Source organism: Erinaceus europaeus, chromosome 12 (assembly GCF_950295315.1).
Source record: "Erinaceus europaeus chromosome 12, mEriEur2.1, whole genome shotgun sequence".
Taxonomy (NCBI): domain Eukaryota; kingdom Metazoa; phylum Chordata; class Mammalia; order Eulipotyphla; family Erinaceidae; genus Erinaceus; species Erinaceus europaeus.
The window spans coordinates 13,098,463-13,170,213 of NC_080173.1; the positions used below are offsets into that span (position 1 = coordinate 13,098,463).

General features: G+C 45.3%; 1 protein-coding gene across 1 annotated transcript; it reads right to left on the bottom strand.

Moving 5' to 3' along the window:
* Positions 1–913: 913 nt before the first annotated feature.
* On the bottom strand, positions 914–45,414 carry PRPSAP1 (phosphoribosyl pyrophosphate synthetase associated protein 1). The gene is made up of 10 exons (XM_060202816.1): positions 44,986–45,414; positions 36,657–36,709; positions 29,883–29,949; positions 19,264–19,436; positions 15,371–15,486; positions 14,765–14,820; positions 10,145–10,290; positions 4,074–4,144; positions 2,133–2,279; positions 914–1,546 (listed from the first exon to the last, which is right to left on the bottom strand). The coding sequence occupies exons 1-10, from the start codon at positions 45,153–45,155 to the stop codon at positions 1,388–1,390; spliced, it is 1,158 nt and encodes a 385-aa protein (XP_060058799.1). The 5' UTR covers positions 45,156–45,414; the 3' UTR covers positions 914–1,387.
* Positions 45,415–71,751: the final 26,337 nt, after the last annotated feature.

The following is a 71,751-nucleotide window of genomic DNA, read 5'->3' on the forward strand; positions in this document are numbered from 1 at the left end:
GGAGCTAGTTGGTGATATGTCCAGTTGAGTGCACGTTACAATGTCCAAGGACCTGGGTTCAAGCCCCCAGTCCCCATTTGCAGGGGAAAACTAAGTGGTGAAGTAGTGCAGCTGGTGTCCCCCCCTTCCCACTTAAATTAACTTCCTGAGGCATACAAGCTTGCAGGTTCAATCCCCAGCACTGCCATAAACCAGTGCCGGGCAGTGTGAAACAAACAAGGAAGAGACATTAGGGCGCTGAAGCTCCCTTGAATGTGGTGGTGGCTGGGCCCAAACCTGGGTGGTGCGCATGGCAGAGCAGTGCGCTACCCAAGTGAGCTATTCTGCTGGCCCTTAAGAATCTAGATTCTAGGGAGTCGGGCAGTAACGCAGCGGGTTAAGTGCACATGGCGCAAAGCGCAAGGACCGGCGTAAGGATCCCGGTTCAAGCCCCCGGCTCCCCACCTGCAGGGGAGTCGCTTCACAGGCGGTGAAGCAGGTCTGCAGGTGTCTGTCTTTCTCTCCCCCTCTCTGTCTTCCCCTCCTCTCTCCATTTCTCTCTGTCCTATCCAACAACGGCATCAATAACAACAATAATAACTACAACAATAAAAGAAGAACAATAAAAGGGAATAAATAAATAAATATTTTTAAAAAAAGAATCTAGATTCTCAAGTGACTCAACAGAGACTGAAAGTCAGCGCTTGAATGGGAAACGTGATCTCCGAGAGAAAATTCACGCCTAGGGTCTGGGGCCGGCCACGGGCCTTTATTGTGTATTCACTGTCTTCTGATCTGGACAGGGAAGTGACAGCGCCACAGTGAAGTGAACAGGCAAGTGAGACAAGTTTATTTGCAATGGAAGAACGACACAAAAGTCCAGCAAACAATCATTCTCTAACGTGAGCCCCCACCCCCACCCCCAATGACTGAGTATAGTAGCAGAGATACTTTATTATTCGATGGCTATACAGATAGACAGATAGTGGTTTTTAAAAGAAAAAAAAAAGGGGGGATTCTTTATAAAAGGCTGACACGAAGTTGATGGGGGGAGAGGGCAAGTGGGAAGCAAACAGTCTTTGGGCTTTCAGTTTCCCTCCAGTTCAGCATCTGTACCGCGACGTGTAGCTGAAACGACTAAGTGAGCAGGAGAGCCCGTCTGCCCTGAGCTCCTTTACAGTATCAACAAGATTTTTCAGGATAGTGTGATTTTTTTAAGCGGCGATATGACGACAGCGGACAGTTAAGGCCATTTATCCATTAGCTCTGTTATCTTCTTGACTATCACTAAGGCCTCCTACCTACCAGAGCTGGCAGTCCTCCCGTGAAAGAAAACTGTGTATATAGTTAACAGCACTGCTTTTCACGTGTTTCCCTCAGGAGTTCTGAGCTGAGAAGACTATGAAACCTAGTCATCCACTGTGATGTTCCGGAAAAGGTACGCCATGGATTCCCCATTGTGGATTCTTCTAATTGCTTCAGAAAGAATCAGACTGATGTCCACAGTCTTTATCTTGGGACACTGCAGCTTCTGTACCTCGTGAGGGACAGTATTTGTCACCACCACCTGTCATTGCAGCAACAGGAAAGAGACTGTTATGGATAGCCACTCAGAAAAGACCGCTATGCGGCCACTCAGAAAAACCCACTCAACAGTTAATGTCCAAACAAATTCCCAACTACAGAATCAGATTCATCCTGAACTAAGCTTAGTGAAATTTACACAGGGGGAGGCTTCATGATTCAAATAAAAGGGCAGGAATATTGTGATTTCTCTGCAGTGGTGCAAACAGCTGAGTGAACATGAACAGAGACAAGCTCTCCTCTGCCTTGGACTCCCTTCCAACATCAACGAGATTTCCAGACACCGGGACAAACTTTCACGTTAATGGGAAAGTCTTGAGAGAAATGCTGTACAGAATGAAATGAGATTAAGATATATAAATATACTCAAACACATTAAGCATATCTTTATAAGAAGAAAAGTGTATCACTAAATATATATCTGACCCAACAAACTGCTAGCCGCCAGAAGCACTACTTCAGAGGCCCTCGAGGAAGAGGGCAAACGGTACTGACAGCGTCATGTGACTGATCACAGGAAACAGAACAAACTTGACTAACACCTCGTGTTCTAGGCCCTTCAGACAGACCTCATCAATGGAGGACTCCTCAATCAGACGGGGGGCCTCTGCAGACAAGATTCCGTGAGTGGCCATGACATAAATCTTGTAAGCACCTCTCTCCTTCAGGATCTCTGCAGCAGCAACGAAACTTTCCACGTCATCGATAATGTCATCCTGAGGAGAGAGCAGAGTCGTTAGTGTAGGGAGCTCCCCTCTGTTCCTCTCTGCTCTCCTCTGCACTTTGTTTCAAGTATAAAGGGAAAAGGGGGGGGGGGGGTGATCTGCCTGGATCAAAGTCTAACCTTCCCAAAATAGCAAGTTTTTTTTTTTTTTTTTTTAAACCAGAGCACTGTTCAGTTCTGCAGTTCTGGCTTATGGTGGTGCTAGAGATTAAACTTGGGACCATGGAGGCTCGAGCATGAAAGTCTTTTGCAGAACCACCATGCTATCTTTCCAGCCCTTTTCGTTAAATTAAATTAGCGGGAGCTGGGCGGTATTGCAGTGGGTTAAGCACACACGGCGCAAAGCACAAGGACCAGTGTAAGGATCCTGGTTCGAGCCCCCAGCTCCCCACCTGCAGGTGGGGGGGTCACTTCACAGGTGGTGAAGCAGGTCTGCAGGTGTCTCTTTCTCTCCTCCACTCTGTCTTCCCTTCCTCTCTGTGTCCTACAGAGAACTACAACAACAGCTATAACAACAGTAACAATAACAACCACAACAAGGGCAACAGAATGGGAAAAATAGCCTCCAGGAGCAGTGGATTCGTAGTGCTGACATCGAGCCCCAGTGATAACCCTGGAGGCAAAATAAATAAATTAATTAACTTTCTGCCACCAGAGTTAACAGTGGGACTACTCAGTGCTTGCAGGATGAATCCACCGCTCCAGGTGGCCATTCCCCCTCCCCCTTTATTTTCTGGATAGAGATAGAAATTGAGAGAGGATAGGGAGACAGAGGGGGAGAAAAAGAGAGACATTTTGCAGCACTGCTTCACAGTTCAGGAAGCTTCTCCCCCACAGGTAGGGACCAGGTGCTTGAACCTGGGTCCTTGAACATGGTAATCTGTGTGCTCTATTGAGTGTACCACCATGCGGCCCCGCAAGCAAATTGTGTGGGCTGTACTCTGTGTTGCCAAAATCAGTACCAAAACCAGTAAAACTTTATGTGACATTATTTCTGGAGCTTAGACTTGCTGTGAATCATTTCCCTATTTTCCCTGATTAAAACTATACAGACAGTGTCCTGCTTACTTTAGTCCAGGAGGTTAAATGAGAAGAGAACAGACCAATCTCAACTACCACACCGTTTAGAGCTAGGAACTGATGTTCAAGTGCCAGGCACAACTCATGTTCTCATTTAGAAATAGCCCTTCTCTAGTTCATCTCAGAGACCTAATACTGAAGGCTGAGTATGAGTAGGTCAGCTGGTTTGATGGAACCCAAACCTTTCAAATCAAAGGCTATTTGTGGAACTGAATTTTCTCATGGGATCCACCACACTCTAGGCTACTCTCTTCATTTATAGAAACATTCTGCTTGGGTCTGAGAGGTGACACAGTGGCTGAAGTGCTGGACTCTCAAGCCTGAGGTCCTGAGTTTGATTCCCAGTATCTTATGTGCCAAAGTATTACTTTAGTTCTCTCTCAGATGTCCCGGGTTAGAGACAGCATGATGGTTATGCAAAGGACTCCTGAGGCTCTGAGGTCCCAGGCTCAATCCCTGGCACAACCATAAACCAGAGCTAAGCAGTGTTCTAGTCTCTCTCTCCCCTCTACATACTCTTAAATAAGTAAATAAATAAATGTTTTTAAAGAAATAAAGCATTTCTGCTACTTGTCCTAGCAGGAATGAGAAAGGACAGGTAGGCTCATTTAAACCCTTTACCCTGGGAAATACAATCCAGAAGGGACAACCTGCTAAGAGCCAGGGGTGTTGCCTCTTTCTCGTGAAGGACAGTGCTTCATCTTACCACTATGATTGCGATACGCCCTCCAACATCTCCGACAACCGTTATTGGTGGCTTCTCTTTGGCCATCATCACTAGCAAAACAAAACAAAAATGGATCCCAGTTAGTCATTTACCACTCGATAAATATAGCCCGAACCATCCTGTAACCTAGTATTTGCTAGCAAAATTGATCTTTAAATAAATCTGTATCTACACATAACTTCACTCCCTGGGAGTTGTGGCAAACCATAAACAGCCAAGCAAATAAAACCTGGAGTATTTCAGAAACAGTGTCTGTTTAAAGATAGCACTGTCCCATAGAAGCGGATGGCGAGTCCTGCGTGTGATTTTCTGTTTCTTAGTAGTCACACGAAAAAGTGGAAAGGGGAGGGGAGATGGCTCGGCGGTAGAGCACCTGCCCTGTAAGCATGAGACCCTGGGTCTGATTTGCAGCACCAAACAAGATAAACAGAGTATCACAAAGGGTGGCATAGAGCTGTGGTCTCTTTTTCTCTCGTTAACAAAAAAGGGTGGGGGGCTGGGGAGTGGTGCACCCAGCTAGGCACACACATTACTAAGTGCAAGGACCCAGGTTCAAGTCCCCACTCCTCGTCTGCAAGGGGGCTGCTTCACAGGTGGTGAAGTAGGTCCTGCAGATGTCTTTCTATCCTAGCCAATTAAAAAAAAAAAGTAGAAAAAAGTGGCTGCCAGGAGCGGTGGATTTGTAGAGCTGACACTGAGCCCCAGTGACAACCCTGGTGGCAATAAAAAGGGGGGCGTTGGGGAGACAGTACACCGGCTATGCAAATTACGCTTATGACTGAGGCTCAGAGGTTCCAGGTTCAATCCCCAGCACTACCACAAAGCCAGAGCTGAGCAATGTACTGGTGCTCTTCCTACCTCTCATTTAAAAATAAAATATATTGGAGTCGAGCAGTAGCGCAGCGGGTTAAGCGCACGTGGCGCAAAGCACAAGGACCGGCGTAAGGATCCCGGTTCGAGCCCCCGGCTCCCCACCTGTAAGGGAGTCGCTTCAATGGCGGTGAAGCAGGTCTGCAGGTGTCTTTCTCTCCCCATCTCTGTCTTGCCCTCCTCTCTCCATTTCTCTCTGTCCTATCCAACAATGATGACATCAATAACAACAACTACAACAACAATGAAAAACAAGGGCAACAAACGGAAAAATAAAAAAAATATTTTTAAAAAGATGAAATTAAAAAAATTAGCAAATCCAACTGATGTATTTTATCCAATAGATTGAACATATCACCTAAATATGCAACCGTTATGCAAATTCTTTTATTTATTTTTATTTTATTATTTATTTATTCCCTTTTGTTGCCCTTGTTTTTTTTTTATTGTTGTAGTTATTATTGTTGTTGTCGTTGTTGGATAGGACAGAGAGAAATGGAAAGAGGAGGGGAAGACAGAGAGGAGGAGAGAAAGATAGACACCTGCAGACCTGCTTCACCGCCTGTGAAGGGACTCCCCTGCAGGTGGGGAGCCGGGGTTCGAACCGGGATCCTTACACCAGTGCTTGCGCTTTGCGCCACCTGCGCTTAACCCATTGTGCTACAGCCCGACTCCCATGCAAATTCTTTATGACTGTTGTCTGACATTTTTTTCATACTGAGTTTCCAGAATTCAAGGTATATCTTTACATGGCGTGCTTTTCAGCTGAGACTGGCCACATTTCCCAGCCACATGTGACCAGCAGCATTGCACACTGGAAGCCCGGGTCTAGCAGGGACCAGATGGTGGTATAACCTGGAAAAGCACACATGTTCCAGTGCTCACGGACTCAGGTTCAAGCCCCTTGTCCCCACCTACAGTGAGGGACACTTCATGAGCAGTGAACAGCACTGCAGGTCTCTCTCTTCACTTCTGTCTCTATACAAAACAAACAGATAAGTACTTAAAACAGAAATACCCCTCCCTTTTGACTGGCACAGAAATGGAAAATAAACGCCACTCTAGAAAATAAACTGGGAAAGGCTGCCAAGGAGAAAGATTTTACTTTATTTCCTTCCACAGCGACTTAATTTTGATAATGTAACCTTATTAGCAGCTAACTGCACGACTGACTTAGTCAATTTCTTTCTAATTTAATTCATTGGTTTATTTTTATTACCACCAGGGCTACTGCTGGGGCTCAGTGCCTGCATGAGGAATCCACTGGTACTGGTGGCCATTTTTCCTTTCTTTCTTTCTACTTTATTTTCTATAACAGAGAGAAACTGAGATGAGAGGAGAGACAGAGATAGACACTTGCAGACCTGCTTCAGCACTTGTCAAGTGTCTCCCCTGCAGATGGGGAGCCGGGGCTCAAACCTGGGTCTTTATAAAGCAGCCCAACCAGCTGTGCCACTGCTCAATCTCTCCTGAATCAGTTTCTTAAAAATTGTGAAGGCAGCTGAATTCATCACCTTTTCCTGATTTATTTGATCCTTAAAGTAGAGGCTTATCTCACTACAAAACTTATCTCTGGAAAAGACCCTTCAGTGTACAAATCAAACCAAATAGCAAGAAAGAGAAGGGAGATAAGAATTCACCCTCAGAATGAGATTAGCGTACCGTGTGTGTCGGGGGGAGGCACATTTAGATGAACAAGTGGAATTATTCTGCTTCTTTGGAAAACATTATTACTCTGAAATACTTGTCGATTTAGTATAGTGAGGAGCTCAGGGGAAGGAAGAGAATCAAGTCCAGGCTATATAGTTTAGTTTAGCAGCCCGAGAGGTGCAGCAGTGGATACAGTGTTGAACTCTCAAGAAAAAGTTCTGAAGTTGGTCCTTGGCATCACATGTCCCAAAGTGATGCTCTGGCTTACTCTGTCCTTATTGGTAGCTGATACCTATTGACAGGCTCTTAAATCCAAAACAGGTCGGTCCATCCCTCCCTCCCTTCCTCTTAGTGAATAAGCCAGCTTCAAATTCAGCACTGATGGGGGGGGGGGGGGTTTAGATAGCATAATGGTTATGCAAAGTGACACTTGTGCCTGAGGCCCCAAAGTCCCAGGTTCAATCCCTCTCACCACCATAAGCCAGAGCTGAGCAGTGCTCTGGTTTAAAAAAAAAAAATCTGCCACTGTTTCACTGGCAAATTTCAACAGTCATTTCCTTTCCCACTGCAAATTCAGATAGGAGACTTTTGTTTTATTCTGGGTAAGGAGACGGGTTCTGCATATAAACACTGCCGAAAAGGGGAGAGAATGAGCCACCAACACTGGAGCAGTGTCCTCAAGTCCCTCAAACTTGAAGTGAAACCACAAGGATGGGTGGTTACACTGATCTACCCACTCCTTAAAAGAGACATGGTCCTTTCTCCTTACCACTTTTCTCTGTAAAAAGACTGCCAGTCAATATCCCCTCGTCAAAGATCACAAGATAAATTCAGATCTAGTTTGATGCAGAAAACATCAATGAAAACTCCTGTTTCTATTATCCTGCCTTTCCCTCCAAAAAAAAAAAATTTTTTTTAATTAGTTTGAAAAGGAAAACACTGGCATGATTGGGATCCAGCCTTCAAAGGGTAATTTGAAGTTCTTTGGGCCTTTCCCCGCTAGGGAAAGAAAGAGACAGGCTGGGAGTACGGATCAACCTGCCAACACCCATGTTCAGCAGAGAAGCAATTACAGAAGCCAGACCTTCCACCTTCTGCACCCCATAATGACCCTGGGTCCATACTCGCAGATGGTTAAGGAATATAAAAGCTATCAGGGGAGGGAATGGGATATGGAGTTTTTTCTGGTAGTAGGAATTGTGTGGAATTTTACCACTCTTAGCCTATGGCTTTGTCAATATTTTTATTTTATAAATAATAAACACATGACCTGAGAGGTGGTGCAGTAGATATGGCATTGGACTCTCAAGCATGAGGTCCAGAGTTTAACCCCCAACATCACATATGCCATAGCAGTGCTCTGGTTCTCTCTTTCTCATAAGTAATAAATCTTAAAATAACAACCACAAAAAAACTGAACATATTGTTTGCTGGGTACTAAAAGACTGAGTAACCCTCAAAGGATATAAACAGTCCTAAAAAAAGAAACAAGGAAACAAACAAAAGCCTCTAAATGTTCTAATAGTTTCCCAGAAAATAAAACACTAACAGCTTAAGGTTTAGAAAAGGTACCTAACACATATTCTGAAGATAAAAGGTGCTACATTTTCTCACAACAAATACCAATTAAGAATAAAATGTGCATCATTTTTTATGATAGAAATTACTGTTAAAGAAAAACTTAGTTTCTCCAATTTGTAAAAATGATTCCCTAATGTTCTTAAAAAGAAGGGGGCCAGGTGGTGGCATACTTGGTTAAGCACAAACAACAGTGCACAGGACCCTGGTCGTCACCCACGGGGGGAAGCTTCATGAACAGTGAAGTAGGGCTGCAGGTGTCTGTTTCTCTCTCCTCTCTATCTCCCCCTTCTCAGTTTCCCTGTCTCTAGCAAATAATATATAAGTAAAAATTTTAAAAAGGAAATTGTCTTCTGCTTAAAAAAATCAATGATTTATTTTATTTTAAAAGAGAGGGAGAAAGAGATAGAAGGAAAGATACAAAAATGAGAGACCACAGCACTACTCAGCCCTGGCCTGTGGTGGTGCTGGGGATTGAACCTAGGACCTGAGAGCCTCAGGCATGAAAGTTTTTGCATAACCATTATGCTATCTTCCGAGCCACCTTCTTAAAATGAGCATTTTTTCAAGTGAAATAATTCAGCACTGACAATCATCCTTAGATTTCTCTTTCTTGTCTTTTCCCCAAGAATCAATTGATCAAGTCTTCCTTTTCCAAAATAAGAAGTAAGAACGACATCAATAACAATTATAACTACAACAACAATAATGACAAGGGCAACAAAAGGGAAAATAAATATTTTTTTTAAAATTTAAATAAATAAATAAAAAGTAAAAAAAGATAAGGGGGAATTATTATCTCTCCATTTGATCTTGGTCCATACCTTGTTTTCTAAATACCATTTTTCACTATATTTAGGCTCTGTTTCAGAATTCTGTCATCCAAATTTAAAAAAGGTCATTACAGAAAATGAAAAAAGAAAAACTGAGAAAGTTGTAATGGAAACACACCAGAATGTTAATAAAGAAATGCATCCCTTTGCAACATTTCCATAATACACAAGGTTACCATCAAAAGTCCCTCAGAATAGAGCTTTTCATCATATAAAATAGTGTGATTATTTGTACTATCTATCAATATGACCCTTGACCCTAAATTGTCTGTGGAAATACATCCGGTCACTAAAGTGTGCAATGACCTGAGAGTGTACAATTGTGAAGCCCCAAGCTTGTTTTCTAAATATCATTTTTCACTAGAATTAGGAAAAGTGGCCGATTGCAGGGTTAAAAAGAAACAATATGAAGATTGAACATCTAGTTGTACCAGAGTAAGGATTTATTAAAAAAAAAAAAGTTATGGTCATGTCATTGCTCCAGACCAATTTTTTTCAGATAGAACGAGGAAAAGATACCACAGCACTGATGCTTCCTGCAAAGCTCCCTCCAATTTGGTGAGAGGCCGGCCTACAACTGGGCCATGCACATGACAGAGCAGGTGCACTACCTTGCTGGCCTTACACTGTTAGATTAATAACAAGTTATTCCAGTATCAGAGCAAAGGACTGGGTCCTTAAGTGATATAAGTTACCTGATATTTGACTAATCGGTTCAAATCTGATATCTGACCAATGGCTGTTACCCTGAACACACAGTTTTTATACTAAGGCTAAAATTATTTCACAATCTCATTGTTTTTTTTTTTATTGCCCCTATTTATTTATTATTGGCTAGAGACAGAGAAACTGAGAGGGGAGGGAGAGAGACAGAGACATCTTCTGCAGCCCTGCTTCACCACTTGTGAAGCTACCCCAGTCAGCTCAAATGCCCTGATCACAGCCCACAAGTGGGGAGCTCGATCTCCTTTTACAAAAGGAGACTGGGGAAATCAATGAAATACACTCACTTATCTGCAAGTACCAAGTCAAATATGTATCCACATAGGTACTAACTCACACTGTTCAAAACCTCCTTCCATTTAATAGATAAAGCAAAGCACACAGAACTAGTCTTACACGGCAGCTCCAGGCCTGTGTGCACAGTGGGATTTTTGACCATTGGGGGAGAATGACGCCCATCATCCATGTCCAGCTCTGTACACTGGGCTTCTCCGTGGATCACAGCTAAGCCGAGGCGAAGTCTTTCAGCATATGACTGGGCTCTAAGAGAAAGGCAAGAGAAGTGATTTGTTAAAATGCATGGGGAAAAAACCCAGATGCCACTATCTCATCACTGTATTGAATTACTGGGTCGTCGGAAAAGTCATAACACACTTTTGCAGATGTGCTAGCTTATTTTGGAGGCACAGATAGTGCTAGTTCATTTTTGGAGGTACCAGAGTCACTGGCATCTGTGTTACTGCTTTGTCATTTGATGGCTTCATTAAAAAAATAAGTGATTTGGTTGCGTTTGGAGAGTTTATGGTAAGCTGAAGATAGAAGTCCAAACTGCGGGGGTCGGGCGGTGGCGCAGTGGGTTAAGCGCACGTGGCGCAAAGCGCAGGGACCGCCATAAGGATCCCGGTTTGAGCCCCCGGCTCCCCACCTGCAGGGGAGTCGCTTCACAGGCGGTGAAGCAGGACTGCAGGTGTCTATCTTTCTCTCCCCTTCTCTGTCTTCCCCTCCTTTCTCCATTTCTCTCTGTCCTATCCAACAACAAATTGCGTCAACAAGGGCAATAATAATAACCACAAAGAAGCTACAACAAGGGCAACAAAAGGGGGGAAAAATGGCCTCCAGGAGCGGTGGATTCATGGTGCAGGCACCGAGCCCAGCAATAACCCTAGAGGAGGAAGGAAAAAAAAAAAGTCCAAACTGCATTTTTGCCATATTTTAACCATTTTACTTCCGTAAAGGGAAGAATGTGGAGCTTGGGGAAAGTTGTGTAAAGGTTTATGGTGGCAACGCTCTCACTACAGGAACATCGGTGCCAACAATGCTCATGAGATTCTGTGTGGGTGACTTGGATCTCAATGACACTCTTCGGCCAGGGAGGCCACCGAGGTTGGTGAAGACAATATAAAGGCATCAGTCCAGTCAAAGCCATGTTACAGGACACTAAGGACCACAGACACACTGGACAGCCATCATTCAGACGTTCACAGCCACCTAAAGAAGCTGGGACTTGAGTTCCTCGTGGGGTCAAAAAAGGTCATTTAATGGTGTATATGAATGTCTGTGATATGTTTATTAAACATGAGGTAAAAGATCCTGTTTTGAAGTGGCTGCTAACTGGTGGTGAAAAGTGGATTGTTTACAACACTGTGTGGTGTGCAAACTATCTTGGGCCTGATGTGATTCACCTCAAATGACAGTGAAAGCAGACTTTCATCAGAGGGAGGCAAAGTGGTCAGTGTGGAGGGGTTTTAAAGGTGTCGTGTTGTGACAGACAACCAAAGAACCCAACAATCAATGCGAGTGAATGTGGACTGTTGCCGACTGGACAGAGAATCCATCATCCAGAAACATCTAGGAGTTATGTTCCACACACAAGTTCGATCCTGTGTCAAAAACGGTCGGAGCTCGGATGGGATGTGTTGGCGCACCCACCGCACTCGCCTGACCTTGTGCCGCCAGGCTCCCACTTGCCTCACTTTCTTCAAAACATTCAATTCGGATGTGGCCGTAAAGCAGCACCTTGTTCAGTTTGTCACCAATAAAGACAGGTCCTTCTATGAGCCAGGGATTATGAAGCTCGCTGAAGGATGGCACAAGGGTTACCACACAAAGTGGGCAATATACCAATTACTGATGCTGTTCTCTGCATCTGACTCTAGATAATTTGGGCCCTACCTTTTATCCACTATGACAACACTCACCTTCTCATCTCTGGATAAAAAAATAAAATAAAACTTTGTTCAAAAAGATCTCTTAAAAATTATTACCTGGGGCCAGGCAGTGGTATGCCAAGTTGAGTGCACATGTTACCAAGCTGAAGAACCCTGGTTCAAGCCCCAGGCTGTCCCCACCTGCAGGGGGGAGGTACATAAGCAGTGCTACAGGCCTCTCTCTCTCCCCCCCCTCTTTCTCTCTCTATCCAGTAAGTGGACTCTTTTGATTTATTTTTATTATCTTTATTTATTATTGAATAGACACAGTCAGAAATCAAGAGGGAAGAGGAAGATAGAGGCAAAGAGACAGAGAGACACCTGCAGCCTTGCTTCACCACTCATGAAGCTTCCCCCTGCAGGTGGGGACTGGGGGCTCGAACCTGCACTGTGAACTGTGTTACAGTGCACGAAGGGTCTTTGTGCACTGTAACACATGTTCTCAACCAGGTGTGCCACCACCAGGTCCCAAATGGAATCTTTTTTAAAAGATCACTTTCTGGGGTCGGGTGATGGGAGCAACTGGTTGAGTGCACATGTTACAATGGCCAAAGACTGGGTTAAAGCCCTGCTTTAACCAGGGGGAAAGCTTTGTGGACGATGAAGCAGTGCTGTAGGTGTCTCTTTCTCTCCCTATCCTCCTCTCCCTTCTTGATTTCTGGCTATCTCTATCAAATAAAGATAAGAGAGAGAGAGAGAGAGAGAGAGAGAGAGAGAGAGAGAAATACTGTCCTATGAAAATACCCTTAAAGAAATCACTTTCTGAGTGGTCTGGGAGGTGGCACAGTGGGGCTCTCAAGCATGAGGCCCAGAGGCATCACTTATGTTGGGGTGATGCCCTGATTCTTTCTCTCCCTCTCCTTAATAAATAAATAATTTTTTAAAAAATCATTCCCTGTAAAAGACTCATAGGTCTTCTTTTACTGAGAACTGTTCTCCCAAAGGAAAACTACAGGGAGTCGGGCGGTAGCGCAGGTTAAGCGTAGGTGGCGCAAAGCGCAAGGACCCCGGTTTGAGCCCCCCTCCCCGGCTCCCCACCTGCAGGGGAGCCGCTTCACAAGCAGTGAAGCAGGTCTGCAGGTGTCTGTCTTTCTCTCCCCGTCTTCCCCTCCTCTCTCTATTTCTCTCTGTCCTATCCAACAATGACATCAATAATAACTACAACAATAAAACAAGGGCAACAAAAGGGAATAAATAAGTAAATGTATTTTAAAAAACTACAATGTAGGATATGACAATAAAATGGGCCACGCACAAGCCATTAAGCCTCTATAGGCTATACTTTGATAGACCCTCGACAGACACCTCATTCCTGTTTCAGAGGCACCAAGACAGATTTTTCTTTTCTTTTTTTTCAAATTATCTTAACTTATTTATTGGATAGAGACAGCCAGAAATCAAAAGGGAAGGGGTGATAGGGAGAAAGACAGAGAGACACCTGCAGGCCTGCTTCACCACTCATGAAACTTCCCCCATAGATGGGGACGGGGCTCAAACCCAGGTCCTTCTGCACTATAACATGTGCACTCAATCAGGAGCTCTGCCACCCGGTCCCCCAAGACAGATTTTTTTCTTTGACAATTTTGTTCTTGAAATTCTATTAATAATGCATAAGTGGTAAATGGACAGGTGTCACCAATTTGACTGGGCTAGCTTAGCTACCCTGTGGAGAAAGTATATTCAATTGTATACCAACGCCCAATGCCTGTTTATAAGTAGGTAAAAAATGTTGGCCTGCACCCTATGTTTACACAATAAATTATGTAATAGTTAGCTAGTACATCTTTTTTAAAAAATGTTACTTTTCCTTGCATATGTATGATTTTTTTTTCCCCCTCCAGGGTTATTGCTGGGCTCGGTGCCTGCACCATGAAACCACCGCTCCTGGAGGCCATTTTTCCCCCTTTTTGTTGCCCTAGTTGTTGCAGCCTTGTTGCGGTTATTATTGCCATTGTTGACGTTGCTTTGCTGTTGGATAGGACAGAGAGAAATGGAGAGAGGAGGGGAAGACAGAGAGAGAGGGGAGAGAAAGACAGACACCTGCAGACCTGCTTCACCGCCTGTGAAGCGACTCCCCTGCAGGTGGGGAGCCGGGGGCTCGAACCGGGATCCTTATGGCGGTCCCTGCGCTTTGCGCCACGTGCGCTTAACCCACTGCGCCACCGCCCGACTCCCGCATATGTATGATTTTATACACTCCTAGGTCACTGTTTCACTCATATGGATGGATGGACTCACACACACACACAGTTAGATAGATAGATAGATAGATAGATAGATAGATAGATAGATAGATAGATAGATAGATATGGGAAGACACCACACACAGCCCCAGTGCTTCCCATGGTGTCGTAGCCCTCCCATGGTCTCACACACACACACGGCTGCATACATGGCAAGGCAGATGCCCTGCCCACTGAGTGATCTCTAAGGCCCTTCATCTCCCCCCCCCCCTTTTCTTTATAGTTTCTTAGAAGACCTGTTGTTCAAATGGCTGGAAAAGTATCTCACTCAGCCAGTGTGCTGCTCTGTCATGTGTACAACCCAGGTTCCAGCCCCACCCACAACACACTGGAGGAAGCCTCAGTGCTGTGGTCTCTTACTCTCTTCTCCCTTCTCTGTCTCTTATCTAAAATTAATGTAGGAAGGAAAGAAAGAAAGGAAGGCAGGAAGGAAAGAAGGGAGGAAGGAAGGGAGGAAAGAAAGAAGGAAGAAAGGAAACAACACCTGTTCAAGGTAGAGAGGCAAGAAGGCCAGAAAAGAAACAGAGCAAACTCCGAAAGTTCTCACGGACGCCTGGTCTGCTTACCTTTTTGCAGCATCAGGAGACTTAGCTACAATAACCGCGTTCCTGTAATTTGGGATCTAAATTTAGGAAAAAATAGGAGAATACTGAAAAGTGAACAGGAAGAAAGGACACAGTATGTCTGCATTACATGTTTTCCTCTGGTGACAATGGCCCACACTAGTAAACAAATATGCTGGAAGTGCATCTGCACATTTCAATTTTTTTTTCAAACGTCTCAATGAACATCACTGCAAAAAGACAGCTACATCGAGGAGACAAAAAAAAAACCAAAAACAATAAATAAATAAATAAATAAATAAGAAGAAGAGAAAGAAAAACTGAATCTTAAAACTTTCACTACAGGCAAACAGATACTTAGAAGGCAGGCGGATCTGAGGCGCAATGGATAGCGCACTGGCCTTCTGGCGACAAGATACTTAGACAGAAATCCAACGGGAACCTATAACCCTCCACTCGTCAAAAACTGACTCCAGCTAGCTGCCCCGGGCATTACAGCTTCGGGGGCGGATCGTCTCATATGCCCTTCAACACTGAAATCTGGTCCCCAAAGAAAAGCTACAAAGGGTCTCTTTGGAGGGCAGGGGGTATTTGCTGGTGGCTCCTCACTTCTTCCTGGATATACTGAAGCAGGAAAGGTGAGGCTCTAAGGTTGTCCACGGGAAAGCTGAAAAAGCCTTGGATCTCCTTTTGATGAAGGTCCATAGTGATAATGTGAGTTAAACCTGAAATTTTAAAACAAAAAATTACAAAGTTCACCCCTACAAGTTAGTGGCTACAGCGGACACAAACTAGGTGAGCGACTCCTGTTTCTTAACAGAAGACTGGAGACGGGGGTGTGGTGAGCAAGCACATCCGTCGGGCCCTCATTCTAAAACTTGACACAACTCAAGGAGCTGGGCATAGATGAGCCTACAGCCTTCCAGATGAACAAACAACTACAGCCAGGAAAGTTAAGTGCTTTCCTTTATGATTATTAGCTGGGTCCTGAGAATGGAGAAAAGAAAAATCAGGCAGGAGCAAAAGGAGAAATGTGGAATTAGTAAGTACTGAGGCAGTAATGGATATAAAAAAGGATTAAGGCCTTGATTAAAGAACCTAGAAAGAAATGTTAAAGGAGTGTGGGCATGGCTGGACATAAGGGATGAGAAAAGCAAAGGCAAAATACTACAGACATTACAGGAAAAGAAGTTCACGGGACGCAAAAATGAAGCATTAAAGACAGATGATTTATGTGTCATGAAAGAATGGGTCACATGGTCTAGGAGGTGGTTCAGTGGATAAAACACTGACTCTCAAACATGAGGTCCCAAGTTCAACTCCCGACATCACACATATGTCAAAGTGATGTACTGGTACTCTCTCCCCATCCATCTTCTCTCTCCCTCTCTCTCTCTCTCTCTCTCATATTATCTTTATTTATTGGTTAGAGACAGCCAGAAATCGAGAGGGCAGGGGGAGACAGAGAGGAAGAGGAAGAGAGACACCTGTAGCGCTGCTTCACTAGCTGCAAAGTTTTCCCCTTACAGGTGGGGCCTGGAGGTTCCAACCCAAGTCCTAGTGCATTGCAACGTGTGCACTCAGCCGGGTGTGCCACCACCTGGCACCTCTCTTTCTCACAAATAAATAAATTGGGCCATCAAAATAGCTCACTTGGGTGGTCTGGGAGGTGGTGCAGTGGTAAAGCTTTGGACTCTCAAGTATGAGGTCCTGAGTTTGATCCCCGGCAGCACATGTGTCAGAGTGATATCTGGTTCTTTCTCTCTCCTATCTTTCTCATGAATAAAATCTTGAAAAATAATAGTAATAGCTCACTTGGGTAGTGCGCTGCTTTTCCAAGTGCACAACTCAGGTTCAAGCCTGGTCCCCACTGTATTGACTAAGCTTCAGTACTATAGTATAGTCCCTCTCTCTCTCTGCCTCTTGTCTGTTCAACTAACAAACAAATCTTAAAAAAAGAAAGGAAGGAAGGAAGGAAGGAAGGAAGGAAGGAAGGAAGGAAGGAAAGGGGGGAGGGAGGGAGGGGAATGGGTAAGGCTGGGGAGACAGCATAATGATTATACAAAAGACTTTAATGCCTGAGGTTCCCAAGGTCCCTGGTTCAACCCCCTGCAACACCATCAGCCAGAGCTGCACAGTGTTCTAGTGTCTCCCTCTCTCTCTCATTCAAATAAAATTTAAAAACAACAGATCAAGAAATATTCCTATAGAACAATGAAAACATATAATCAGCAGTGCTTAAGAAAAAAAAAAAAGAGGTAGGGGCCAGGTGGTGGCACACCTGGCTGAGTGCGCGCTACAATGCACAAGGACCCGGGTTATAGCAGGGGGAAAGCTTTGCAAGTGGTGAAGCAGGGCTGCAGGTGTCTGTCTCTCTCCCTCTCTATCTCCCCTTTCCCTCTCAATTTCTGACTGTCTCTATTATAAATAATGACTATTTAAAAAAAAAAAAAAGGTACATATATGTATCAAATGGCTGAACAGCCATTTAAAGCTTCTAGAGCAAAGGACCAGTTTTGTATGTTTTTTTTTTTCCAAAAGCACTGTACTTTGGGGAGGGGGGCTTGGAATCAAGCCAAGGATCTCACAGTTCCAATTCAACCAGTATGCATTTTCTGAGGACTCAAATATAAATCTAAATTTTTTGCCTCCAGGGTTACTGCTGGGGCTCGGTGCCTGCAATACAAATCCACTGCTCCTGCTCCTATGGCTTTTTTTTTTTTGATAGTACAGAGAGAAATGGAGAGAGGAGGAAAAGACAGAGAGGGGAGAGAGAAAGACAGACACCTGCAGACCTGTTTCACCTCTTGTGAATCGACTCCCCTGCAGGTGGTGAGCTGGGGACTCGAACCAGGTTCCTTGCTCAGGTCCTTACACTTTGTATCATGTGCTCTTAACCTGGTGCGCTGCTGCCTGGCCTCCTAAATCTGAATTTTTAAATAATATCAGGTGAAGGGCATGGTGGTTCTGCAAAAGATTTTCATCCAAAAAAGAAAAAAGAGAGACTTTCATGCCTGAGGCTCTAAAGTCACAGGTTCAATCCCCAGCAGCACCAGAATCCAAAGCTGAGCAGTGCTCTGGTCTTTCTCTCTGTATCTCTCATTAAAATAATAATTAAAAAACATTAATAAGTAGGGTAGGGTCGGGTGGTGGCACGCCAGATTAAGCGCACATAGCCCAAAGTGCAAGGATCCCAGCTGAAGCTCCCAGCTCCCCCCATATGCCCGGGGGGGGGGGGTTTACTTCACAAGCAGTGAAGCACATCTGCAGGTGTCTGTCTTTCTCTCCCCCTCTCTGTTCCCCTCCTCTCTCCATTTCTCTCTGTCCTACCCAACAATTACAATAACAATTAACAGCAGCAACAACAACAACAAAAATAGGGCAAATAGCCTCCAGGAGCAGTGGATTTGTAGTGCAGGCACTGAGCCCCAGAGATAACCCTGGAGGCAAAAAAAAAAAAAAGAGGGGGAAAAAGTAATATCAGGCCAATAACCTGCTAAGCACAAAATGTTCCATTTGTTTTATAGATCAGAAAGTAAGTCACTGCTGTACAATCACAAGGAATGAAAGCAATGGAAGTGACCTACTATACAGAAAGAAAAACAGGTGTGTGTGGGGGTAGACTATAGAAGCTGAAGAAAAAAAAAGAATTTCAGTTTTAATATTATGTGCACAAATAAAACGTAGCTGACTAAGGCAAATACTTAAGCCTAGACCTAAAGCTCAAAAAACTCACCAGTGCCAACTGCAATGATGATGATAAAATGAAATGGAAGAAAGGGGTGGGGAGACAGCATAATGGCCATGCAAAGGGCTTCCATGCCTGAGATGCTGAGGCCCCAAGCTGAATCCGTAGCACCACTGCGAATGGCTCTGGGAGAAGAGACAGAGAAGGAGAGGAGGAGGAGGCGGAGGGGAGGGAGAAGGAGGAGGCGGAAAATGTTCAAGATGAGAGAAGAAAACAACAAAGTGAATAATGTCAGACCAAGCAACAAGAGTGAGAATTTATATCTAAGTTCACTGATCAATAACTAGAACTGGGCAAAAGGAAATAAGAGAAAGTTGGGCTGGGTGGTGGCACACCTGGTTAAATGCAAGTTACAATGCACAACGACCTGGGTTCGAGCCCCCAGTTACCACCTCCCGGAGGAAAACTTTTTGAGTGGTGGAGCAGTGCTACATACATGGTGTGTCTCTCGTACTCTTTTTCTTTTTTTTTAAGAAAGGATAAGAGAGAGAAAGAACCAGACATCAGACATCACTCTGGTACATGTGCTGCCTGGGACTGAACTCAGGACCTTGTGTCTAATGCTTTATCTACCGCACCACCTCCTGGACCTCTCTCTCTTCCTATCTCTCCTTTCCCTCTTGATTTCTGACTGTCTCTATCCAGTAAATAAATAAAGATAATTAAAGAATAATAATTTAAAAAAGGAAGTAAGAGAAAGTAATTAGGGAACAATACTTAGCGTAACAAGGTCCCCAAGGGCGCTGGGACTCACCCGCTTTGGCCAACATAGATGCCAGGAGCTTGCACACAATCGAACCCCTCTTCCTCATCTTGCTTTGCTTGCTGTAGGGGAAGTAGGGGATGACTCCAATAATGTTCCTGGCGCAGGCTGTCTTCAGCGCATAGGCCATGATCAAGAGCTCCATGACGGCTGTATTCACATCTCTAAAAGAGTTAAAGTGTGTATTCATTTATTAGCTCCTACGGAAGATCTTGACTCCAGCAACTTAGCTGGAGCTAAGATGGCTCTTACAGGTACTGGATTGTCAGTTACATCATTCTTTTTAAAAAATATTTATTTATTCCCTTTTGTTGCCCTTGTTTTATTACTGTTGTTACATATTGGTGTCGTCATTGTTGGACAGGACAGAGAGAAATGGAGAGAGGAGGGGAAGACAGAGGGGGAGAGAAAGATAGACACCTGCAGACCGGCTTCACCGCCTGTGAAGCGACTCCCCTGCAGGTGGGGAGCCAGGGGCTCGAACTGGGATCCTTATGCCGGTCCTTGCACTTTGCACCACCTGCGTCTAACCTGCTGCACTACCGCCCAACTCCCACATCATTCTTTTTTTTTTTTAAACAGTTGTTTATTTATTCCCTTTTGTTGCCCTTGTTTTATTGTTGTAGTTACTATTGTTGTTGTAGTTGTTGGATAGGACAGAGAGAAATGGAGAGGGGAGGGGAAGACAGAGAGGGGGAGAGAAAGATAAGACACCTGCAGACCTGCTTCACAGCTTGTGAAGCGACTCCCCTGCAGGTGGGGAGCCGGGGCTCGAACCAGGATCCTTATGCTGGTCCTTGCACTTTGCACCATGTGTACTTAACCCGCTGCGCCACTGACTCCCTTTTTTTTTTTTTTTTTTTTTTAAACCAGAGCACTACTCAGCTCTAGCTGATGGTGGTGAGGAATAAAACCTGGAACACTGGAGCCTCAGACATGAGAGTCACTTTGCATAACCATGATGTATCTACTCTCCATCCTGTCTTTTTTTTTTTTTCTACACAAAAATGAGCCATGGGGAGTCAGGGGGTAGTGCAGCTTTTAAGCGCACATGGCACAAAGTGCAAGGACCTGCGGAAGGGAAACAAAAGGAAAAGTAAATAAATAAAAAAAATTTTTTAAATAAGTCATGACTTTTCTGACAACAGTTATTTTACCCTCATTCCAACTAAAGATGGCAGTCCAGTTCACAAACATAGAGGAATTTTTTCTCATTCTCCTTCTCTCACTCCCTCCCTCTCTCTCTAGCTGTAGAAGCTCTGGTTTTCCTCAGAGGTTACTTAAATTCACAGCACACTACCTACTGTCCCCTCTGCCTGGATCTCCCTCCAGTCAGTGACAGTCCCCAGAGGGGACAGACATCAGCTGTTGGCGGCCAGCTAGCCAGCATCTGCTGGCACCCTCCTGAGACTCAGCCACCAGCCAACATGCTCGCACCCTATTTTCCTGAGAATGCTAAGAGAACCTTCTGTTCTCTTGTTTACCATGCACTACCGAGAGGATCTGCTTTATTTTTCCTTTGGATATAGAGGGTAGAGTGAGGGGTGGAGAAGCCCAGAACTCAGTTTTCAAAAATCTCCACTATCACTTCTTTCAACAGTCTACAGGCTCCTAACAAAAACTACCCAGACAAGTAAAGAAGGAAATATGATCATGAAAGACACATAAAGGCTAGTTCTTTTTTTTATGGTTATAGGAAGTTTACTGGAATAAACAAGAAACAGACACCAAGAGATTAGAAGACCGAACAATAAAAAGGAGGAAGGCATGTCAGCAAAAAGACAGCCGACAGCCTCTCTACTTCAATTTTTTTTTTTTTTGCTCCAGGGTTATCACTGGGGCTCGGTGCCTACACTCCGATTTCACTGTTCCTGGCAGCCATTTTTTCCATTTCTTTTTAACATATATTTTGTTTTTATTTTATTTATTTATTCCTTTTTGTTGCCCTTGTTGTTTTATTGTTGTTGTCATTAATGTCATTGTTGGATAGGACAGAGAGAAATGGAGAGAGGAGGGGAAGATGGAGAGGGGGAGAGAAAGACAGACACCTGCAGACCTGCTTCACAGCTTGTGAAGCGACTCCCCTGCAGGTGGGAGCCAGGGTTCGAACCAGGATCCTTTCACCGGTCCTTACACTTTGTACCACCTGCGTTTAACCCACTGTGCTACTGCCTGTTTCCCTTTTTTTTTCCTTTATAGCACAGGACAGAGAGAAATTGGGAGAGGAGGGGAAGACTGAGAGGGTGAGTGAAAGAGAGACACCTGCAGACCTGGAGCTTGGGTCACTGATCAAGTCCTTGTGCTTCCTACTAAGTTCACTTGACTGAGTGCATCACTGAACAGCCCCCTGTTCAGACTTAATTTTACCAGAAGACTGCTCAGCTCTGGCTTATGGTGGTGCAGGGATTGAACCTGTGACTTTGTTTGCTTAACCATTATGCTATCTACCCTCCACCTTCTAGTTCAAGGCCCATGAAGCTATAGGTAGGCTATGTCCTTGAAAAATAAGGAAAGAGGGTGTGGGAGACAGCATAATGGTTATGCAAACAGACACTCATGTCTGAGACTCCAAAGTCCCAGGTTCAATCTCCAGCACCTCCATAAACCAGAGCTGAGTAGTGCTCTGGTGTTTCTGTCTCTATCTGCATCTCTCTCAAAAATAAATTTAAAAAGTAAGGAAAGAACCTTGAAAGCCTGCAGGATACTGTTCCAAGGTGCTACCCATTCCCTCCTCTTTGGATTATACAAGTGTCTGCAAATAAACTCTCTTTAGCAATGAGGAGGGTGTGTCCCTTGGCTTCTCACAAAAAGGACAACTTCCAGATATCTTAATTCCACCCAGGTGAGAGAGAGGTCCTTCAGGCGACAGGTCTCAGTTTATCTGACATGTAGCAGTGATGCTGCCATCCACACAGCAGACTTGAAAGATACTCGTTGAATCAGGGGTTCAGTGGAATACTCTTGAGGTGAGTTTTCGCTGGAAAGGGTGGGCCCCTTCTTCCCAGTCTCTTCCACTTGCAGCTTGCATCTCTCTGACAGGTTTGTCCCTGTTGTATCTGGGAAAGTGTGTCTGCAAAAGACACCCTCTTTTCCACATTCATTCAGCTCATGAAACTTCCAACTTGGCCTTTGTAGTCTGCATAATTTTTCATAACCATGCAGGGGGGGAAATTCCGCCCAGAGGGTGAGTTATGATTCAGGATTCAACTGCAAGGCAACTAAGATGTCCCTTCTGGTGTGCTTATAGGTTACAGTATTTCCCCAATTATCGTTTCTGCCTTTGATAGAAACTGAAGCACTTTTCTCCTTGATGTTCCCAATTTAACAATGTCCCAAACCTGATATCAAAAGGTAAATCACTTGTAATCTCTTGGTATAATCAGAACAAAACACCTGTCAAACACTTTCAGAGAACTAAGGAATCTGAATACTTTGTTGATTTTAGAAATTCATTCATTCACTCAGCAAATATTTACTGAGCTGAGTCAGGCACTGTAGCATGTGGAGGAAATAAAGTGAGCAAAGCTAAACCAATGGTGACCTACACGAATCACTCGGAACCCACGAGAATCAGGCTGGCGAAGCAGCTCACTTGGCTAGTGCCACCCAAGCTTCGAGTCCAGCCCCTGCCACACTGGAGGAAAGCTTGGTGCTGTGCTATCTCTCGCCTGTCACATCTGAGAAAGTCGGCCTAGAGTGGGGAAGCCATTACAACAAACAAACAGAACACAGGGCTCATTCTTGGCAATTATCTGTGTGTTTTAGACAGACACAGAGAGGCAGAGAGAGTGAGGGAGACCACAGCACCAGAGCTTCCTTCAGTGTGATGGGGGCAGAGCTCAAAGCTGGTGGACCACATGACAAAGCAGTGCAGCATCCAAGGTGGCAGTCACCTGTTCCGAGAGGGGATATACCGAACCCATGTATGAATGTTCCCCTTCGCACATCACATTACCTGAATCAGCACCAAGCTTTCTATCTACAATAGCAAAAGTCCTCTTCCATAAATGAACTGCCTGTCAATGCTAGAAATCAGACTATAGTTTTCTTAACTGTCCTCGTGTTATGCTGCGTGGCATCGAAAAGACCTGGTTAAGTGCACATGTTACCATGCATAAGGACCCAGGTTCAAGCACCATCCCCACCTGCAGTGGTGAAGCAGGACTGCAGGTGTCCCTTTTTCTCTCCCTCTGTCTCACCCTCCCCCAATTTCTCTCTGTTCTATCAAATCAAGTAAATAAAGTTAAAAAAAAAAAAAAAAAAACCTTAGGAAGATCCACTGGACAAGATCCCTATTGCCAAAAAAAATATGTGTAGAGATACAGATAATAGATTCTAGAAAATCTGTGTATTGGAGAGTAGGCTTCAACTGAGTTTGTGATAAAGATTATAAAATTATAATATACTTAAGTGCAGGTGGCACAAAGTGCAAGGACCAGCGTTAAGGACCCTGGTTCGAGACCCTGGCTCCCCACTTGCAGGGGAGTTGCTTCACAAGCAGTGAAGCAGGCCTGCAGGTGTCTATCTCTCCCCCTCTCTGTCTTCCCCTCCTCTCTCCATTTCTCTCTGCCCTATCCAACAACGATGACAACAATAATAACTACAACAATAAAACAACAAGGGCAACAAAAGGGAATAAATAAATATTAAAAATTAAAATATACGTCCAACAACAGATGAGTGGCTGAGCAAGTTGTGGTATATATACACAATGGAATACTACTCAGCTATAAAAAATGGTGACTTCACCGTTTTCAGCCGATCTTGGATGGACCTTGAAAAATTCATGTTGTACACTCTAATTTCATCTCAGGTAGTTCACTTTCTAACAAAGTCCCATAACCTAGACATACACCAGTTTCTGTGAGAGAGAGCGTATGCGCACACGTATCCATAAACTACTGCAAAATATATACCTGAAAGCAGGATTACACTAGAGTTTGCAGTGAGTACCTCCCCAACACTTCCTCTCCACTATTCCAATCTTGGGATCCATGTTTGCTCAACAAATTGTTTGGCTTTGTATGTTAACTCTCTTTTCAATCACCAGGTTCCAGATGCCACCAGGATGCTGGCTAGGCTTCCCTGGATTGAAGACCCCACCAATGTGTCCTGGAGCTCAGCTTCCCCAGAGACACACCTTACTAGGGAAAGAGAGAGGCAGACTGGGAGTATGGACCGACCAGTCAACGCCCATGTTCAGCGGGGAAGCAATTACAGAAGCCAGACCCTCTACCTTCTGCAACCCTCAACGACCCTGGGTCCATGCTCCCAGAGGGCTAGAGAATGGGAAGGCTATCATGGGAGAGGGTGGGTTATGGGGATTGGGTGGTGGGAATTGTGTGGAGTTGTACCCCTCCTACCTTATGCTTTTGTTCACTAATCCTTTCTTAAATTAAAAATTTAAATAAAAAAAAAAAATTCATGTTAAGTAAAGTAAGTCAGAAACAGAAGGATGAATATGGGATGATCTCACTCTCAGGCAGAAGTTGAAAAAAAGGATCAGAAAAGAAAACACAAGTAGAACCTGAACTGGAATTGGCGTATTGCACCAAAGTAAAAGACTCTGGGATGGGTGGGTGGGGAGAATACAGATCCAAGAAGAATGACAGAGGACCTGGTGGGGGTTGTATTGCTATATGGAAAACTGAGAAATATGCATGTACAAACTACTGTATTGACTGTTGAATGTAAAACATTAATTCCCCAATAAAGAAAATTAAAAAAAAATTATAATATACAACCCTGAGATCTGGATAGTTTACCACAGGGAGATCCAGATAGCAAGACACTAGAGTAACAACATGAAGAATTTCTGAGAAGCCTAGACCTCAGAGTAACTTTCTTTTTAATAATCACTAATTTCTCCCATGAGATTTATTTTCCTCTTCCCTATGACCTATGCCAAGGGATTCAACATCCTTCAGGTCAAGGGTGAAAGCCTCCCACACCCTGTCCCTTATTGGTTAAGGAGACAAAAGAGCCTTTGTCACACTGGCTTTCCCCCTTCCCCATCCGCTGACAGACATGGAACAGATTGGACACCCAGCAGTTACTATGTAAATTTGCGGAGTGAAGAAAACTTGGCTGGCAGCCTTTGTTTTGTTTTTCTGTTCCCAAAGAATGTTCTAAGTACATCTTGGCTAGTTTTGTGGTCTTTGGAGTTAAGTAGGACAATCTTAATTCTTTACCAACTGACCGACTTCCTTTCTCCCACTTTTTAAAATTTTCTTTATTTATTGGATAGACAGCCAGAAATCAAGAGAAAAGGGGAAGCTAGAGAATGAGAGAAACAGACACCTGCAGCCCTGCTTCACCACTTGCAAAGCTTTCCCCCTGCAGGTGGGACCTGGGGCTTGAACCTGGTCTTTGCACACTATAACATGTGCGCTCAACCAGGTGCATCACTACCCAGCCCCTTCCCTTTCTTTTTTCTCCCAGAAAGAGTACAAGACAGAGGAGAACCACTACAGCTTCAGGTGACAGGTGATCCTTCCTCTCTCTTTGCGTGATGCTCCCATATGGTGACCAGGGACTCAAACTGCAATCCTTCAGTGGTGAAGTGTACACTGCATCCAGTGAGCATCTCTTGCCCATTCCTGTCTATTTTTTTTCCTCTTAGCATAATCACATCCTATATTAAACCTAATCATTACTTCCTATAGGTAAAAATGAATTGCAGAAATAGACATGATATATAAGGTTGTTAGAAAAAGTCATGACTTTTTTTTTTCTCCAGGGTTATCACTGGGCTTGGGGCCAGCACTATGAATCCACCACTCCTGGTGGCCATTTTTCCTTTTTTTTTTTTTCCTTCTATTTTATTTGATAGGACAGAGAAAAATTGAGAGGGAGGGAGACAGAATGGGAGAAGAATAGATACCTACGGACCTGCTTCACCACTTGTGACATTCTCCCTGTAGGTGGGAAGCGGGGGTTCAAACCCAGATCTCTGTGCCTAGTACTAAAATATACTGCACCCCACTGCCTGGCCCCCACATATTTTTTCTACTGAACGTTATTTTTTCAGTTGCTGTTATTCCATGGCCCGGTGACACATTTTTCTATGCAAAAGTGTCATGACTTTTCTGACAACCCACACGAATGCACACACGCAATTTAGGTGTGCCAAGGCTGCAAAGAGACCAACACTATAGACAGAAATAATAAAAATGAGGCGAGTTTAACCCCCTACTCCCAGTTTCAACAATCAGCTACAAGACTCTGTTATCTCTAAAGAATGAAAAGACTCTAGGGAGGCCTCTCTGAGGCAGTATCACACATGCAGGAGGCTCTGGTGCAGCAACAGTCCTGCAAGCCTCACTCTACAAGCCTGCTTTACTTAGCTTTGCTGCTTAGTCTATCTGGAAGCACCCTATGGACCATATTAAAATATTTTGATTCGCGGTAAGAAGTACATCTGATCCTCTTCTTTTCTGGCAGAGAATTCCTAACCCTTGGAATTTCCTAAGTGGAAAGCCTAGTAAAAGTTAAGGGCATAGCTAAGGACTAATTCCAAAGGGGAAAACCAAGGGATCAAAGAACTGGCAATGCTCAGCCCACCCTGATCTCTGGGGCAACACGGGACTGAAGGTAGAATCAAATGCCATAGGGCCAATGATGTATGTAATCAGTCATGCCTGAGTGATGGCACTTCCAAGGAAAGCTAAAATGAGGGGGTTCAAGCAGCTTCTGGGCTGATGGAGATGTTGAAAGTTGTTTTGTCCAACCATTATGCTATCTCCACGCACAACCCCTATCCCTCTAGAGATAACAGCCAGGCGATGCTTAGGTTGATCCTACCAAAAAGAGAGAGACGACACCTGTAACCTCTGAATAATCTCGAGACATGAACACAGGAGAGAATGACACCACCTCCAAGGCAGGGCTCTGGTTTCCAAAAGCAGCCATGTTTTATCAAGGCCCACATGGTTATTCAATCCCCTGCAACCGCACGGATTGCTCCTTTTCCTTTGGTCAAATTTTCTAGTAGCACTTTTTTTTTGGCTTATGATGGTGTTGGGGGGTTGAACCTGGGACTTCAAGCCTCAGGCTTGAGAGTCTCTTTGCATAACCATTATGCTATCTACTCCCATCCGCTAGTAATACTCTTAAGTACAAGTAAAAAAAAAAAAAAAAAAACTACAAACATTCCCAATTAGCCATTCACCACATCTTTTCTCCATTCTTATTTTGTGCTTTCCCTAGAAAACACTTATTCAGTCTGTTTCTACCCTCAGTATCACTGTAGACTGCAGGTATTAAAAGCTTATACTGGGTAGGGGAGATAGCATAATGGTTATGCAAAGAGACTTTCAAAACTGCCTGAGGTTCTAAGGTCTCAGGTTCAATCCCCCACACCAACATAAGCCAGAGCTGAGCAATGCTCTGGTAAAAATAAAAATTAAATTAAATTAAAAGCCTACACTGAGCAGTCTTGGTTATCATGAGCTATCAAAACCAAGAATTTACATCAAGCATGACCTCTTGCCACAAAAAAGACTAACAATAGGTTGTCTGGAGGTGACAGAAGGGCAATTTAAAAATTTAAGAATACGGGAGTCAGGCTGTAGCGCAGCGGGTTAAGCGCACGTGGCGCAAAGCACAAGGACCGGCATAAGGATCCTGGTTCGAACCCTGGCTCCCCACCTGCAGGGGAGTCGCTTCACAGGCGGTGAAGCAGGTCTGCAGGTGTCTATCTTTCTCTCCCCCTCTGTCTTCCCCTCCTCTCTCCGTTTCTCTCTGTCCTATCCAACAACGATGACAACAACAATAATAACTACAACAATAAAGCAACAAGGGCAACAAAAGGGAATAAATAAATAAAATAAAATATTAAAAAAAAAATTTAAGAATACATTTTGTCATGCCAGCAGACTGTACTCACATGGTTTATGACAGGAAAAGGAACTCTGAATCGAACCCAAGAATTTTCAAGTACAGACAAGATATCACAAAGGTCTTTGCGATTTCAGGTGGGATTCTGTGGAGAAGGGGTAAAAGGAGTCGCAGGGACTCGCGTACGCCTGGGAGATACAGAAGGGAGTTAAAACTGGAAGGGGGTGAACAATGGCTGAAGCACTGGACTCTTGAGCATGAACTTCTGAGTTCAATCCCCAACATTTCATGTGTCAGAATGACGTTCTAGCTCTCTCTCTACATCTTTCTTTCTCTCTCATTAATAAATAAATTAAAAAAAAAAAAAAAGAACCATCTGATCCCCACCAGCAAGTGGTGAAGCAGGTCGGTAGGTGTCTCTCTTTCTCCCTTATTCCTCTCAATTTCTTCCTGCCCCTATTGGGAAGCCGGGGGGAGATAAAATGCACACAAATTGTGTTGCATTTAATTAATTTACTCCACAAAGCAAGACCACTAGTGACTGAGGTCAAAATCCAACTGATCATTAAGAAAACTCATCAAAATCCAACTGATCATTTAGAAACTCATTAAGAGGGCCAGGTGGTGGTGCACATATAGCAGGGACTGGCAAAAGGATCCTAGTTCAAACCCCTGGCTCCCCACCTATGGGGGGGGGGGTTTTGCTTCACTAGTGGTGAAACAGGTCTGCAGGTGTCTATCTTTCTCTCCCTAGCTCCCTTCCTCTCTCAACTTCTCTCTGTCCTATCCAATAAAATGGAGAAAGAAAGAAAAAAAAGGCTACCACCAGGAGCAGTGGATTCACAGTGCAGGCACTGAGCCGCAGCGACACCCCTGGAGGCAAATAAATAAGTAAAAAATAAAGAAGTCATGAATTGCCTTCTATAGTCCAGACACAGCTTTGCATGCTAGAGACACAGCAGTGACCTGGGAAATACCTCCAACTTCCTGAAGCATGAATTCAAATGTGGATACGAAGGGAAATGTGTCATAACAAAAAGCAAGTTGTTCTCTAACCTGCACCCAGAAATACATGTACCCAAGGACACACCCAAGTGGAGGAAGCTGGCAGAGGGAAGGACAGTGCCTGTGTGGTGGTGATGGTGTGGGGAAACGCACCTGACACCCTCAGAGCGGTGCCTAGCACACACCGGCTGATGCAAAGGCAGCTCTGACTATGATTACACCTCTGCTCCACTTCTTAAAGCTACCAAAGTAAAGAGGAAAACATACTTCATGGCGCCCTATAAATGTGCCCTGGGAACATTTAAGTTATTGCTCCAATTAACACTTATCGAGAAGGGTTACCCAAGTCATTAAAGCCTCAGTTACCCCTTAAATCCTCACAAAAATGGAAAAGTATTGATATTTTTGGCTCTATAGCAGCTGTAATTAAGTGGCTTACACACTGCAGTGAAGGCAGCTTACTACTTACTCCTCAGTTATTCACATCATCTGGGACTAGCTAGCAAGGTGGTGTCTCTGGTATAAGGCACCCATAACCTTTGAGTTCCTCCCCCAACTCAGAGACTAGACCTAAGTACATGAAACAGAACCAAGGCACAGGGTGGGGGAGACAATACAATGGTTACGCTGATAAGACCTCATTCCTTGAGTTTAAAGCTTGAAGATGGTGAAGTCACCACACACCAGTAGGGTAGGAAATCCAGATGACTAATTGCATTCTGGGAAGCATTCAGCTTGGCATGCAAATACACTGTGCTGACTCTTACCTGGGTATTGTCTGTATGATGAAAATATCTTGGCCACGAACAGATTCTTTAATTTCAACTCTCGTTTCTGAAAAATAAAAATACTCTATAGTCTTAAGAACAATCAACTAATCATGCAATAGCCAGAGGGTTCGGGTAATAGACATTAGCCTGAATTTGCATTTCACTTGGGGCATCAAAATTCATTCTTTTTTAAAAAATTTATGTTATATTTATTTATTTCCCTTTTATTGCCCTTGTTGTTTTTTATTGTTGTTGTAGTTATTAGTGTTGTTGATGTCGTCGTTGTTGGATAGGACAGAGAGAAATGGAAAGAGGAGGGGAAGACAGAGGGGGAGAGAAAGACAGACACCTGCAGACCTGCTTCACCGCTTGTGAAGCAACTCCCCTGCAGGTGGGGAGCTGGGGGCTCGAACCGGGATCCTTAAGCCGGTCCTTGCACTTTGTGTCACCTGTGCTTAAGCCGCTGTGCTACCGCCCGACTCCCAGTCACTGAATTTTTAAGAAAGATTGTGTTAACATGAGAGAGAGAGGGAGAAAGGGAGAGAGAGAGAGAGACTAAAGTGGGGGAAGAGAGAGAAGCAGAATACTACTCCAGCACATCTGATACCGTGGACTGAATTCAGGAAATTCATACTTCTAAGTCTAGTAAGTGACATTCCCAGGCTGTACCATTGACTATCTTAAATAACTGGCTTAACTACTTTAAAGTTTGGATAAATCTTTAAAGAGAAATAAAGAGAGAGAGAGAGAGGCTTATTTAATAACTGAAAGCCATCTATCTGACCACAGCTTCACTCCAGCCTGTGTGGTGCCAAAGACAGAACCTGGGGCCTCATGCATGCACGTCACACATCCTAACTACAGAGACATCTCACCAGGCTCCGAAATTAATTTTTACTAGATCCCAAACTGTGTCCATATATGCAACTCATGTGCTTTTATCTTTTTTTTATTTTTATTTTTCTGTACTTGACAGACAGAGAGAAATTGAGAATGGAGAGAGATAGAGGAGAGAAAAAGAAAGAAACCTGTAGCACTGCTTCACTACTCATGAAGCCTTCCCCCGGCAAGGTGGGTGGGGACTGGGGGTTTTAACATGGGTCTTTCTGCATGATAGCATGTGTACTCAACCAGATGCACCATGACCCAGCCGCTACTGTCATTATATTAAGAGAAAAATAAGAGGAAGTTGGCCGGTAGAGCAGAGAGTTAAGCATAGGTGGCGCAAAGTGCAAGGACTAGCGTAAGAATCTCGGTTCGAGCCCCCGGCTCCCCCACCTGCAGGAGAGTCGCTTCACAAGCGGTGAAGTAGGTCTGCAGGTGTCTATCTTTCTCTCCCCCTGTCTTCCCCATCTCTCTCCCTTATCCAACAACAATGATATCAATAACAACAACTACAACAATAAAAAAAGGGCAACAAAAAGGAATAAGTAAATAAATATTTTTTTAAAAGAAGAAGAAAGTTAAGAGACACGGGCCAGACAGTGGTGCACATGATAGTGAACATGTTACAACGTGCAAGGACCCAGGTCCCTGGTCCCCTCCTCAGGGAGAAAGCTTCACAAATGGTGAAGTAGAGCTGCAGGTATCTGTCTATCTTTCCTTATATTCCCTTTTCCTGTTGTTATCTCTGTCTCTATCAAATAAGTAAATAAATCTAAGAGGGTAGAGTCTGAGATATGGCACAGTGGATAAGGCACGCAAGCCTCATGCCTGAGGCTCCAAGTTCCCAGGTTCAATCCCCCACACCACCATAAGCCAGAGCTAAGCAGTGCTCTGGTGTAAAGTAAAAAAAAATTAAAAATAAAAAATAAAATAAAATAAAATAAATCTTAAAAAAAAAAAGTATATTATGACCCAGGGGGTGACAGTGGTAAAGCTCGGGACATACAGAAATAAGGTCCCGAGTTGGGTTCCTCCCATCCAAGCACTCACCAGGCCCGACTCTGCATAGCTTCTGAGAGCAGACCAGATCGGGTGTGTTCAGAGTGGGATGGCCATAGACCCAGTTTGATTCCCGACACTGCATATGCCAGTACTTCTCTGCCATCCCCCATCCCCCATGGTTTTTGTCTTTTTTTTTTTTTTTTAAGATTTATTTAGGGTTGGGGAAATAGAATAGTAGCTGTGCAAAAAAAAAAAACTTTTCCCCCCACACCTATGGACATCTAATCTTTGACAAAGGGGCCCAGACTATTAAATGGGGAAAGCAGAATCTCTTCAACAAATGGTGTTGGAAACAATGGGTTGAAACATGCAGAAGAATGAAACTGAATCACTGTATTTCACCGAATACAAATATAAATTCCAAGTGGATCAAGGACTTGGATGTTAGACCACAAATTATCAGGTACTTAAGAGGAAAATATTGGCAGAACTCTTTTCTGCATACATTTTAAAGACATCTTCAATGAAATGAATCCAATTACAAAGAAGACTAAGGCAAGTATAAACCTATGGGACTACATCAAATTAAAAAGCTTCTTCATAGCAAAAGAAACCACTACCCAAACCAAGAGACCCCTCACAGAATGGGAGAAGATCTTTACATGCCATACATCAGACAAGAGTTTAATAACCAACATATATAAAGAGCTTGCCAGACTCAACAACAAGACAACAAATAACCCCATCCAAAAATGGGGGGAGGACATGGACAGAATATTCACCACAGAAGAGATCCAAAAGGCCGAGAAACACATGAAAAAATGCTCCAAGTCTCTGATTGTCAGAGAAATGCAAATCAAGACAACAATGAGATATCACTTCACTCCTGTGAGAATGTCATATATCAGAAAAGGTAACAGCAGCAAATGCTGGAGAGGGTGTGGGGTCAAAGGAACCCTCCTACACTGCTGGTGGGAATGTCAATTGGTCCAACCTCTGTGGAGAACAGTCTGGAGAACTCTCAGAAGGCTAGAAATGGACCTACCCTATGATCCTGCAATTCCCCTCCTGGGGATATATCCTAAGGAACCCAACACAGCCATCCAAAAAGATCTGTGTACACATATGTTCTTGGCAGCACAATTCGTAATAGCCAAAACCTGGAAGCAACCCAGGTGTCCAACAACAGATGAGTGGCTGAGCAAGTTGTGATATATATACACAATGGACTACTACTCAGCTGTAAAAAATGGTGACTTCACTGTTTTCAGCCAATCTTGGATAGACCTTGAAAAATTCATGTTAAGTGAAATAAGTCAGAAACAGAAGGATGAATATGGGATGATCTCACTCTCAGGCAGAAGTTGAGAAACAAGATTATATCGCACCGAAGTAAAAGACTCTGGGGTGGGGGTGGGTGGGCGGGTAGAATACAGGTCCAAGAAGGATGACAGAGGACCTAGTGGGGGTTGTGTTGTTAAATGGGAAACTGGGGAATGTTATACATGTAGAAACTATTATATTTACTGTTGAATGTAAAACATTAATTCCCCAATAAAGAAATTAAAAAAAAAACCTTTCATGCCTAAGACTTCAAGGTTCCAGGTTCAATCTCCAGCACCTTCATGAACCAAAGCTGAGCAGTACTCTGGCTAAAGAAAGGTAATAATACGCTGAGGAGACAGCATAACGATTATATAAAAAGCCTTTCATGCCTGAAGCACCAGGTTCACCCCCAGATCCACCATAAGCCAGAGCTGAGTAGTGTTCTGGTTAAAAAAAAATAACTTTAACAAAACAAAACAAAAATTAAAATAAAAAAAAAAGATTCCCAGTACCTTATGCAAGCAGACAGTGGCCTATGCTGTCCTTCTCTCTCTCTCTCTCTCTCTCTCTCTTTTTGCCTCCAGGGTGCCTGCACTATGAATCCATTACTCCTAGAGGCCAGTTTTCCTATTTTGTTGCCCTTGTTGTTGTTGTTCGTTGTTGCCATTGCTATTGTTGTTGGATAGTACAAAAAGAAATTGAGAGAGATTGGGAAGACAGAGAAGGGGGGAGAAAGAACTCCCATGATGCAACCCCCTCTGCAGGTGGGGAGCCAGGGGCTTGAACTGGGATCCTTAACACTGGTCCTTGGCACTTCAAGCCATGTGCCCTTAACCCACTGTGCTAGCGCCCACCCCCTTCTCTTTCTTTTTTAACTGAGTGCTCTCCCTGCTGGGCTACCTCTCGGAGTGTCTGTATAATGAAAATGTCTTGGTCATTAACAGATTCTTTTATTTCAACTATCGTTTCTGAAAAATAAAAATGTCCCATAGTTTTAAGAAAAATCAAGTAATTATGCAATCAATCATGAGGTGGTTTGGGGAGTAAAGCTGAGCCAGTTCTCTGTCTAGAGACAATTTCTAAATGCATCAAGTAAAAGGTGACCGAGTGTGGATGCTGAGGGAAGGACTCAGGTCACAACACACCTACACACATTGGAAAATGTGTATCCACAAAGCCATCTTTCCTTTCTCGAGTAATTTGCTTCAAGATTCCCAAGTATCATCATGTCTTAGTAGTGCATTTCCTCAAGCCATGTAGGCAGCAGGTAATTACACCTAAGAAGGAGCAAAGGGAGGCTGGGGAGATAGCACAGAACAGTCATCTATGCAATCAACGTTTGTGTCTGAGGCTCAGAAGTCCCAGGTTCAATCTCCAGCACCACCACAATCCAGGGCTGAGCAGTGCTCTGATTAAAAAAAAAAAAAAAAAAAAAGATAAAAAGAAGCATAGAACCATGAATGCAGGCTTTCAGCTTTGCAACAATAATCCCAAATTATCTGAGAGTTGCCTTTGCAATGACTGAAAGCATTGTAATCTGAAAGATGTGACCCCACCAGGAGATTTCTACTGCGGTCTCTGGCTATCAGCAAAACCGGGTTAACTCCCATCTAATGTTACAGTTAGTTCTCTATACAAGCCCAGACGGCAGCAGAAACAGGCGAGCAAGGTCAGCTGAATCAGCAGAGAGACCTGGTATGTGATTCAGTCGCAGAACCTAAGGTTTGTGTGGTTGTGGCCTCAGGCTCAATCCCCAGCGCCACATATGCTGGGGTAGAGCATTTGCTCTGGCTTCTTTCTTTAATTTAAAAGTACCATAAAAAATCTTAATTAAGGGGCCAGGTGGTGGCACACCTGGTTAAGAGCACATGTCACAATGCTCAAGGACCCAGGTTCAAGCCCCTGGTCCCCACCTGCTGGGGGGAAGCTTCACAAATGGTGAAGCAGGGCCGCAGGTGTCTCTGTCTCTCTAGCTCCCTCTCCCCTTCTCAATTTCTCTCTGTCTTTATGCAATAATAAATAAAGATTAATTTTTTTAATCTAAAAGAAGAAAAAAATTTATTAAGATATGAAGACTGAAAGAGGGCTTTTAATTATTTTTAATTTAGTTACTTATTTTATTCCCTTGCATCTCTAAGCCCAGGACCTTAGCAGGCCAAGTTCAGCACTCAACCCTCGAAGCCATTTCCCTGACAAGGGAAAGGGTCTCCCCACCTTCAATATTGACTTTTATTTGAGGGGTGGAGTGGGTGGGAGATTAGCTAAAGCTATACTTCGACATATGAAGTGCCAGGAATTGAACTCAGGACCTTTTGCTTTTAAATTCTGAGTTCCACCTCTACACCACCTACCAGGCTGCCTGTAAAGATTTCTATTTATTTTACATGAGCAAGAGAGGACAGGAGCGCCACTTTGTCACCTAAAATGCTGGCAGTCAGCTCAAGACCTTATGCTTTTAATTCCAATGTTCTAGCTATTCCCAGACCGCTGAAAAGGGCTTTTAGCTTTTTTTTTTTTTTGCCCTTGTTGTTTATTGTTGTAGTTATTATTGTTGTTATTGACGCTGTCGTTGTTGGATAGGAGAGAAATGGAGAGAGGAGGGGAAGACAGAGGAGGAGAGAAAGACAGACACCTGCAGGCCTGCTTCACCGCCTGTGAAGCGACTCCCCTGCAGGTGGGGAGCCGGGGGCTCGAACCGGGATCCTTATGCTGGTCCTTGTGCTTTGCGCCACATGCGCTTAACCGGCTGCACTACCGCCCGACACCTCTTTCTTTCTTTCTTTCTTTCTTTCTTTCTTTCTTTCTTTCTTTCTTTCTTTCTTTCTTTCTTCTCTCTTTTTCTGGCTATCAGGTTATTGTTGGGGCTCAGTATTTACAGGACTTCACTACTTCTGGTAGCCCCCTCTTTTTTTCTTTTTCTTTCTGACAGAAGCTGAGAAAGAGGAGAGACAGAGAAAGGGGAAGCACCTGGAGCTCTGCTCTGCCATCGTGACGCGCTCCCCATGGACCATGGAGGTGGCGGCCATGGGGCTGAACCCAGGTCCTGGAGCATAGCAACATGTGCGTTCTCTGGGTGTGCCAGCACCTGACCCCACCCTGATTATTCCTATGCTATTTGATGGCCTGATGAGACAGATAAACCCAACAAGCATTTATCAAATACAGCCCAGTACAGATAATATATACAGAGAGATTGTATATCTCTTTTATTCAAAGATAGTAGGATTTTGTATTAATTTAGATTGAAAAAAAAAAAATTAAGGAGTAAAACAAAGAAACTCTGTTAAAGAGGGAAATGGTGGTCCCGGAGGTGGCGCAGTGGATAAAGCATTGGACCTTCAAGCATGAGGTCCTGAGTTCAATCCCCAGCAGCACATGTACCAGGGTTATGTCTGTTCTTTCTCTACTATCTTTCTCATTAATAAACAAAATCCTAAAAAAAAAAAAGAGGAAAGTGTTGGTGTTAGACATAAGTAACGTCTGCCTTTTAAAAACATGCCAGCTCACTACACATACATTAGAGAACCATGGATGTTTAAAAATAATCTTTCAGTGTACCTCCATTGGTCTCCTGATACACCACGGACTTCCCCAATTCAGCACCAAGACGCCTGTAAAAGAAAAAAAAATTATTAGTGTACTGCACCAAAGTAAGACTCTTGGGGGCTGGGGGGGGTTTCAGATCCTGGAACATGATGGCAGAGAAGGACCTAGTGGGGGTTGTATTGTTATGTGGAAATGTTATGCATGTACAAACTATTGTATTTGACTGCCAACTGTAAACCACTGCACCCCAATAATTTAAAAAAAAAAAAAAAAAAAAGAACGTTATTATTTTGGGCCAGAGAGACAGCCTAATAGTTCTGCAAAAGACTCAGGCCTAAGGCTTTCCGGTCCTGGGTTCAATCCCCAGTACCACAAACCAAAGCTGAGCAGTGCACTCTCTCATTGCATCTCTTTCATTAAAATATATGAGGATGTTTGGTCCGGGAGGTGGCGCAGTGGATAAAATGTTGGTCTCTCAAACACGAGGTCCTGAGTTCAATCCCTGGCAGCACATGGACCTGAGTGATGTCTGGTTCTTTCTCTCTCTTCTATCCCTCTCAGTAATAAATAAATAAAATATTTCTTAAAATAAATGATACAAATTAATATATTAATTTGTATCATTTATTTTTTTAAATATGGAGGGGAGAAGGAGGGTGGGGGAACCAGCATAATGGTTCTGCAAAGAGATTTTCATGCCTGAGGCTCCCTCCAAAGTCCCAGGTTCAATCCCCTCCACCACAAGCCAAAGCTGAGCCGTGCTCTGGTAAAATAAAAATGAACACAAAACGAACGCACCAGTGGGAGGGAGGAAGGAAGTTCTTATCCTTAAAAACTCCAGTCCAGGCCACTGAAATAGTTCAACTTAGTGTGCTGCTTTGCTAATTACACAACCCAGGTTTGAGGGGGGCCCCACACTGAAGGAGGGAGGCTTCAACGCTGTGGTTTCTTTCTTCTTCTTCTTTAATATTTTACTTATTATTACAGAGACCGAGAGAAATTGAGAGAAGAGGGAGAAATAGAGTGGGAGAGAGACAGAGACGCCTGCAGCCCTGCTTAACCACTTGGGAAGCTTTCCTCCTGCAGGTGGGGGCCAGGGTCTTGAACCTGGGTCCTTGCACACTGTAATGTGTGTGCTTAACCAGCTGCGCCACCACCACCTGGCCCCTATGCTGTGATTTCTTACACACACACACACACACACACACACACTCTCTCTCTCTCTCTCTCTCTGCCTGTCTCGATCTAACAAAATAAAATTAAATTAAAATAACCCCTATTCATGTGAATATGTTTAACAAGAATACAAAAAAATAATAACATAAAAAAATAAAATAGCTAGACAGGTACTTTTCCAAAAAGCACAACTTAGAATCTTTAAATTATTAAGAACAGTGGCTAGGAAGGAGGTTCAGTGTGTCAAGAGTAGGATGGGCCCTACTCAATACCCAGCACCAAATATACCAGAGTGATATCCTGGCTGTCTCTTTCTCTCTTTTTTCACATTTATATGTTTGTTTATTTATTTATGAGAAAGATAGGAGAGAGAGAAAGAAGCAGATATCACTCTGGTACATGTGCTACCAGGGACTGAACTCAGGACTTTAAGCTTGAGAATCCAATGCTTTATCCACTGCATTACCTCCCAGACCACGTCTCTTTCTCTAAAAATTAGATCAACAGATGTTTTTTAAATCCTTTCAAAAGTCCTTTATTATTGTTGTTGTTGTTAATGATGTTGTTGTTGTTGGATAGGACAGAGAGAAATGGAGAGAGATGGGGAAGACAGAGAAGGGGAGAGAAAGACAGACACCTGCAGACCTGCTTCACCGCCTGTGAAGCGACTTCCCTGCAGGTGGGTAGCCGGGGGCTTGAACCAGGATCCTTACACCGGTCCTTGTGCTTTGCGCCATGTGCGCTTAACCTGCTGCACCACCGCGGACTCCCTCAAAAGTCCTTTTAAGATTCTTTAAAACCCTGCCATCACTCCACCACAGCAGTGCTCACTCACTCATCTCACAAACTTAACTGAGAAGAGCCTACAATCAAAGCTTAATTAATGCCTAGTTTGTCTTTAAAATAAAATCTTGGAAATCATTCCCAAACAAGTAACTAATTGCTAGCAATAATTAACATACACACTGGCAGGAGGTCAATGTTTTAACTGTTAAAAGCAATATAGGCTCAGTGTCGTTACCTAAATGTTTACACCCTAGTTAGAACCCAGTGTAGAAAGCCAGTTATGAAATAATGAGGGAAATATGAACAAGTGTAGATACCAGATGACAGTCAGGAATTGATGATACTATAGCTTCTACTGTATTTTTTTTATCAGTCAGCATTACTATTTTACTAGTGAAATTATGTGATGTAGGAACATAATCTTTTAAAAATATTATTTAGATTTTTTAAATTTAATTAGTATTTATTCAGGAAGAGCGTAATGGTTATGCAAAGAAACTGTCAACCCAGAGGCTCCAAAGTTCCAGGTTCAATTCCCCATCGCACCACAATAAGCAAGAGCAGAGCAGAATAGAATCTTTAAAAACGGGTTGGGGTGGACGGACCAGGAGATAACCCACCCAGCAGAGTGCATGTCTTCTCACCTGTGAGGTGCTGGATGTCAGCCCTAGCACCCAGGACATTACATGAATAGTGGAATGGTGTTGGTGTCTGTCTCCTCTCCCTCCCTCTCAAACAAATAAAGAATAAAACTGTAGGCCTGGTGCAGCCTAAGCGGTTGGCCACACAATAGTTTCATGTATATGAGGGCCGAGGATCACCCTCCTGCGTGGCATAAAAGCCTCCAGGGCTGCGGAGGTGGCCCAGTGGTGAAGCACTTGCCTTCCATGCACTGGGTCTTGGGTTTGATCCCCAACCTACCACAGGAGCACTATGGAAAACAGAACTTCATGGCTGGTAGAGTCTCTGACTCTTGTCTCTAAAAATACAGAGAGAATAAAATATTGGCTGGGTGGTGGCGCACCTGGTTGAGCACACTTGTCACAATGGACAAGGACTGGAGTTCAAGCCCCTAGTTCTCACTTGCAGGGGAACGGCTCTCAAGTGCTGAAGCACGGCTTCCAGTGTCTGTCTGTCTCTTTCCCTCTCTATCTCCCTCTCCCCTCTTGATTTCTCTCTATATAAGAAATAAATAATATTACTATATATTTTTTCAGCCAAAAAAAAGTTGAGGTATGCATGGAATATAAAACAAGTAAAATTGGGGGCTGGGAGGTAGTGCAGTGGGTTAAGCGCACATGGCGTGAAGCCCAAGGACCCGGCCTAAGGATCCTGGTTCGAGCCTTTGGCTCCCCACCTGCAGGGGGGTCACTTCACAAGCGGTGAAGCAGGTCTATCTCCCCCCTCCATCTTCTCTCTTAATTTCTCTCTGTCCTATCCGCCACCAACAACAGCAAGGGCAACAATAACAACAGCAAGGGCAACAAAGTGGGAAAAATAGCCTCCAGGAGCAGTGGGCCAGCAATAACCCTGGAAGCAAAAATAAATAAATAAATAAATGAACAAGCAAAATTAAGAGAGTGAGTGAAGTAGGAAAACTACAAGAAGGATAAAGGGGGTAATTATACATACGGGGGGGGGGGGGGGGGTTATTGCACCAAACGCACCAAACTTTTTTTTTAGTGATTAAAGTGCATGATCAGGAAGGTCTGAAAACCTATTTGGAGTTAAAAGTCCAAAGGACACATGGTAACAAAACACCACAGTCTCCGAGGTATCTAATCTAGTGATCTTAGAAGTTTAGTAGTAAAATCCTTCTTAAAAATAAGATCTTAGTTGGGCTGGGGAGGAAGCATGATGATTATGCAAAAGGACTTTCATGCCCCTGACTCTGAGATTCCAGGTTCAGTCCCCACCACAACCATAAGCCAGAGCTGAGCAGCGCTCTCTTTGGTCCCCTTCTCTCGCACACTGAATAAAAGTTTAAAATCTTTCAAATAAATAAAATCTTACTTAGCATATGAAAATAGACACGGGAAGAATTTACAAATATCTAGCACTTACAGTAAGTAACTTAGTCCTTCTGTGGGGCCAGGCAGTAGCACACCTGGTTGAGTGTGTATATTAACCATGCACAAGGACCAGGGGGGGTCTGAGACCCTGGTCCCCACCTTCCAGGGGATAACTTCAGGAGTGATGAAGCAGTGATACAAGTGTCTGTCTCTCCTTCTCTATCTCCCTTTCCCCTCAACTTTTCTCTGCCTCTGTTCAATAAATAAATATTTTAAACTTTTTAAAATTTATTATCTTTATTTATTTATTGGATAGAGACAAGCCAGAAATCAAGAGGCAATATGGGGTGATAGACAGGGAGAGACACCACCCGGCCCTCAATAAATATTTTTTAAAAAACACATTTAGAAAAGCTTTTCTGAAATGAAGCAAGGAAGACTAATATAAAAACAAAAACGCAGAAGAATTAATGTCTTCAGGGGCCAGGTGGTGGCGCACCTGGTTGAGTGCACATGTTACAGTGCTCAAGGACCTGGGTTCAAGCCCCTGGTCCCCACTTGCAGGGAAAGCTTCACAAGTGGTGAAGCAGAGCTGCAGGTGTCTCTCTGTCTCTCTCCCTCTCTATCTCCCCCTTCCTCTCAATTTCTGCCTATCTCTACCTAATAAATAAAGATAATAAAACATTTAAAAAAAAAGAATTAATGTATTCAATGTGTCCTCCTTTCAGAAAGGTGCATGTGTGGTAAATCTAACCCAAAGTAAATGCAAACTTCATATGTGAAGCTACTATTGGGCAGGGGGTAGATAGCATAATGGTTATGCAGACTCTCAAGCCTGAGGCTCCAAAGTCCCAGGTTCAACCCCCACACCACCACAAACCAGAGCTGAGCAGTGCTCTGATAAAAATAAACAAACGAGGGAGTCGGGCTGTAGCACAGCGGGTTAAGCGCAGGTGGCGCAAAGCACAAGGACCGGCATAAGGATCCCGGTTCGAACCCCGGCTCCCCACCTGCAGGGGAGTCGCTTCACAGGCGGTGAAGCAGGTCTGCAGGTGTCTGTCTTTCTCTCCTCCTCTCTGTCTTCCCCTCCTCTCTCCATTTCTCTCTGTCCTATCCAATAACGACTACAACAACAAAACAAGGGCAACAAAAGGGAATAAATAAATAAAATAAAATAAATAAAAAATTAAAAAATAAATAAATAAACAAACGAATAAAGCAAGCTAGTATTTTAGTTGGTCTTAAAACAGACCAATAATCAAGGAGAAGAAATATAAACTAGGGGGTAGCCTGCAAAATAATTTTTTTAAGATCTTTTTTTTCATTTTTTATATTTATTTATTCCCTTTGTTGTCTTTGTTTTATTGTTGTAGTTATTACTGATGTTGTTGTTGGCTAGGACAGAGAGAAATGGAGAGAGAAGACAGAGGGGGAGAGAAAGACAGACACCTGCAGACCTGCTTCACAGCGACTCCCCTGCAGGTGGGGAGCTGGGGGCTCAAACCGGGATCCTTAGGCCGGTCCTTGCGCTTCGTGCATGTGCGCTTAACCCGCTGCGCTACCGCCTGACTCCCAGTTTTTTTTTTATACTCATCTACGAACTAAAACTCCAGCTAGGAAGAAAATAGGAATTACTGAGGAGCTATGACTCTTTCTTCTGTATTTTCACCTCTATTTTCATGGTTCTTCTTTCCTGTGGTGCCAGAGCTGCACCCAGGTGTGGTACTGCTGATCATCCGATTTCCTACTCCTCCTCCCACCCCCACCCCCTTTACTGAGCCTGAGAGAGGAGAGAGGCCACACCAGCACAGCGCCATCCAAGGACCATCAGAGGAGCTCCCCTGTGCCAGGGCTGGGATCCCAGGCCTCACAAAGACCAACGACTGCACACTAACAGGTGAGCTAGCTATCCCCTCACCCCTCAGCTAGAATTTTAAGACATATTAACGCAATTATTTGTCAACTCTGAAAAGTTCTCTCGAAACCTCTTAATTGTTTCAAATGTGAAGCTGACTTTAAACATTAAGAGACCAGGGAGATAGCTCAATGTGTTAGATCTGGCCGCCCGAGGCCCCCAGTTGTCCCAGATTCAATCCCCAGCACCACCATAAACAAGAGCTGAGCTCTGATATCCCCCTCTCCCTCCCTCTCGTCATAAAAACAAGCAAATGCTGAAATACAAGCTATTCATTTTCTGCCTTGTATTTGTAACAAGTTTATCTAAAAAGAGCTCCCAAGGCTGCCTTTATACTAGGGCTCTGAAGTCTCCAAAAGACCAAACTGGGAAGAGGCCAAGAAGTAAGAGGGACCTATGTCCAGAGGGCCACTGTGAGCACTCCCTCTGCTCACTGCTTGACATAAACTATTTTGTTCATGCTCACAATACTCTCGCCGGATGGACAAAATCAACCCTACTTGATAAAAGAAGCTGAAGAAAATGAAAGTCACTTGTCACGTGTAACAGAGCTAGTAAGTGACTTCTCGTTGAGTTGGGGGACTCCAAAAGCCAAGTTTCTCTGGGTGGAAGAAGAGGAAAAGAAAGAAAAGCAGGGGACAGGTAGTCTGAGAGGTGACACAGTAGATAAAGCTTTGGACTCTCCAGCATGAGGTCCTGAGTTCGATACCTGGAAGCACATGTACCAGAATATGTTTCTCTCTCCTCCTATACCTTTCATTAATCAGTTTATTAGTGGTCTGGGAGATGGCTGAGTGTATAAAGCTCTGAACTCTCAGGCATGAGGTCCTGAGTTCAAGCCCCAGCAGCATGTGTACCAAGGTGATATCTGGTTCTTTCTCTCTCCTTCTTTTTTATTTTCCTTCTTTCTTTTTTTTAAAAAGTAAATTAATTTGAAAAAAAGAGAAGGAAAACAAAAGGGTAGGGAGAGATAGCATAATGGTTATGCAAAAAGATTTCTGTGCCTGAGGCTTCAAAGTCTCAGGTTCAATCCCCGGCACCACCATAATAAACCAGAGCTGAGCAGTGCTCTGGTAAATAAAAGAAGGGGGCCGAGCTGTAGCACAAAAAGGCTAAGCTCACATGCTACAAAGCGCAAGGACCAGCCTAAGGATGCCGGTTCCAGCCCCCAGCTCCCCACCTGCAGGGGAGTTGCCTCACAAGCTGTGAAGCAGGTCTGCAGGTGTCTGTCTTTCAACAACAGCAACGGCAATGGCAACAATAACAAGAGCAACAAAATAAGGAAAATGGCCTCCAGGAGCAGTGGATTCATAGTTAAGGCACCAAGCCCCAGTGATAACCCTGGAGGCAAAAAAAAAAAAAAAAAAAAAAAAGGCCAAGAACTCCCTTTAAACAACTGCTGGAGCCTGATGTTAATTCGCAAAATGCAGCTACTCTCACCTGCCTCCCTGCGTGGCCATGCTAGGGCCCCAGAGGACAGTTTTGCGTCTTCCCACCTGTCACCCACGGCACCTTGGATATCAGGGTGTCCGTCCACCTGGAAGGCCACCCCACACCTGGCACGCCGGTCTGCTTCGGTGCTTAGATGAACAGAGGCTTCTTGGAAAGCCCAGGACCAGAATCGCAGGAAACTCCTGTTCCGGGGTGGCCAGTCGACCCCGAACCCCCTCCCTGAGTCACTCACTTGGGGTGCGGGTGGGGTGTCGTTCCTGTGGTCTTAGTATCTAGGGGGAGAAGGGGGTGTTGACCCCTTCTCAGCTGCAAAATCAGGGGTGCTGGGGGAGTGCCCCGCCTTCAGTCCCCTCCAAGTATGCGACTAGCTCTGAAAAAGCAGAACTGGGGGACTCTCTGCCCCTGGGTGCGGGAGGGAGGGGGAATCGGTCAGGTGGGGGGGGGACCCGGCCAGGTGTGGGGGACCCGGCCAGGTGCGGGGGACCGGCCAGGTGTGGGGGACCCGGCCAGGTGCGGGGGACCGGCCAGGTGTTGGGGACCCGGTCAGGTGGGGGCGAGCCAGCCAGGTGTGGGGGACCCGGCCAGGTGTGGGGGGACCCGGCCAGGTGTGGGGGGACCCGGCCAGTGTAGGGGGGACCCAGCCAGGTGTGGGGGCGACCCGGCCAGGTGTGGGGGGACCCGGCCAGGTGTGGGGGGACCCGGCCAGTGTAGGGGGGACCCGGCCAGGTGGGGGCGGCCCGGCCAGGTGTGGGGGGACCCGGCCAGTGTAGGGGGGACCCGGCCAGGTGTGGGGGGACCCGGCCAGGTGTGGGGGGACCCGGCCAGGTGTGGGGGGACCCGGCCAGGTGGGGGCGACCCAGCCAGGTGTGGGGGGACCCGGCCAGGTGTGGGGGGACCCGGCCGGGCGTGGGGGCATGGGGACTGGAGGCCCGCGATGGGTGGGTGGGCTGGTGGCTGGTGGTCCCTCCCGCCCCCGCCCCCGCCCCGCCGGGCCCCTTACTCGGTGATGCGCTTGGCCAGCTCGGTGCAGGCGGCCGTGGAGTTGGCCGAGAAGACCCGGTAGCCGGTGCGGGCGGCGTTCATGGCCGGGGCGGCGGCGGGGCGCGCTCGCGGGGTGCGGAAGGCCGAGCGCACGGAGAGCGGGGGCAGCAGCAGCAGCCTCCTGGGCATCGTCCGGCCCGCGGCGCGGTTACAGGCGGCCCGCGCAGGGCTGCACCGGGAGCCGCTCCGGCCGCGAGGCCCGCGGGCACGGCCGGGGTGACGGGGTGCCCAGAAGCCGCGCGCAGGAGGAGGGAGCACGGAGACCCCCACCACCGTCGCGCTCGGGCCACCGAAGACCCGGCTCCGCACGCTCCGCACGACGTGCACCGCAGCCACCTCCAGCCCGGGCGAGGCCGCCGCCCCCTCCGGCCATCCGAGATCCGCGGGCTAGAGCGGCCGCATAACCGCCATCTCAGGTGAGGGCAGGGTGGTGGGCGACCCTCTAAGGACCTGTTCTTCCAAAAGAAGCATCAAGGCTTGGCTCCACTGCTCGTTTTTGTCGCTCCCACAGGAGCTCCTTTGCTCTTACATTGCTTGAGAGGTGCAACCTACCTTGGTCCCAGCCGAGTTGGTTTGCAGGTATGTCCAACTTTTTCTGCCAGGACTCAAAATGTCGGCCTCCCATGAGGCTGACTATCTAGCTCCGTGCCTCTATGGTGAGGCTGCGCGCATGCGCTCCTGACGTCTGCGCCCAGCCGGGATGGGTTCAAAAGGGGAAGGCGGGGTTATTGCCTTCTGGCGGCCTGCAATATCAAAATTCCCCAAACGGGATACACTCGCTTTATCTTCCTTCCTTCCTTCCTTCCTTCCTTCCTTCCTTCCTTCCTTCCTTCCTTCCTTCCTTCCTTCCTTCCTTCCTTCCTTCCTTCCTTCCTTCCTTCCTTCCTTCCTCCCTCCCTCCCTCCCTCCCTCCCTCCCTCCCTTCCTTCCTTCCTTCCTTCCTTCCTTCCTTCCTACCTACCTCCCACCCACCCGACCACCTACATACCTACCCACCCACCCATCCACCTACCTACCTATCTATCTATCCTTTTGTTGCCCTTGTTTTATTGTCGTTGTAGTTATTATTGTTGTTATTGATGTCATTGTTAGGACAGAGAGAAATGGAGAGAGGAGGGGAAGACAGAGAGGGGGAGAGAAAGACAGACACCTGCAGACCTGCTTCATCGCTTGTGAAGCGACTCCCCTGCAGGTGGGGAGCCGGGGGCTTGAACCGGGATCCTTAAGCCGGTCCTTGCGCTTTGCGCCACGTGCACTTAACCCGCTGCGCTACTGCCCGGCTCCCAGCGGTACAGTCTTAAGCCAGATGCTTATGGCAACCCCATATAAGCATGTGAAAGGAGCCACAAGGAACTCTTGCAAGTCTTTGTTGCCTCTTAAATCATAAAGTCTCTCTTTCCTTACCCCCTTCCAAGGGCTGCTGTTCCCTAAAGACCCACTTGCGTGGCATCTGCTCCACCACGGAGTCTTTCCCAATCACCTGTAAACTCCTGGACAGAATCATGTATTGTTATCTTGCCTGTATTTTCATTGACCTTCGTGAATATCTGTCTTCTCAACTAGGATGCAAGATCATACATTACTGGTTGCTTTGAATGTGTCAGTGTCTAGGGCAGTGCTTGTTCACGAAGAAAGTAAAAGGTGAGGAAAATATAACATTTTCAACAGCTTGGGGGCGTGTCCTGTGACATTGGGTCTTGGGACTAGACCAGTCTCATTTAGTCTCACCAGCCTAATGTTTTCAGCATTTGGAAGTTGAACTGCGGCTGGGCAAAAAGAACCACTTTCTACTAACCTTCCAGAATCGCTGCTCCTCCCATGCCTTCTTCCAGAATGGGTTAAAAGAAAGTACATGGAACCAATTAGCTACTGCATATGTGTCCCACAAGTGGATCTGAACTCTGAACCTTGAACCTTGCTATCGACTAAAAAGGAAAATAAACCACTTTTGTTGTTTTCCCTTATAAATATCTTACAGAAATCCCCAAACATTATATGCCTGAGCTAACCCCATCTTCATTATCTCAGTTTTCCCAAACTGTACCACCTTCTCCAGGCCCTCTACGCTTCGCGTTGAGTATAACTATTAATATAAGGTTCCTAGGCTGTGAACCACAGGAATCACCATTTCCTTTTTTTTTCTTAATTAATCCATTAATCCATATATTGACATTTATTGAGCACCTACTTTTTTTTTTTTTTTTTTAACCAGAGCACTGCTCAGCTCTGGCTTATGGTGGTGCGGGGGACTGAACCTGGGACTTGACAGAGCCTCAGGCATGAGAATCTGTTTGCATAACCATTATGCTATCTCCCCCACCCGAGCATCTACTCTTAGCCAGACTTCTTTTAGGTATCTGGAACACTTAAGTAAGAAAAAAAAAAAAAGACAAGAATCACAAGCCTGGAAGGAGTTTACATTCCAGAGTCCAGAGAGATAAAAAATAAGTTGGTGTGGTCAAGGAGGTGGTGGAATGGAAAAAACTTTGAATTCTCTCTCTCTCTCTCTCTCTCTCTTTTTTTTTTTACCAGAACACTGCTCAGCTCTGGCTTATGGCAGTGTGGGATTGAACCTGGGACTTGAGAGCCTCAGGTATGAAAGTCTCTTTGCATAATCATTATGTTATACCCTCACCCAAAACTTTGAATTCTCAAGCACGGAGTCCTATCACTGTATGTGCCAGAGTAAAGTTCTGGTTTTCTCCCCAAGCCCCCCATCCATTAATAAAGTAAATAAATCTTTTTTTTTTTTTGCCTCCAGGGTTATTGCTGGGGCTCAATGTCTGCACTACAAATCCACTCTCTGCTCCTGAAGGCTACCTCTTCCATTTTGTTGTCATTTTTATTTATCGTTGTTGTTGTTGTTGTTGTTGGATAGGACAGAAATCGAGAGCGGAGGGGAAGACAGAGAGGGGTCAAGAAAGACAGACACCTGCAGACCTGCTTCACCACTTGTGAAACGACCCCCCCCCCTCCGTTGCAGGTAGTGGGCCGGGGGCTCAAACCAGGATCCCTGTGCAGGTCCTTGCCTTTAGCGCCATGTGCACTTAACCCACTGCACTACCACCTGACCCACAAAATAAATCTTTTAAAAAAGAAATCAGGTGGGTGGGGGAGATAGCATAATGGTTATGCAAACCAAATCTCAGGCCTGAGGCTCCCAGGTCCCACCATAAATCAGAGTTGAGCAGCACTCTGGTTTAAAAAGAAAGAAAGAGAGAGAAAAAGAAAGAGGAAGGAAGAAAAAAAGAAAGAAAGAAAAAGGAAGGAAGGAAAAAGGAAAGAAAGGAAGGGGAAAAAAGGAAAAAGAAAGAAAGAAAGAAAGGAAGAAAGAAAGAAAGAAAGAAAGAAAGAAAGAAAGAAAGAAAGAAAGAAATCAAGGCTAGGCTGATAATGAGTCTGCAAGACTGTGAGGTCCCAGGTTCAATCTCCAGCACCACCTCCATAAACCAGAGCTGCACAATGCTTGAGTAAAAATAATAATAATAATAATAAAATAAGAGATAGTTCACTGGGTAAAACACACACTTTAGGGAGTTGGGCGGTAACGGCACAAAGTGCAAGGACTGGGTAAGGATCCCGGTTCGAGCCCCCGGCTCCCCACCTGCAAGGGGGGTGACTTCACAGGCAGTGAAGCAGGTCTGCAGGTGTCTGTCTTTCTCTCCCCCTCTCTGTCTTCCCTTCCCCTCTCCATTTCTCTCTGTCCTATGCAACAAGAATGACAACAATAACTGCAACAATAAAACAAGAGCAACAAATGGGAATAAATAAATAAATTTTAATTACTGTTATTTAAAATAATAATAAATATAAATAAACAATAAAAAACAAAGGCAACAAAAGAGAGAATACATAAATTAAAAACAAACAAACACACTTTACCATGCACAAGGACCTGAGTTTGAGCCCTTGTTCATTACATAGGAGAACTGTGCTATGGTGTCTCTCCTGTCTGTCTTTCTCCCTCTGTCTGGGTGGGGAGACCACAAATCTGCCAGGAGTTGTAAAGTGCCAAAAGGAAATTCTGGAGGTAAAAACAATTAAACCATAGGGGGGCCCCTCTGTGGAGACTGGGGATGGGTGGGGGGTGTCCCCTCCCCACACATGCACACTCCAGCCACATCGCAGGACCTGACTCTCTCCCACAGCCTGGGGGACCTGGGTCAGTCACATCAGTCTTTGTACCCTGAGGAGGCTCACTAGGAAAGTTAGTGCTGGGCTTCTTCTTCTTCTAGCGTTTGCCCTTCTTCTGTAGCCAGTCAACAGCGTCAGGTTGAGCCTGAGCTGGGCTGATGACCTGAGGCTGGTTTATCCTTAAAGCAAAGGTGGAACCTTAAAGCAACTGGAACCTCCTCTGGTGACCTGATGTGAAGCCTGGACCAGAGGTCCTGGGCCTGTTCCATCCTACTAGACAATGAATGTGTGGGCCAGGTGTGTGGACCAGCACTATGAATGCACCACTTCTGGCAACTTTTGGGTTTTTTTTTTTTTTTCTCGATAGGACAGAGAAATATAGAAGGGAGGATAGACAGAGAGAGGGAAGGCTGATATCTCAGGCTGGGCGTCTCTGGAGATAATCTGTGCCAGTACTACGAATCCACTGCTCCTATTGGCCTTTTTTTCCCCCCTCTTTCTTTCTCTTTCTCTCATTTACATTAGATAGGACAGGTATAAATTGAGAGGGGAAGGAGAGATAGAGAGAGGGAGAGAAAGATAGATACCTGCAGACCTGCTTCAGTGTTTGTGAGCATTTCTCTCTGCAGGCAGGGAGTGGGCCTCGAACCTGGGTCCTGGCATGTAGTGATGTATGTGCTCAGCCAGGTGTGCTACCATCTGGCCTCCAAGAGTTTTCTTTTCTATTATTATTTTTTTTAACTGTTCTACACTTACAGATAGAACACAGGTAGCCAAAGCAAACAAACCGACTAAACACAACAAAGATAACTGTCAGACAGTCTGAAGAACATGGTCGTTACTGGAGAAAAAGGGGAAGAGGTAGAAAGAAAGGAAGGAAGGGGATCTGGATAGAGAGAAGGCGCTCGAACCTAAGGGGAGGGTGTGTTCGGCACAGCCATGTAAAGAGATGTGAAATCGTACTCCCTAAACTTTACAGCATCATCGAAACAGTGTGGGGCGGCTAAATAAATAGCTCCATGGGTAGTGCGCTACTTTATCGCATTCAAGACACAAGCTCGGGGCCAGCCTGAACGCACTGAAAGAAGCTGTGGTGCTGTGGTCTGTCTCTCTCTCTCTCTCTGCCACTCTGTTTCTATCTTTTAAAAAATAAATACGGGAGTTGGGCGGTAGTGCAGCGGGTTAAGTGCAGGTGGCACAAAGCGCAAGGACTCGGCATAAGGATCCCGGTTGGAACCCCGTTCCCCACCTGCAAGGGCGTCACTTCACAGGCAGTTTCTTCTTCTAGCGTTTGCCCTTCTTCCGTAGCCAGTCAACAGCGTCAGGTTGAGCCTGATGTCAAGTTTCGAGACCTCCTTTGAATCTGGAGAGGTGGCAGTCGTTGACTATGTGGGTCATAGTCTGTCTGTAGCCACAGGGGCAGTTCGGGTCGTCTCTGGCTCCCCAGCGGTGGAACATAGCAGCGCACCGGCCATGGCCTGTTCGATAGCGATTGAGGAGGGCCCAATCATAACGTGCTAGGTCAAAGCCGGGTTGCCGCTTGCAGGGGTCTGTGATGAGGGGTTTGTTCTTTACCTCAGCTGACTGTCAACTCTGTTTCCAAGAGTCTGGAACAGAGAAGTTCAGTGTAGGCGTAGGGGACCAGATTGGGTGACGAGACGTCAAGCGTTGGACAGACAGGGTGGGCGAAGATCTCCACGTATATTGGCAGGTCTGGTCGAGCGTAGACGTGGGAAATGAACTTAGATGATGCCACATCCCGACGAATATCTGGCGGGGCGATGTTGCTAAGAACTGGCAGCCATGGAACCGGGGTGGAACGGATGGTTCCAGAAATGATCCTCATGGAGGAATATAATTTGGAATCGACCGAGTGGACATGGGGGCTACGGAACCATCCTGGGGCACAGTATTCTGCAGTGGAATAGCATAATGCCAGAGATGATGATCGTAGTGTGGAAGCGCTCGCGCCCCATGAGGAGCTGGCCAGTCTTGCAATGATGTTATTCCTCGCGCCCACCTTTGCTGCAGTTTTTATGAGATGTTCGTGAAATGACAGAGTGCGATCGAGAGTAACGCCAAGATAGACTGGCTGGGCTTCATGCCGGATTCTCGTACCGCCAAGCTGCACATTAAGCTCACGTGAGGCCGAGGCATGGTGTAGATGGAAAACAGATGATACCGTTTTTGCAGTGCTAGGGATTAGTCGCCATTTTTTACAGTAATCAGATATCAGAGACATGTCTTTCGTGAGTGTTTCCTCAAAAGCACAGGCAGTGAAGCAGGTCTGCAGGTGTCTATCTTTCTCTCCCCCTCTGTCTTCCCCTCCTCTCTCCATTTCTCTCTGTCCTATCCAACAACGATGACATCAATTACGACAACAATAAAAAACAAGGGCCACAAAAGGGAATAAATAACTATTAATAAATAAATAAATAAATACAGGGCGAGGGTAGAGAGCATAATAGTTATACAAAGAGACTTATGCCTGAAGCCCCAAAGTCCCAGGTTCAGTCAATAGGATTTTAAGTTTTTTAATTTATTTTTTATTTGCCCTTTTGTAGCCCTTGTTCTTTTATTGTTGTAGTTATTATTGTTGTTGTTGTTGATGTCTACGTTGTTGGATAGGACAGAGAAATGGAGAGAGGAAGGGAGACAGAGAGGGGGAGAGAAAGATAGACACCTGCAGACCTGCTTCACTGCCTGTGAAGCGACTCCCCTGCCGATGGGAAGCGGGGGGCTCGAACCGGGATTCCTAAGCCGGTCCTTGCCGGCTGACTCCCAAAAGTTTGTTTTTGAGAGGGTCAGTGAGCCAGCTCACCTGGGAGGGTGCCTGATTTGTTATGGATGCAACCTAAGTTGTATCCCGCCTTTCACCACACGGGAGCGCTATAGCACCAGGGGAAGCCTCAATGCTGTGGTGTCTTTGTCTCTGATGTGTAAAAGTCAGCCAGGAGCAGTGCAGACTCAGCAGCAGAAGCAACAACAGTTAGCTTTTTAAAGAACCACTGATGACGGGAAATGCTCTGGATATGGTACTGCATAAGTAAAGGCAGCAAACCTAATTTAGAAATGGCCGGTTTTAGGGAGTCCGGCGGTAGCGCCGCTGGTTAAGAGCATGTGGCGCGAAGCTCAAGGACGGGCGTAAGGATCTTGGTTCGAGCCCCTGGCTCCCCACCTACAGGGGAGTCACTTCACAGGCTGTGAAGCAGGTCTGCAGGTGTCTGTCTTCCCCTCCTCTCTCCATTTCTCTCTGTCCTATCCAGCAACGACAACATCAATAACTACAATAAAACAACAAGGATGACAAAAGGGAATAAATAAATATTTTTTTTAAAAAAGAAGAAGAAATGGCCGGTTTTGGGAGTCAGGCGGTAGCAGTAGCGGCTTAAACGCAGGTGGCGCAAAGCGCAAGGACCAGTGTAAGGATCCCAGTTTGAGCCCCCCGGCACCCCACCCTCTGCACCTCAAGCCCTCACTCCCTACCAGTAGGGGGGATAATTCACGAGCAGTGAGGGCAGGTCTGCAGGTGTTCATCTCTCGCCCTCTCCTCCCCTCTCAGTTTCTTTCTGTCCTGTCAAATAAAAATAAATAAATAAGCAAATAGGGGAAAAATGGCTACCAGGATCAGTGGATTTGTACCAAGACCCACCGATAACCCTGGTGGCATAAATAAATAATAAAGGGCAGAGACAGAGGAGGAGAGAGAAATCTACCACAGCACACCAGAGCCCCTCCTCCCCCAGCAATGGGGGCAGGCAACCTCAAAGCTGAGTGAGGTGCGTGACCAAAGCAGCACTCTACCAGATGAGCGGGCCTGCTCACCCTGGGTCAACCTTTCAGTCTACTGGTATTTGAGTAAAGTAGATCGCTCTTCACAACGTGCTGATGGGGGGGCGGGGGCTGGTGCAAAAGGTCTAAAGGTCTAACAGGACGAGGCTCTTCCCTCTCCTTCAGCCTCCATGCCAGTAAGAGGGAATTCTGCCAACAGATGACCTCTGGACTCAAACTGCGTGTCTTCTCTGGGGCTTCTGCCTGCCGGCTTCACTCCATTCAGCTTCAGACTCATCAAGCCTCCACACTCACATGAGTCAGTACCTTAAAATAGCAGTCTAGGGAGTCGGGCGGTAGCGCAGCAGGTTAAGCGCAGGTGCAGCAAAGCGCAAGGACCAGCATTAGTATCCCGGTTCGAGCCCCTGGCTCCCCACCTGCAGGGGAGTCGCTTCACAGGCGGTGAAGCAGGTCTGCAGGTGTCTGTCTTTCTCTCCCCCTCTCTGTCTTCCCCTCCTCTCTCCATTTCTCTCTGTCCTATCCAACGACAACAACAATAATAACTACAACAATAAAACAACAAGGGCAACAAAAGGGAATAAATAAATAAATATTTTTAAAAATAGCAGTCTAGCAGGGGCCAGGCAGTGGTGCACCCAGTTAAGTGCACACATCACTATATGCACAGACCCAGGTTCAAGCCCCTGACACTCACCTACAGAAGGGAAACTTCAAGAGTAGTGAAGCAGTCTGTCTGTGTCTCTCTCCCTCCTTAATTCCTTGCTGCCCTATCAAAGAAAAAGAAAAAAATAATAACTCACACTGTATGTACATGTACATACATACACTTTTTTCTTTTTTTTAATTTTTAAAATATTTATTTATTTTCCCTTTTGTTGCCCTTGTTTTTTATTATCGTTGTAGTTATTGTTGTCATTGTTGGATAGGACAGCGAGAAATGGAGAGAGGAGGGGAAGACAGAGAGGGGGAGAGAAAGATAGACACCTGCAGACCTGCTTCACCGCTTGTGAAGTGACTTCCCTGCAGGTGGGGAGCCGGGGGCTCGAACCGGGGTCCTTATGCCGGTCCTTGCGCTTTGCCCCACCTGTGCTTAACCCTCTGCACTACTGCCCGACTCCCTACACTGTTTTTTTTTTTCAATCCTCTGTTAGGGTTCATCATTCTGGGCTGACTTTTTTTTTTCTTTTCTTTCAGATATAGGGAAAGATTCCCTCTATATCACCCTTCCCTCTCAATCTCTCTCTGTCCTATCAAATTAAATAAAGTTAAAAAAAAAAAACCTCTGAAAAAGAGAGAGAGAAGGAAAAACACTTCATGTTGGTTCTGATCATCTGGAGAACCCTGGCACAGGGTCTGAAATGAGAAGTAAGCCTCCATTCGCTCTATAAAGAATGACGTGTTTCCAGGGTTTCCTTGCTCTGGAACGGCTTTCAGGTAGAGAGAGAAAGAGCACAGCATGGAAGTTGTGTAGTAGTACTTGTATGTAGTATACTGGGTGGGTAGGTGGATGGGATTCGAACTTGGGTCATGCAAAATCACAAAGAAGAAGCGTTTCCAATTCTCTCTGTGTATGTCTTTTTCTCTCTCTCATCTTCTCTCTTCCTCCCTGCACCCCCCCCCCCCGGCTTTCCTTCTCACCTCCCTTTCTCCAGAGAAGTTGAGAGAAAAGAGGGAGACAGAGAGAGAGGAAGAGAGACACCTGTAGCACTGCCTCACGCTCATGCAGCTCCACTCCCCCGCCCCCCCCCCCCCCAAACGTACAAGTGGGAACTGGAGGCTTGAACTTGGGTCCTTGTTCATGGTAACATATGCTCTCTGCTGGATGTGCCACCATCCTCCCCTTAGATTTATTTATTTACTTATTGCTATTATTATTTCTTTTCCCCCCTTTATTGGAGGATTAATGATTTACATTTGACAATGAATATAATAGTTTGTACATGCATAACATTTTTCAGTTTTCTTTTTTTATATTTATTTATTCCCTTTTGTGTCGTATGCTTTACATTGGTTTGTTCTAACCCTCCCCCGCCAAGAGAATTGGATGAGTCCTGTTAATTTCGGGGGCCTGCTTGGCCCCGCCCCAAGGAACCCCGGGAGAGAGGGTTCCTGAGTTCGAGGGTGACAGAGTAAGAGAGGTCCAGAGTTTCAGAGTACGAGAGTTCCTGAGTTCCTGAGTTCGAGAGTTTCAGGGTTACAGAGTAAGAGAGAGTTCCAGTGTGCCAGAGTTTCAGAGGGTTCCCGAGTACGAGAGTTCGAGAGTTCCTGAGTTCGAGAGTAAGGGAGAGGGTTCCTGAGTTCCAGAGTTCGGGAGTTCGAGAGTTCGAGAGTAAGAGAGAGAGTGCTTGCGCCGCCGCAAAGAGACAGCAGAGTTCTGTTTGGTGATTAGTTTGTCTTAGTTTATGAATCGTTGTTCCTGAATAAAGAAATACAGCTTCCCTGCCCAGCCGTTGTCTCTGCATCTCTGTTACCCGCCCGTGAAGCTAAACCGGCCGGCAAGAGCATAAAAATTTTAACAACACTTTTGTTGCCCTTGTTTGTTTTTTTATTGTTATAGTTATTGCTGTTGTTGTTATTGATGTCATTGTTGTTGGACAGGACAGAGAGAAATGGAGAGAGGAGGGGAAGACAGAGGGAGGAGAGAAAGATAGACACCTGCAGACCTGCTTCACCACCTGTGAAGCGACTCCCCTGCAGGTGGGGAGCCGGGGCTCGAACCAGGATCCATCTGCTGGTCCTTGTGCTTTGTGCCGCCTGTGCTTAACCCGCTGTGCTACCACCCGACTCCCAACATTTCTCAGTTTTCCACATAACAATACAACCCCCACTAGGTCCTATGTTATCCTTTTCCAGGAGCTGTACTCGCCTCCTACCCACCCCAGAGTCTTTTACTTTGGTGTAATACCCTATCTTTTATTATTTCTATTCAAAATCTCATTCATCTATTTTGATTTGACAGGACAGAGAGAAATTGAGAGGGGAAGGGAGGATAAAGAGGTGTCTCACAGTGTGCTGACCTGGTGTAGTGGTTCTGCACATGGGCTCTGAGGCAGGAGAGCTTAAGGTTCAAACCCCGTTCTCACCAGAAGCCAGAGGTTCACCCCTCTGGGGGGAAGAAAGTGTCTCTAGAGAGACACCTGCAGCACTGCTCCACCAGTCATGAAGCTTCCTGCAAGTGGGGACTGAAGACCTGAACCGTGTCCTTGTGCTTAGTAACAGATGCAGTCAACCAAGTGCATCACTGTCTGCCCCTATTATTATCTCTGCTTATGTATGTTTGCATGTGTTTTGAAATTGAGAAAGAAAGGAGGCATAAACGGAGAGTAAGACACACACACACAGCACAGCTCCACTGCTCCTGAAGCTCCCCCTGCAGATGGGCACTGGGGGGTTGAAGCTGGGTACTTGTACATGGTAATATCTGTGCTCTATCAGGTGTGCCACTACCTAGTCCCTTATGACATTTTTTTAACCATAGTACTTTTTAGCTCTGGTTTATGTTGGTGCAGGGAATTGAACCTGGGACCTCAGGGCCTCAGACATGAATGTCTCTTAGTATAATGCCATCTCCCCAGCCTCCCTAGGTGAACTCTCTAGTCAGTCCCCAGAATGTCTTTTTTTCATGTCTAAATTGAGATTTCACTTGACCAGTTCCAGGTTTGTTGTCTCCCACCCCGGCACCCTCGGTTTCTCTCATAGCCCAAGCTGAGCCTTGAGGTCGCAAACGTGCCAGACACTTCTACAAGATCAAAACTAGCCCAGCTAAGTACAAAGTGACATCTTCCATGTTCAACCCAATTCCAAATTATAAACAAAAAGATCTTGTTACTGGGCTGCAGATTCGGCAAAAATTGTAGCGATATGATCCTTGTTCTAAAACCTAGAGGACAAAGTCTGGCACAGTGGTATGAAGAATTGTCCCAGACTGGACAGGGCAAGACAAAGAGGAATGTTTTGAGTCCTGCTCAGCCTTGCCCCTGAAGAATGAATGACTTGGCAGACAAGGTCAGAGTTTGCAACAAAGGAGAATATTCAGTGCGACGGACCGGACCACTACAGCGGAGGAGCAGCAGGAAGGATCAGGGAACTCCGAAGGCGACTCACCTGGTGGGTCAGGAGTCAGCGCAGGGGAGAACAGAATACACCACACTCTGTTGGAGGGTGAATCTGAGCTCCATTTTTATTCAGCCAGTGAGAGTTTATATATCTTTCAGTCTTACATAAACAATATCTGGAACAGAAAGTAAAGCTCATTTCTTGATTAGATGGCCTTGTGGTTTTACAGAAATGTTGTACTTCATGGGGTGATGCATTTCTGAGTAATAGGCTTAGCAGATAGTATTTTATGTAGAGTTTTAACATATTTCATAAGAGGAAGTGAGTATGTATGTATTATTATTTTTTTAAATTTATTTCTTTATTGGGGAATTAATGTTTTACATTCAACAGTAAATACAATAGTTTGTACATGCATAACATTCCCCAGTTTCCCATTTAACAATACAACCCCCACTAGGTCCTCTGTCATCCTTCTTGGACCTGTATTCTCCCCACCCACCCACCCCAGAGTCTTTTACTTGGGGGCAATATGCCAATTCCATTTCAGGTTCTACTTGTGTTTTCTTTTCTGATCTTGTTTTTCAACTTCTGCCTGAGAGTGAGATCATCCCATATTCATCCTTCTGTTTCTGACTTATTTCACTCAACATGATTTTTTTCAAGGTCCATACAAGATTGGCTGAAAACGGTGAAGTCACCATTTTTTACAGCTGAGTAGTATTCCATTGTGTATATAGACCACAACTTGCTCAGCCACTCATCTGTTGTTGGACACCTGGGTTGCTTCCAGGTGAGTATGTATTATTAGGAATTTTTCCTAAAACTTTATGTATTTGACGACCCATAACTTTGTCCACCTCATTTCTTGTTCATCTGTATCTAATCTGGGAACAGGGGCTGTTCATCCCCGATTACACGGCATCATTACCATGTACATAATGAAAATAATAATCAGAGTTTCCAATTTAGATCTGCTCAGGATGCCAAGACCCACTCCCAGAATTCTTCTTCCTTGAAGAGAGTTTTCCTGGGTGCTGACCCTGTCAGACCCGTGGTTCTGGAGTTGAGTGGGGCGTGGCAATTCAGGGCTTTGGCCTCCATATTACACTACTCCAACTTGAACTTTGGAGAAATATGAGGTCTTTCACTGAGTTCATTCTCTGAACAGGTCTCCGCGAGCTGAGACTGAGCCATCTTCATTTCTAAAAATAATACCAACTTGGATCTTGACGCTGATTTTTCTCTATAGGATTCTAGAAGCCATGCTGGGGACAAGAGCAAAATATGAGGCAGGCAGAGCCAAGCACAGTAGGAGTGACCTTCCCAGCTTTACAAGGACAGTGGTCGGAACAGCTGTTGTGCTGGCTGCTGGACGAGCTGATGGGAAGTCACAAGACATACACCAGTGAAACAGCTCACTTGGGGAGTGCAATGCTTTATCATGTATGGGACTCAGGTTCAAGCCCAGCTCCCACTATATTGAAGGGAGCTTCAGTGCTGTGGTCTCTTTAATTTTCTCAATTAGAAAAAGAAAGTAAAAGAATAAAAAAGAAAGAAATGATCCAGGAAGTGGTGCAGTGGATAAAGTGTTGGACTCTTAAGAATGAGGTCAGGAGTTGGGTGGTAGTGCAGTGGGTTAAGCTCAGGTGGTGCAAAGTGCAAGGACTAGCGTAAGGATTCCTGTTCAAGCTTCCGGCTCCCCACCTGCAGGAAAGTCGCTTCACAGGCAGTGAAGCAGGTCTGGTGTCTATCTTTCTCTCCCCCTCTCTGTCTTCCCCTCCTCTCTCCATTTCTCTCTGTCCTATCCAACAACGACATCAATAACAACAACAATAACTACAACAATAAAACAGCAACGGCAACAAAAGGGAATAAGTAAATAAATAAATATTATAAAAAAGAATGAGGTCCTCGGGCGGAGGTTAGATAGCATAATGGCTATGCAAACAGTCTCTCATGCCTGAGGCTCCAAAGTCCCAGGTTCAATCCCCCACACCACCATAAGAAGCCAGAGCTGAAGAGTGCTCTGGTTAACAAATTAAAAAAAAAAAAAAAAAAAAAAAAAGAATGAGGTCCTGAATTCAATCCCTGGCAACACATGTATCAGAGTGATGTCTGGTTCTCTCTCTCCTCCTATCTTTCTCATTAATAAATAAATGAAATCTTAAAAAAGAAGAAGAAGAAAGCAAACAAAAAGAAACCATAAAACAGAACTCTTGGTGGAGGCATTTCAGGGTGTCACAGATACCCAGACTTTGAAGACTTTTAATATATATATATATGCCATATATATATATTAATGAGAGAGAGAGTGGTACTGAGAGGAAGACACAGAGAGAAAAACAAGAGTACTGCTCCGTTTTGGTTTATGGTGGTGCTGAGAAATGAACCTGGGTACTTTGAGCCTCAGGCATGAAAGTCTGTTAAATAACCATTAAACTATCTCCCCAGGAACTAGAGGGTGGTTGAATTGTTATGTGGAAAACTTAGAAATGTGAACAGGGTAGATGGCATAAGGTTATGCAAAGAGACTCTTATTCCTGAAGCTCCAAAGTCTCAGGTTCTTGGTGAATTCACCTTCTTTACCACATCTTGGATGGAGCTTGAAGGAATCATGTCAAGTGAGATGAGTCAGAAACAGAAGGATGAATATGGGATGATCTCACTCATAGGCAGAAGCTGAAAAACAAGATCAGAAGGGAAAACTCTAAGCAGGACTTAGACTGGAGCTGGGGTATTGCACCAAAGTAAAAGACTGGGGTGGGGGAGGGTTCAGGTCCTGGAACATGATGTCAGAGGAGGACCTAGTGGGGTTGTGTTGTTATGTGGAAATGTTACGCATGTACAAACTATTGTATATTGCTGTTGACTGTAAACTATTAATCCCCAAATAAAGAAAAAAAAATTTTTTTTAACTATCTCCCCAGACCCCACGTGTGTCATTTTATAAAAGGATTTAGGGGCTGAACAGTGGTGCACATGGTAGAGAGCCCATGTGAGGATCTGAGTTCAAGTCACTGATCCCTGCGGGGGTGGGGGGGGGGGAGCTTCAGGACTGGTGAGCCTGCCCTGCAAGTATCCCTCTCTTCCCCTCTCCACCCTTCCTACTTCTTTCTGTTTCTATATATAAAAAAAAAATGGAACAAGTCGAACCTGAAATGGAATTGGAGTATTACACCAAAGTAAAAGACTCTGGGGTGGGTGGGTGGGTGGGGAGAATACAGGTCCATGAAAAATGATGAATTAAATAGTGGGGGTTGTATTGCTAAATGGGAATCTGGGGAATGTTATGCATGTAAAAAAAAAAAAAAGAAGTAGAAACGCAAAGCAGAAATTGACTGAGTTTGGAGTATGGCACCAAAGTAAGAAAGCAGAAGTATACTAGAGTTTGCATCACCAGGTTCCAGGTGTCATCAGGATGCCGGCCAGACTTCCCTGGATTGAAGACACCACCAATGTGTCCTGGAGCTCAGCTTCCCCAGAGACCCATCCTACTAGGGAAAGAGAGAGGCAGACTGGGAGTATGGACCGACCATCAACGCCCATGTTCAGCGAGGAAGCAATTACAGAAGCCAGACCTTCTACCTTCTGCAACCCTCAATGACCCTGGGTCCATGCTCTCAGAGGGATAGAGAATGGGAAAGCTATCGGGGGAGGGGGTGGGATATGGAGATTGGGCGGTGGGAATTGTGTGGAGTTGTACCCCTCCTACCCTATGGTTTTGTTAATTAATCCTTTCTTAAATAAAAAATAAAAAAATAAAAAATAAAAAGAAATTTCCAACCTCGAAAAGATTTTTTTAAGTATTTTTTAAAACTTTTTAAATGATTTTTTAAATCCTTTTATTATCTTTATTTATTTATTGGATAGAGACAGCCAGACATCAAGAGGGAACGGGGTAATAGAGAGGGAGAGAGACATTTGCAGCACTGCTTCACCACTTGAAAAGCTTTCACCCTGCAGGAGGGGACTGGGGGCTCAAAAAAAAAATAAAAATAAAAAAATAAAAAAAATGGAAAGAAATAAAAAAGAAGAAAAGAAGGAAGTGTTGGTCTGCTTCTCAATTCTGCTTCTAAGACCCCTTCTGTTTCATTGGTTTCATCCCCCCTGCTTAACACTGTGTGCTATTTACATAACCACTGTTAACTAAATACCGCCCTGCCTCCAGGGCATCGGTTTAATCCTCACTGTTTTGCACGCTTTTTCCTTCTCCCCACCCCCTAACCTCGGTCCATCCTCTTGGACCTGACACTTCCGCATCAGGATAGATAAGGACAGGACTGTGATCAGAGATAGCTTAGACTGTGCGGCGGTCCACATGAATAAAGACTGAACTGTGTACCACTCAGCCATGAGTCCCTGGTCGTCTCTCTCTCCCGCCGGCGAAGCTAGCCCGACAGGAAGGAAGAATGACAGAAAGAAACAAGGAACAAAGAGGTGGGAATAGCCACTGTGAGGGATGTCATGGATTCCTCCTGCAGGCACCAGTGATAGATAACCCTGATAGTAAAAAAAGAAGAAGGAGAAGGAGAGGCGGACTGTGGCGCACATGGCGGAAAACGCACAGACGGGCATTAGAATCTCCCTTCGAGCCCTCAGATCTTGTTCAAGCCCTGGCTCCCCACCTGCAGGGGAGTCGCTTCACAGGAGGTGAAGCAGGTCTGCAGGTGTCTGTCTTTCTCTCCCCCTCTCTGTCTTCCCCTCCTCTTTCCATTTCTCTCTGTCCTATCCAACAACAACAAGAGTAATAACAACAACAATAATAACTACAACAACGATAAACAACAAGGGCAACAAAAAAAAAAGGAAAAAAAAATTAAATAATGCAACTTGGATGGTGGAGCGATTGACTGTTAGATCCTCAAGCATGAGGTCCCAAGGTTGATCCCCAGCATTACATGTGCCAGACAGATGCTCTGATTCTCTCTCACACACAATTAAACAAATATATATTAAAAAATTAATTGGAGGGGTGGGGACTGGGCAGTGGTGCACACAGTACTAAGCACAAGGACCCAAGTAAGGATCCAGGGTTAAGTCCCTGCTCCCCACCTGCAAGGGGGGCACTTCACAAGTGCTGAAGCAGGTCTGCAAATGTCTTTCTCGCTCTCTCTCTTTATCTCCTCCTCCTCTCTCAATTTCTTTCTGTCCTATCCAATAAAATGGAAAAAAAAAATGGCCGTCTGGAACAGTGGATTTGTAGTGCAGGCACCCAACCCCAGCAATAACCTTGGAGGCAAAATTAATTAATTAATTAATTAATAATTTAGGCAGTATACCTGGTAGAGTGCACACATTATCACGTACAAAGACCTGGGCTCAAGTTCCCTGTCCCCACCTGCAGGGGAGGGAGGTTCACAAGTGGTGACTCAGTGCTGCAGTTCTCTCTCTCAAGTCCCCTTCTCTTTCAATTTCTCATCTTTATTAACAATAATAATAATAATTTAGTAGAGAGAACTGGTTAAATGGGTAATAACTTGCAGAATAGAAATGACAAAAAGCACATGTAGTATGAGGGGACACTAGCCAGCTGGTACAAATTTCTTTGTGTGCAAAGAGGGTCTTGCAGTACAAGCAAACTGGAAAGCGGACCCAGGGGGCTGGGCAGTGGCACACCGAGTTAAGTGCACATAGCACTAAGCACAAGGACCCGCACAAGGATCCCGGTTCCAATCCCTGGCTCCCCACCTGCAGGGGGGGGTCACCTCACAAGCGGTGAAGCAGGTCTGCAGGTGCCTTTCTCTCCTCCACTTTGTTTTCCCCTCCCCTCTCAATTTCTCTCTGTCCTATCCAATAAGATGGAAAAAATGACCACCAGAAGCAGAGTTGTAGTGCAAGCACTGAGCCCCAGTGATCACCGTGGAGGCAAAAAACAAACAAAAAAAAAACCCAAATGGCACTATTTGGGGGGTTAGGACAGGCAGAGGGTGGGACCTTCTACTAGGAGGTAAGGCATCCCCTTGACCTCCCTGAAGGTGGATCCTGGCTTGGGGCAGCAGCAGCATGGAGTGAGCCACTGTGGTCCTTCCCTCCCTGCAGCCTGGGGACAGGATTGGAGAAGTGGGGGGGCTGGGGGGGGGGGACAGGAGGAGGAAACAGTGCAGATTGGCTGACAGAGCAGAGGTCACCAGGAGGTCACCATTGGAGAAGTAAGGCCCTGAAGTCTGGCCACAGGGCTGAGGTCAGGTAAGTGCGCAGACCAGTCTAAATCGGATCTGGAGTGTGGCAGGGCTCCAAATGCTGGATCCCAAGGCCCTGCAAAGTCTCAGGACCTGGGGCGGAGGTTGTGAGCAAGTGCTGAAGCCTTGCGGGGGAGGAACAGACTTGGGGAAGGGAACTCAGTGTGTGAGATGGGCAGGTCCTCAGAGCTGGGAGGAGGGGCTGCTGGGAGGGCCAAGCAAAAAGCTGGTGCGACAATAGCAGTCAGGAGTAGAAGGCAGAGCTCCCAGGCCCACAGCAGGGTGGCTCTGGAGTCAGAAGGCCCTGTTCTCGGGCCTGGTTCTGCAAACTCACCTGGGACCAACCCTTCCCCTATTCCCTTGTGTCTTCATCTGCAAAACAGTGACCACAGCAATGGGCGCCTGAGGGTTGCATGATGCTGCGTGTATGAGAATGAGGTGCGGTGGGTGCCAGAGCCCACTGCCGAGAAGGAAATGGACTCTTTTTTTTTTTTTTTTTTTTTTTTACCCAAGCACTACTCAGCTCTGGCTAATGGTGGTGCAGGGGATTGAACCTGGGACTTTGGAGTCTCAAGCCTGAGAGTCTCTTTGCATAACCATGATGCTATCTGCCCCTGCCTGACTCACTTTTTAAAAATCCTTACATGTTAGCCACTAGGGTTACTGCTGAGGCTTTACACTTGTACAGTTCCACTGCTCCTGGTGGACTTTTTATTTAAATCTTATTTATTTTTCTTTCTTTGTTGATAAAAACAGAGAGCAGGGGGTGAGGCGGTGGTGCACCTGGATAAATGCACACACGACAGTGCACAAGGACCCGGGTTCAAGCCCCTGGGCCCCACCTGCAGGGGGAAAGCTTCACGAGTGGTGAGGCAGGGCTGCGGGTGGCTCTTGTCTCTCTCCCTATTTCTCCTCCTTTCTCAGTTTCTCTCTGTCTCTATCTGATAAATAAATACATACATAAATAAAATTTAAAAATAAATAGAGATCAAGACAAAATAAACAAACAAAAAGAGAGAGAGAAATTGAGAAGGAAAGGGAGGTAGGGAGAGAGGCAGAAAGACCTGAATCCGGATCTTTACGCTTGGCAATGTGCACTCTACTGGGTGCACCATCACTCAGCTCCCTTGGACTTTTTTTTTTTCCCTTAGAGGAGCTGAGACTGAGACAAAGGCAGAGAGAGAAGGAGAAACACCAGAGTACTACCCTCCCACTTGTGAAATTCTCCTGTGCTGGTGGCTCCACGTGGTGACTGGGGGCTTGAACATGAATCCAGATGTATGGTAGTGTGTGCTCCTCTGGGCAAACTATCTCCCTTCTCTCTCTTTAAATATTTATTTATTTATTTATTCCCCTTTGTTGTTGTCCTTGTTGCTTTATTGTTGTAGTTATTATTGTTGTTATTGATGTCATCGTTGTTGGATAGGATAGAGAGAAATGGAGAGAGGAGGGGAAGACAGAGAGGGGGAGAGAAAGATAAGACACCTGCAGACCTGCTTCACTGCCTGTGAAGCGACTCCCCTGCAGGTGGGGAGCCGGGGGCTCGAATGAGGATCCTTATGCAGGTCCTTGTGCTTTGCGCCACCTGTGCTTAACCCGCTGCGCTACCACCTGATTCCCACCTCCCCCTTTTATGAAATTTGCTTTGCTTGGGGCAAATAAAGATTTACAAGACAGTTATTATCACATGTCACCCACATCTGAAGCTGGGAAAACTAGCAGCTGGGGAACTGGCACTGACATACGCACACAATGTGTCTCAACAATCGTCCCAGATGCTGGGGCTTTGGCGCCTCAGATATGAGAGGCATTCTGCATACACATTCTGCTGTCTCTCCCGAATGACAGACACTATTATTATTTGGGAGAGCCAAGAATTTGCATCAGTTTCAGAAGCAACAGGGAAGGAGAAAGGGAATGAGGCCACCTGTGGGGAGAGAGTAGAGTCTGTGAGAAGAGAAGCCTCACTTCCCCAGGAAGACTTAAGGGCCCTTTCTTGGCGGTGAGGGAAAATCCCTGTCAGTTATGGGGGGGGCAGGAGCAAGGAGCAGCTCTTCAGGACGCAGCACAGAAGCTTCCAGATGGGCCAACCAGGGATCAGAGGTGGACTAAATGCTGTCACTCACCAATTGTGGTTTTAGTTGATGCATGAAGACCAAGGAAGTTCGGCACCAGGTTCCTGAAAACACATTTTTAAAGACTTAATTAATGTATTTAAAACAATTTTTAATTGATAATAATTAAGTTGTGCCTCCAGGGTTATCGTTGGGGCTCAGTGCCAGCACTACAAATCCACTGCTCCTGGCAGCCATTTTTTTCCCATTTTATTGAAGAGGACAGAAAGAAATTGAGAGGGGAGTGGGAGAGAGAGAGGAAGAGAGAAAAATAGACACCTGCAGACCTGCTTCACCACCTGTGAAGCGACTTCCCTGCAGGTGGGGAGCCGGGGGCTCGAACCAGGATCTTTACGCCGGTCCTTGTGCTTTGCGCCACGTGCGATTAACCTGCTGTGCTACTGCCTGACTCCCATACCCCTCTTACCCTATTGTCTTGTCAGTGTTTCTATTAAATAAAAAGAGTCTAACAAGTTGGCTATGGTGAGGGCCTCTCAAGTCTGCTCTGTACGGAGCTCATCTTTCAACTCCAAGAATACTAAATTCCCCAGGACTCGCAGAACTTGATGTCTGTCCTGTTTTCTTCCACCTTCCCTGCTGTTTCAACTCCTTGTTTTAGATCATTTATGCCAAATTGCATTTATTCAAAACAAGAAAAGCATTCAGTTACCTTAAAAAGCATAGAAAAAATTGCAATGCCACGTATTCTCTAAAACCTCTAATAATTTTGTCTGTATCAGCTAACATATGAATTAAAACATTCATGTTCTCAGTGTCTTTTGGTCTACCAAAAAAAAAAAAAAGAGAGAGAGGTTTGGGCTGGTGGTCCGGGAGGTGGCGCAGTGGATGGGCATTGGATTCTGAAGCATGAGGTACCGCGTTCGAACCCCAGAAGCACGTCTGCCAGAGTGATGTCTGGTTCTTTCTCTCTCCTCCTACCTGTCTCATAAATAAATAAATAATCCTGCAATTCGTCTCCTGGGGATAGGTCCTAAGGAACCCAACACACCCATCCAAAAAGATCTGTGTACACATATGTTCTTGGCAGCACAATTTGTAACAGCCAAACCTGGAAGCAACCCAGGTGTCCAACAACAGATTGAGTGGCTGAGCAAGTTGTGGTCTATATACACAATAGAATACTACTCAGCTATAAAAAATGGTGACTTCACCGTTTTTAGCTGATCTTGGATGGACCTTGAAAAAAATTCACGTTAAGTGAAATAAGTCAGAAACGGAAGGATGACTATGGGATGATCTCACTCTTAGGCAGAAGTTGAAAAACAAGATCAGAAGAGAAAACACAAGTACAACCTGAACTGGAATTGACGTATTGCACCAAAGTAAAAGACTCTGGGGTGGGGGTGGCTGGGTGGAGACAATACAGATCCAAGAAGGATGGCAGAGGACCTAGTGGGGGTTGTATTGTTATATGGAAAACTGGGAAATGTTATGCATGTACAAACTATTGTATTGACTGTTGAATGTTAAACATTAATTCCCCAATAAATAAATTAAAAATAAATAAATAAAAGAGAGTGGTTTGGGCAATGGTGTAGCGAATAAAACTCTGGACTCTCATGGGGTCGGGCGGTAGTATAGCGAGTTAAGCACACATGGCGCTAAGCGCAAGGGCCAGTGTAAGGATCCGGGTTCTAGCTCCCGACTCCCCACCTGCAAGGGGGTGGATTCACAGGCAGTGCTGCAGGTGTCTGTCTTTCTCTCTCCCTCTCTGTCTCCCTTCCTCTCTCAATTTCTCTCTGTCCTATCCAGCAACAACAACAGCAATGACTACAACAATAATAGTAACAACAACAAGGGTAACAAGGGCAACAAAATGCGAAGAATGGCCTTCAGGAGCAGTGGATTCATAGTGCAGGCACCAAGTCCCAGCAATAACCCTGGAGGCAAAAAAAAAAACAAAAACAAAAAACCCAAAATACTGGACTCTCAAGCATGAGGTCCTGAGTTCAATCCCCAGCGGTACATGTACCAGAGTGATGTCTGGTTCTTTCTCTCCTCCTATCTTTCTCATAAATAAATAAATAAAACATTAAAAAAGTTAAAAAGAAGAAAGAAAAAGAGGGGGGCTGGGCGGTAGCACAGCAGGTTAAGTGCACAGTGGGACAAAGTAGAAGGATCCCAGTTCAAGTCACCTGCTCCCCACCTGCAGGGGGCGTCTATTCACAGGCGGTGAAGCAGGTCTGCAGGTGTCTATCTTTCTCTCCCCCTCTCTGTCTTCCCTTCCTCTCTCCATTTCTCACTGTCCTATCCAACAATAATGACAGCAATAACAACAATGATAAACAACAAGGGCAACAAAAGGGGGAAAAATAGTTGCCAGGAGCAGTGGATTCCTGGTCTAGATACCTAGACACTGAGCCCCAGCAATAAGCCTGGAGGCAAGGAGAGAGAGAGAGAGAGAGAGACCAGGTGGTGGCGCACCTGGCTGAGCACACATGTATGCACAAGGACCCAGGCTCAAGCCCCCAGTCCCCTCCTGCAGGGGGAAAGCTTTACAAGTGTTGAAGCAGGGCTGCAGGTGTCTCTCTGTCTCTCTCCCCCTCTATCTCCCCCTACCCTCTCAGTTTCTGGCTGTCTCTACCTGATAAATAAATAAAGATGATAAACATTTTTTTTGAGAAAGACAACTAGAAAATTGAAAGGGAAAGGGGGGGGTGATAGAAAGGGATAGAGACCCTGAAGCACTGCTTCACCACCCACAAAATTTCCCTCTGTGGGGGGGACGTGGGCTCAAACTTGAGTCCTTGCACATAGTAACTTGTCTGCTCGACCAGGCGTGCCACCACCCAGCCTCTTAGTTTATTTATATCACTCTGGTACATGTAACGGTAGGGACAGAATTTAAGATGTCACACATTCAAATCCTGCACACCCACTACTCAGGTACATCTGTGGCTGCCTGAAAACATATTCAAAGAGGTCTATTCTTAAGCTACAAACCAGTTTCCTTCAGGTTGAATTTTATTATTATTATTATTATTATTATTATAGAGCACTGCTCAGCTCTGGCTTATGTTGGTGTGGGGGATTGAACCTGGGATCTGGGTCTTAGGCATGAGAATCTGTTTGTAAAACTGTTGCGCTACCTCCCCTACCTTTTTTTCCCTAAGATTTATCTATTTATAATAATAATTAAAAAGAAAGATTTATCTATTTATAGGGGTGCGGGGGAGAGAACCAGGACATCACTCTGACACATTTGATGCCAAGGATTGAACTTGGGACCTCGGGCTTGAAAGCCCAGTGACTTACCCACTGTGCCACATCCAGGGCTGCAACATAGTTTTTTTTTTATTATTTTTTTAAAAATATCCTTATTTATTGGATAGAGACAGCCAGAAATCATGAGGAAGGGGGAGAAAGAGAGGAAGAAAGACAGAGAGACACCTGCAGCCCTGCTTCACCTTTTGCAAAATATCCCCCTGCAGGTGGGGATCAGAGGCTTAAACCAGAGGCTTGACCAGAGGCTAGGACCCAGTCCTTGCAGACTATACCATGAGCGCTTAACGAGGTGTGCCACCGCTTGGCCCCACAACATAGTTTCCTTTCTTTTTCTTTTCTTTTCTTTTCTTTCTTTACTTTTTAATATTTTATTTATTTATTTATTTTCCTTTTTTGCTGCTCTTGTTTTTATCATTGTTGTGGTTTCTTTTATTTTTTTAAAGCTTTTTTACTGTATTTATTTATTGGATAGAGACAGCCAGAAATTGAGAGAATTGGGGGAAGATAGAGAGGGAGAGAGAGAGAGAGAGACCTGCAGCCCTACTTCACCACTTGAAAAGCTTGCCCCCTGCAGGTGGGGGCAGGGGGCTTGAACCCAGGTCTTTGGGCATTGTGACATGTGCACTTAACCAGATGCACCACCGTCTGGCCCCACAACATAGTTTTCTCAAGTTGTCCCTAATGTGGATCCCTGAGGTAAGTTACAAGAGGTTCCAAAGATGACAACTTTCCACCCCTCAGCTGGATGTGGTATTCCCACAGCGCAGATGTGGAATGAGGACTGTGGAATTGCAGCTTCTGGAATTTGGTTCTGGAAGGCCTTCCTTCTCCAAGCACCGTGGCACAAGGCACAGGCCTGTGAGGGCGAGCCATAGGCAGTCCTGAGGCCCCCGACTTGTGCACACAGGGCACTGGTCCTCAACAAGGCCAAATTTGTCCCCAGGAGACATTGGGAAATGTCTTGAGTTACCGCAGCTTGGTGTGTGTGTGGGGGGGGGGGGGGTTTGCTACTGGCGTCTTGTGAGTAGAGGTCGGAGGTGTTACCAAGCAATGCTTAAGTCAGCCACCATGACAAAGAATGATTCAGCACAAAATTATCAGGAGTGCTGAGAATGAGAAAACCCCACACTGGAAACGAGCTAGATCAGCAGTGAGAATCCAGAGCACAGGGCAGCCACATCACTGCCACAAGCCAGTCACCACAGGAAGCACATCTGTTTTCCATTGCTCTCTCCTCCCATGGAAGTGAACACAGAGGGGCCAGTGTATGTGTGTGGAGGGTAGGGGATGAGGGTGGGGGCAATTTAAGATAAATTTGACTCTTTTTTCTTTTTTCTTTAGATTGAATGTCTCACACTTTTTGATGCAAGATTTGACTTTAAAAAAGTTAAAAAATGGGAGTCGGGCGGTAGCGCAGCGGGTTAAGCGCAGGTGGCACAAAGCCCAAGGACCGGCTTAATGACCGGGTTCGAGCCCCCAACTCCCCACCTGCAGGGGAGTCGCTTCACAAGTAGTGAAGCAGGTCTGCAGGTATTTCTCTTCCCCTCTCTATCTTCCCCATCTCCATTTCTCTCTGTCCTATCCAATTAAGACAACATCAACAACAATAATAACTGCAACAAAAGGGAATAGATAAATATTAATATCTATTTTTTCTTTATTATTGCTATTATTATTTTGTCATTACAGGGGTTTCACCACTCTGGGTTGAATTTTTCAGATAAAGATATTTAGAAAAACAAAAACGTGGAAAGAGGGAAAGACACCATGGAGTGGCTAAGGCGCTGGGTTTACAAGCATGAGTTCTGAATTCAATCCCCGGCACTACATGTGCCAGACTGATAGTCTTAGTGTCCCCTTGTACTGGGGGAAAGTGGTCCAGTACTTGTTTCCCCAATATTTAAAATGCTTGTCACGCATTACCTCAGCAAAGAATTGAGGAGAAAACATGATTTTCAGAAATTTTCATCTTTATTTGGGAAAACTGAAAACATTCACATGTTGGGCCGAGGGAGAGACAAGCGAGGCAGAAAGGGCAGAGAGAGAGTAGAGTAGTGCCCATACCCACAAGATGACTAGGACAGGGAGCAAGCCACGCCCACAGGTCAAGCTTTTACCAGCTAAGCCCCGCCTCCACCTTTCCAAGTCACACCTATCACCACTCCCATTATCTGGGCGGTGCTCTCCAGGTACCTCCAATCCCTCAGCTAATTCTCCACTTTCTTTTTTCTTTCTTTTTTTTTATATTTTATTTTATTTATTTATTCCCTTTTGTTGCCCTTGTTGTTTTATTGTTGTAGTTATTATTGTTGTTGTCGTCGTTGTTGGATAGGACAGAGAGAAAGGGAGAGAGGAGGGGAAGACAGAGAGGAGGAGAGAAAGATAGACACCTGCAGACCTGCTTCACCGCCTGGGAAGCGACTCCCCTGCAGGTGGGGAGCCGGGGTTTAAACCAGGATCCTTATGCAGGTCCTTGTGCTTTGCGCCACCTGCTCTTAACCCGCTGCGCTACAGCCCGACTCCCAATTCTCCACTTTCTATCATAAACACATAATAAACTTTTTTTGCTTCTTTTTTACTTTTTAAATACTTATTTATTTATTCCCTTTTGTTGCTCTTGTTGTTCTATTGTTATAGTTATTATTGTTGTTATTGTTGATGTTGTTGTTGGATAGGACAGAGAGAAGTGGAGAGCGATGGGAAGACAGAGAGGAGGAGAGAAAGACAGACACCTGCAGACCTACTTCACCGCCTGTGAAGTGACTCCCCTGTAGGACCCGGGGCCTGGAACCCGGATCCTTCCGCTGATCCCTGTGCTTTGGCGACCTGCGCTTAACCTGCTGCACTACCGCCGACTCCCATAAATAAATCTTAAACAAAGACTACAGCACCAAAGCCCCTTCCAGGGTGGTGGGAGCCAGGCTTGAATCTGAGTCGTGCACATGACAGAGCAGATACATGATCCAGGTAAGCTATTTAATTTCTCTTTCTTTCTTTCTTTCTTTCTTTCTTTTTTTTTTTTTTACCAGAGCACTACTCAGCTCTGGCTTATGGTGGTGCAGGGGATTGAACCTGAGACTTGAGAGGGCCTCAGGCACATAATGGTTTGCATAACCATTGTGGTATCTACCCCTGCCCTTAATTTCTTTTTTTTTTCCTAATACACTTATTTATTTATTTGTTTTTCCCATTTAACAATAC

What these genes read in the sequence shown, in the direction of transcription:
- PRPSAP1 (XM_060202816.1), bottom strand. Translation starts at nt 45,155, where the DNA reads ATGCCCAGGAGGCTGCTGCTGCTGCCCCCGCTCTCCGTGCGCTCGGCC. An exon ending in GTATCAGGAGACCAATGGAG is followed by an intron (nt 29,950 to 36,656) that starts GTACACTGAAAG and finishes TTTATTTTTCAG; the next exon opens with AAACGAGAGTTGAAATTAAA. An exon ending in CACAGGCCTGGAGCTGCCGT is followed by an intron (nt 4,145 to 10,144) that starts GTAAGACTAGTT and finishes TTGTTTTGCTAG; the next exon opens with TGATGATGGCCAAAGAGAAG.